We start from the raw sequence: 72,089 nt of genomic DNA on the forward strand, positions 1-72,089 counted from the left end.
CAATAACTTGTGCTGCTTTCTCCCACGGGGTTGAGGGTGTGCATTTAGGGCAATCATATGGAACCTGGCTAGCTCCTGAATCCTGCACCCTCTAATATGGTGGAACAGGAGCTGTTTGAACCTTGGCTGATGGGATTTCATGAGAAGGGAGGGAAAAGGGGAATGCTGCAGAGGATCTCTTCTGTCGATAGTCAGTGGATAAGGTACTGGGCTGGGAATCATGGGATAATCTATTCCTTATCCTTGCTGTGTGACCTTGAGCAGCTCGCCTCGCTTCTGTGTGCCTCGGTTTCCCCATCTGGAAAATGAGGATAATTTACTGTCTTCTCTTTTCTGGACTAAACAAACCCAAATAGTGATCTATGGATGACAAGTGCTTATGATTATTCTTCTGCCAGGGCAGGATCCCCTCCCATACACCCAAGGGTCTTCTGTCCTCATGAGAAACTCCTAAATCTGTCGTCATGAGAAACTCCCATTTCAGAATTTGGCCTGGTATCTGTTGTATTTAAACTGCCATTCGTTCGTTTGCAGGCAAAGCCACCCAAACACATTAGCTGCTCTTCCCTTTTTCTAAGCCAAATGTCCTAAATGACTTGCCAGCTACCATGGTATTAGCACTAACCAGAAGCTACACAGGCTGATAAAAGCTGTCTGGTTTTGAATCCCTGATGAAGCCAGGTAACAAGCTTGCAACAAAGAAGAAACTGCCACTTTGGGCAAAAGCGTGCTGATTTACAAAGGGCATCTTTCAATTATTTAAGGAGCAGTCAGTGGTGCCATAACTTTAAGTATGAATCAAGTGGCATGACTGAAAAATTTGTCACAGTGTGTTAGATCAATGGTAATTACCTTACTGACATGAGTACTGTTATTATTTTACAGGGCTGCAAACAGGATCATGGACATGAGGAAACACAAACTGCAGTCTGATCAATACACTCTGAAATATGACTCTCCACGGTCCAAAATGGAGTTTTCAAGCCAGGCAAACCATTATAGACTGATCTCTCTCTCTCTGCCTTGGATGGATGCCCTGAAGTAAAACACAGCAGCAATTGGTCAACTTGTTTCTGGCTTTGAACAGGCCAAATAGTCACTTATTATTTTTAAGGACAACTGTGTGCAAATAAAAAGTCTGGAGCAGCCAAACTCCGGATGAGGGAGACGGGGAAAGAGGGAACTTTCTTGGGTTGTATTTATTGTGGAAAACCTGAGATTCAGAAATCTGCTGTGGATATTCAATTATGTTTCAGTAGCTGTTTGAAGGCAGTTCACCCCGTGCACAGAACTCTGTCTGTGTCTGTACGGCAATCAGGGGTGTGATTGTCGTTGAGTAGACATACCCTGGCTAGCTTTAACTTAGCTAGCTCAGGTCCCAGAGCAGCTGCTCCATGGCACCATGTGTTTCAATGGGAGTTAGCCCCGTGAGTAATTACTCAGGGTTCAGAGTGGGCTTGTACACCCGCTGTGCCCATGGCTTCACCGCTCCAGTATTAAGCTAGCTTGGGTAGGTCTATTCAAGCTACAATCACACTTTGCGAGTGCGGTATAGACAAACCCGTAGTGACGCTTAACCCTATTGAGCTTAAGTGGAATCTAAGTGACGCTGGCTGTTGCCCCTTGGCGGAGTGGTGATCGATCTCCGTTGTTGGAGAAACTGGTGACAGGCGGCCAGTCATGGTGTAATCTATTTATTTGCACCACGTAGCTAGAGTGTTTACACTATACACGTAGGTTCAGGGGCTCTTGAACAGAGGTGTTCATAGGTAACTCCAGAAACCTCCATTCAGTCACCACTGCTCAGCCAGGCCTACCAACAGCTCCTCGCATCCTGGTTGCCAACCGCCTCAGAACACACCATCTCTCTTGGAGCCATGGGCGGGGTGTATCGTAGGGTGGGGGAGGCTGTGCCTCCCCAAACAGCCCAGCGTGGCCCCACCCACAATCTGCCCAGAAGGCCCCCTCCTGCCTGCCGTTCCCCCTTGGCCCCAGCCCAAGCAGGCTCGCTGCTCCTCTTCAGGGAAGAAGCTGGGGCTGGGGCTAGGGTGGCCATGGCTGGCCTGTAGCCGGGACTTGGGGTGGCTGGGGCCCCAGGTGTTGGGGCCACACTGCCTGGTGTTGGGGGGAAAGGGGGGGGCTGCTGGCACTGGGGCTGCCTGCCCTGTGTTCGGGGGGAAGGGGTGTGGGCGGGGGGGGGCACATGCTGCCCACCTGCCTAGTGCTCAGGGTTGCAGGGGTGGGCCAGAGGGGCTGCACACCACCCTGGGGCTGGGGGAGCCACCCACCCCCTGCCCGGCGCACTCGCAGGAGGGAGGTGGCTGGCGGCCGCGGGAGGAAGGAGGGTGGCTCTGGGCTCCAGCGGGGGCAGGGGGGTGGGAGGGGTGGGGCCAGCCGGAGACTAGACTCCCAGAGCCAGCGGGTCACCCGCCGCCCATGTTTGGAACTCTGTTTTGGGGCCACTCAGTTTCCCCTTCATGCCCAAGCCTCTATACCTGCAAGACCCCTAGTCCAAAGCCATAAGCCCACCTCTACTTTAACAAGGCCTTGCGCCAGCTGTTCGTAGGAGAGAGAAATTTCCGCCTTACATGAGTAAGTAGCACAGCAGTGTGAAACTTGTGACACACGTCTCACGAAAGCCATTGCCACTTTGCCCGAAGACCTCCGAGGAAAAAAAAAAAACGGGGCATGTTTAGTGCTGAGAAGAGAAGACTGAATCTTCAGATATGTTATGAGGACTGTGATCAATTGTTCTTCATGTCAAGAAGCAATGGGTTTAATCTGCAGCAAGGGAGATTTAGGTTAATATTAGGAAAAACCTTCTAACAATAAGGGTAGCTAAGCTCTGGAACAGGCTTCCAAGGAGGGTTGTGGAATCCCTATCACTGAAGGTTTTTAAGAGCAGGTTGGAAAAATGCTTGTCAGGGCTGGGCTGGGTTTACTTGGTCCTGCCTCAGTGCAGAGGGCTGGATTTGATGACCTCTCGGGGTCCCCTACAGGTCTATGTTTCTATTGTTTCACACCTCGTAAGAGCTAACTGTCCTGTGGAATGGTTGTCTCTGCAGCAAGGGGGCATGAAATAAGAAAACAGTGCCCTAGTAGGTTGAAACCAGAGCTGGACAGGAAATATTTTTCTTCTTCTGCAAATTTTTTGGCGATATATATGTATAAAAAGTTGCCTGTCCTGAATTGGGACAAAAAGTCAAAATCCCTGAGTTTTCCATGAACTGAAAATCCATCCCCTCCCAGCCCCCAAATTTTGGTTTGGGTTAGTTGAAATGTGCTTTCAATCATTTCCAAAAGTTTTGCTTTGATTTTGGACAATCTTTAATGTTTTTAAACTTCAAGTAGCTTAAATAGCAAGACAAAAAGTCACTCCAAACTGGAATTTTTCCTTCTGAAAATATTGAACTGAAACATTTTAACATTTTCAGATCTTTTTCCCCCCAGAAAAGTTTCAACTCCACAATTTTTGTCAAAAGTGAACCTTTTCCATGACAATTTACAGTTTAGACACATTGGGATTTTCTGACAAAAATAAAAAAGACGTTTCCAAAAACTCCCAACCACCTCTGGTTGAAACCCTCCCCCAGCCCTCTGGAGAGGTGCGAAAACATTTCCCTGTGTTTACATTGTGGTTTGGTGTATCTTGTGCTGTGTAGTAGAAATAATGACCATGACTTTGGGTACTATGTATTCATACCCCACCTAGTACAATTAGACCATGAACTGGTTGGTCTCTAGGTACTATCACGATATAAATGTTAAATAACTTTTTTTTAATTATTTTTTTGGTGGAGATCAAATGCTTTAGCTTTGCTTTGGAGTTTAACTGTCTGCTGCTTGCGTTATCTAAAGACAGCACACTCAGAGAAAAAGATAACGATCGTAACAATAGTTACTGTAGTGGAGCACGTCCCATTATGCTAGTTGCTGTACAAACACAGAACAAAGAGACAGGCCCTACCCCAAAGAGCTCGGGTTCTGATACAGACTTTCCCATGTGATATGGGGCAATTATCACTATTTCTAAGATACTGTTCTCAGTCACGAGCATTGTGTCTGCTTCTCTGGTGCAAGAAGAGAATCAAGTTCGTATTGCTTTAATCTTCATGCTTTTGATTATCAATGTCGGACATCACAACCAGGGCCGGCTCCAGCTTTTTTGCCGCTGCAAGTGGCGAAGCGAGAAAAAACAAACAAAAAAAGATAAAGCCGCGATCGGCGGCACTTCGACGGCAGCTCTACCGCCGCTGCTTCATTCTTCGCCGGCAATTCAGCAGTGGGTCCTTCGCGCTGAGAGGGACTGAGGGACCCGCCGCCGAATTGTCGCCGAAGACCCAGAAGTGCCGCCCTTTTCGATTGGCCTCCCCAAGCACTTACTTCCTTCACTGGTGCCTGGAGCCGGCCCTGATCACAACCATGTTCTTCAAAGAGCTTTCCTAGTGCCTGGATGGCCCCTGCCTCTAACATGGCCTGATGGAGGCCAAAATTAGAATACCGCAGGAGGGGTACATGTGATACACATAAGGTGGGCTTTTTAGGTAACCCATTCCAGTGCTTCACCACCCTCCTAGTGAAATAGTGTTTCCTAATATCCAACCTAGACCTCCCCCACTGCAACTTGAGACCATTGCTCCTTGTTCTGTCATCTGCCACCACTGAGAACAGTCTAGATCCATTCTCTTTGGAATCTCCCTTTCAGGTAGTTGAAGGCTGCTATCAAATCCCTCCTCACTCTTCTCTTCTGCAGACTAAACAATCCCAGTTCCCTCAGCTTCCCCTCGTAAGTCATGTGCCTCAGCCCCCTGATCATTTCCCATTGCCCGCCACTGGACTCTCTCCAATTTGTCCACATCCTTGCTGTAGTGGGGAGCCCAAAACTGGACACACCAGTGGCCTCACCAGTGCTGAATAGAGGGGAATAATCACTTCCCTTGATCTGCTGGCAATGCTCCTACTAATACAGCCCAATGTGCCATTGGCCTTCTTGGCAACAAGGGCACACTGCTGACTCATATCCAGCTTCTCATCCACTGTAATCCCCAGGTCCTTTTCTGCAGAACTGCTGCTTAGCCAGTCGGTCCCCAGCCTGTGGCAGTGCATGGGATTCTTCCATCCTAAGTGCAGGATTCTGCACTTGTCCTTGTTGAACCTCATTAGATTTCTTTCGGCCCAATCCTCCAATTTGTCTAGGTCACTCTGGACCCTATCCCTACCCTCCAGGGCATCTACCTCTCCCCCCAGCTTAGTGTCATCCGCAAACTTGCTGAGGGTGCAATCCCTCCCATCATCCAGGTCGTTAATGAGGATGTTGAACAAAACCATTGTTGATCAACACTGTGGCCTGAACCAGTGAATTCCAGAGCCCAAAGCCTGCAACTTGAGCTAAAGGGTCAAGCCTCTGTAACTCAGGGGCTGTAACCGACTCATACCCTTTTTGCACTGGGCATAGAGGGAGATTGTCACGGGGTGCTCACTGCACCCCACTGGGTTCAGCCTCCTGGCCCCGCTCCCCAAGGAGTCAGGACCACTTCAAGCTGGTGCAACACCCGTGTCTTTATTCCTCTGTCCGGTCCCCACCACCAAGCTCCAACTCTGTACAGATTATTTACAGGTTTGGCCTAGCACAGGCCCCAGAGGCAACAGGCTCGTGGCTTGTGAGCCTGAGCCCGAGCCCACGCCCATGCCCACTCCCCATTGGACTCACTTCCTCCCAAGCTTTTAGCTCCTGTTAACGAGGCTGGCAGGTATGGCCAGTTTCCAGGCCAGTCCTAGCTAGTGGCCCAGCCCCAACTCATTTCCCCTGATTGGGGCTGGGGTGGCCGGAGCTGATTAGGGCTTCCCCTGGAGCACTCTGCCACACACCTCCCCCCCTAAGTAACCGCCGGAGAGGGGCTGGGTTCGGCCCCTTTTCCCCATACCCGGGAGGTGATTTCGGGGCAGCCTACTGCCCTCCGCTGGGACGTCCCCTGAATCCTCCTTGCGGGGTTTGTCAGTTCCCCACCCTCAAAAGCCACAGTGTGCGGGGGGGCGGACCACCCCATAGCTCTACTCCCACCCAGAGGTTCGCACATCAATCACAACTGGGCGGTTGCCCTCCCGGCTGCTCCCCCTTCTTGCCAGACAGGGGAGCCAAGTGGGCCTGCCTCCCGCACCGGCTGTCCTGGGCCTCTGGTGCAGGTACCAAGCCCAAGCCCAAGGGGGCCTGGCCCTCGTTGTCTGGAGAATCCCCCGGCAGGCCTTCCCCCTTTAAACTTTGGACCTCCTCTCCTGAGATTTCCACAGCAGGGCACCCCTTCGGTCACTCACTCTCCCCTTCTTTCCTGTCTTCCCTCTGGCTTTGTCGTCTAGTACCTGCTTCTGTCTTCTGGGGACCTGGGTCCTCCCCCTCACCAGGACTGAGAGGCATAGGGTTTTTCCCCCCCTTTCCTGGGGGCTCCCCCCTCCCACCTGAGGGTCTCCTCCCATGGCTGTTTTTCCCCCTTGGGATGGGGTCCCAATCTTTCCCCAGCACGACGGGGTACGGGAGCCTGTCTACTACCTCCACCTGTTGCCAGGCAAATCTGCCCCCAACCTCCAGGGACACCTGCACCACGGGACAGGGCCTCCAATCCCTGTGGATGTATTCTAGCATAATTCCTCTCCTGGGGATAAACCAGTGTGGTTTCACCAGCACACGTTGAATGAGGGAGTGGGCCAAGGCCGTATCGACAAACCGCTCTGGGGCTTTCTCCCCACCCGCACAGGGATGGTGGCCAGCCCTCACCCCTGTTTCTTCTCTCCCCCACTCGTCCAACCACAAAATTCAGCAAACCTCCCCTCCATCACCGGGCAGTGCTGGAATTTGGGTCCTGGCTGCCCACAACGCCAGCAAACCAGTTGACCCAGGTGCCCGGGGGCCCCCTTAACCGCCTCGCTCTTTTTCTCCAGGCCTGTCCCAGGGGGAGGTTCTTGGGACTTCTTCCCCAGTCTAGGTAACGGTCTATCCGCACCTCCCTTTTGGGGAATGTCCGCCTCGACATACTCCTCCGTCATTTTGACAGCGGCCTCCACGGTCGTGGGCTGGTGCCTCCGGACCCAGACCCACATGTTCTCCAGGAGGCCCTGCACAAATTGCTGTGGAATCACCCAGTCCATTATTTCTCCCACCATCTGGGTGTCGGGCCATCGCCACTGTATAGCCCAGTAGGTCAATGTTGGGGCAAAAGCTCAGGGCCACAACCCCCCTATCCACCAGGCCGCCCGAAACTTTTGCCTGTACTTTTCGGCTGACAGCCCCATCCAGTTCAGGACAGTCGCATTCACCGCCTCATAATCTTTGGCCTGGTCCTTGCTTAAGGCCATGTAGGCCGCTGACGCCTCGCCAGCCAGATAAGAAGCCAACCTTAGGGCCCACGTCGCCTTATCCCAGCCCACGCCCCTGGCTACCCGTTCGAAAGTACATAGGAAGGCGTCAGGGTCATCGGCGGGTCCCATTTTACAGAGACCCAGCCCTGTTGCACGGTTTGCATCACCGCTCGGGGGACTCTCCTCCTGGTGCAGGAGCAACTGCTGTTTATTGGCCTGCTCCCAGATGAAGTCCTGGAGGGTTTTTTGTTGTTCAGCCTGCCATGCAAGTAAGGCCTCTGGGACTGTTGGAAAGCCTGCAGGGTCTTCTGCAACTCCTCCTGCTGCTTAGCCAGCCACTGCACCATGCCCTCCAGTCTCTCAAGTTGCCACTCCCTGGCGGTGGCTTTCGAGATCCCGGACAAGCCCCCATGTGTAACAGGGTGCTCACCGCGCCCTGCTTGGTTCAGCCTCCTGGCCCCGCTCCCCAAGGAGTCAGGACCACTTCAAGCTGGTGCAACACCCGTGTCTTTATTCCTGTGTCCGGTCCCCACCACCAAGCTCCAACTCTGTACAGATTATTTACAGGTTTGGCCTAGCACAGGCCCCAGAGGCAACAGGCTCCTGGCTTCTGATCCTCCTTCCCCGCCCCCATCTCCGGTGCCGTCCCCCCCTTGGACTCACTTCCTCCCAAGCTTTTAGCCCCTGTTAACGAGGCTGGCAGGTGTGGCCAGTTTCCAGGCCAGTCCTAGGTAGTGGCCCAGCCCCAACTCATTTCCCCTGATTGGGGCTGGGGTGGCAGGAGCTATTTAGGGCTTCCCCTGCAGTTCCCTGCCTCAGAGACATAACAGTATACTGACTGGCGGATTGCATAGCACTCCCTGTTTGTAGGCAGTGCTGGCCAAGTGAGTCTTTAGGACGGACTTGACTGAATCGAGGCTGGAGATCGAGACAAAAGCGGTATTGGAGCTGGCATCGTTTTGACAGACAGGAATATGGAAGGACATTCGGCAGTACCAGCGCAGTGAAGGGTCTTGAAGTCCAGGACATGAAGTTTGAGTTTGATAGGCAGGGATATGGGAGAGAGAGTGCAAATTGATTCCAAGAGAGAGGGATATGGTCAAAGCAACAGGTGGGAATGTTGCGTTTGGCTGTAGCTTTCTGGACAGACCGGATGAGGGTGAGGTAGCTACTGAGGAGGCTTGAGAGGAGGTGGTGGCAGTTGTCCTGTCAGAAGATGATCAGGATCTGAACCAGAGAATTAGCTGCCAGGATGGAGAGGAGGTGTTGGACTTTAGAAATGTGATGTATAAAGAAGCAGTGGGTCGTGGTGATAGCTTGGATGTGGGGAAAGAAGGAGAAAGAGGAGTCAGAGATGACCCTGACCTAGCTGGCCTGAGGGACATGAAGAATGGTGGTGCGGTTAGTCACACTGGAGAATTGGAGCTATTTCAAAGAAGGATTTGGAGGAAAGGTTAGGTGTTCAGGTTTGGCCATACTGAGTCTGTGATGGCAGCAGAACATCTGAGACGACATCACAGAAACAGTGAATACAGTGGAGTTGAACAGCGGATGATAGGTCCAGCATGGAGAAGAAGACTTGCAAGTCAGACACATAGAAATATGTTAAAAAGAGAGACACAAAAATATGAGGTCACCAACTGATAAGGTGTAGATAGAAAGTAGGAGATGGCCAGGGACAGAGCCCAGGAGAACTCCCACAGAATGTGGTTACATCGTATCGAATGTAGGTTTTTAAACCATACTCATCAGCATAATATCTAAACACCATGATATCTCATGAATAAAGAGGATGGACCGTGCCCCTGACACTGGTGGGGGAAAATATTTGAATAAAGCTGCAGGATAAATTCATGATAAGCATAAGGGGGAAGTGTTCTTCCAGTGCCCATCATTGGATGGATCACTTATATTACAGGGAGAAGAAATCCCTGGAATTATTGGCATTCTTATTCCTTTTTTAAGTGCCATTATCAACACAGGATTCTGGGCCATAGTGGGAATCTGAGGTCTGGGGTGGGTTTTTTTGGGGGGAGGTGGGGGTTGTAGTGGGGGTTTAAGAACCACTATGTTGTCTGACTGTTTGGGTCGCTGTTGGTGTTGTCTAGTTAAGTCATTTTGGCCTGGTGGAACACCCAAGTTACAAGAAGAGTGAATTTGGTCCACTTAATTTTGGGCTCTCTGGTTTTGTTACAGTGGAGACGGGGAGATGGAATGGCTGGATACAGCACGGCACTGGGAAATTATCTGGTTTTGCAAAAAGTAGTGGGCAGAGGTAGGAAACAGGAAGGCGGCCTAGCACTCCTGAGGTGAATAGTTCAGAAGTGGCCATGTATTATTTTGGAAGGGGTCACAAAGTAGGGTATAAATTCATGTACACCTTAAGTTGTGACCTCATAAAAGTGACAAATGGCTAATGGTGCAGATAACAGAATTCATAAGGGAAATTTATTGGCCACTCTTGTGGTATAAATATATTTATACCATACTAGTGGGAAATAAAAATACATCAATAAATCATATTATATCTACAACTATACTAATAGCATGAGTAGCTATAGGTATAACCAACATTTTTATACCGGTAGACACCGCCTCTGGCAGAGTCCAAATAATAGCGGCATAATGCAGTTTATTTTCATCAGTTAGAGATGGTCATGCATATCCCGTTTGTGAGTTATATAGATTGAGGCTTATGAGTTATGGGCCCTACCCCTGCACATGAAGTAGAAATGTACAATCCACTGCTACCCAATGTACTTTTAAAACAAAAGAGTAGCACAGCATCAAATTCACTTACCACTGAGGTTACATCTACACTTCAAACCCTGACTCAGGTTTGAGCCCAATCCCCACTTCCGTCCACACACAAATGAGTCTGACTCAGATCAGCAAGCACTCAGGACCCCGGTCCCAAGATCCTGCCAGGGCTTGGGGAGGGGGTGGGTGGATCAGAGCCCAAATCCAGCTGGGACTTAGGTCCAAGCCCTGTCATTTTGCACTGTGGATGCAACGCAAGCGGCAGCTCCAAGTCAGAAGGTCTGCGTAGTGCAGTATGGACGTGTTAGCATAGCTATGAGACCCGGATCCAGTGATTGTAAGCCCAGGTTGACAATGCAGTGTGGATGCTCAAGTGTGGGCTTGGAAACACGGAGTCCACAAGCCCAGGTTGACAATGCAGTATAGACATACCCTTAGAACCAGTGCCAGCCCACTGCTGGAGTAGCACCAGTGTAAGTCAGAGGAGAACTGGGCCAACAGTATTTATTTCACTAGTCACTTATAAAAGTAGGACTTGCTTTCAACAGACTTCATTAAAATAAAATCGCCGTTTCCTAAAACAAAGCTCCAGCCAGGGCCCTGATCTTGCAAACTATTCTATGCAAGCCTGTGTAGAGGCCCCATGGACTCCAGTGGGACTCTGTGAATTCAAGGGTTCACCAGTATGGGGGAGGTTGCTGGTTCAGGGCCTAGGTTAGGAAAGATACTAACATTTCCCTATCTCCTAAAGGTAGGGTGACTAGACAGCAAGTGTGAAAAATCAGGACAAGGACTGGGGGGTAACAGGCGCCGAATATAGGGACTATCCCTAAAAAATCAGGACATCTGGTCATCTTACCCAAGGGGGTTGTGAGGCTTGATTGATTACAGCTTGTGAAGAGGTTTTTTTTAATCCCCCACCCATGGCGGCCACCATAGAAATGCAAAGTCTTGTAACAAGCTTGTGGCCACGTGTGGCCTTCACAGCTGTCTCTGTACAGAACACCACAGCATCTAAGGACCTGGTCCGATGCCCCTTTAAATCAATAGAAAGTCTCTCATTGACTTCAGTGGACTATGGATCAGACTCCAAACCCACTTTAAGAGGTTTATGATGCACAGCTGAGAAAATCTGAACAGAAAATCCAGCAGAAAGGGCATTGGCCCATAAACACGTTAGACAATTTGTTACACTTTCCTAGATTTCAAGGCCAGAAAGGACCATTATGACCATCTTGTCTGACCGCCTGCATGACACAGGCCAGAAAGTGTCAATAATGATTCCTGCAACCAGCCTAATAACTTGTGGTTGAACGAGAGTGTTCCCTTTGGCAAGAGACCCAGTCTTTGTAAAGAATCCAGTGAGTGAGACTCTATCGCCTCCCTCAGTAAGTGGTTCTAATGGTTGATGAATCTCACTTACAAATTTGCAGTCTCAGCTTTGCTGACTTCAACTTCTGCCCACTGGATATTATTATGCCATAGCATAGTGCACTAAACAGCCTTCTGATTCTTTGCTACTGTGTGGGTAATTATAGACCATGAACAAGTCACTTCTCAGCCTTCTCTTTACTACGCTAAATAGATTGAGTTCCTTTACTTTCTCATTGCCAAGCGTGTCTTCCAGACCACGAATCCTTCCGGTAGCTCGTCCCTGAATTCGCTCCACTTCTTCGACATTCTTTATACAGTGCAGACAATCGAACTGGGCACTCCAGTCCACAAAGGCCTCACCAATGCAATATACAGAAGTACTATGTCCTCCCTACTGCCACTCGATATTCCCCTATAATACATCCAAGGATCATGTTAACCTTTTTGCCACCGGATCACACTGGAAGCTCCTTTTCATTCGGCTGTCAACAATCACACCGAAATCCTTTTTGGAGTGACTGGTTTTCTGGATGATTGCTCCTGGAAGAGCTGGGAGTACCATCAAAAGTTAAAGTGGTTGTGACTTCTCTGATCACTGAAGTTGCTGCAGCATAGAAAAGGTCACAGGCTCATCTGGAAGAAGCCCGTAACTACTGGGCGATTACAAGGAGTTGGGTGGTAATTACTAGGTTATTGATACAATTGGGAGGATGTAAGTGGGAGGAGCCGGAAGCAGAGGGAGGACCTCATACTGTGAGTTGTATGAAGCTGCATAGAAAGTTCCGGCTGCAATATGCCTATGTCCTGTTCTGTCTGCAGAAGAACTGTGGACTAAAAGGTGCACGAGGTGAAAGGGAAATGGCTTGTGCGTGTTTATGACTGTGAGGTGACAGTTGTCCATCGCTTTCCATTTTAGGACTCTGCTTTCAATTGCTTATAATTTTGCCCAAATGTCACTGTTTGGGGCTGAAAGTTTCCACAGCTGTGTTGGCCTCAGGCTGAATTGCTTTGGAAAATCTCAGCAACAATGGCTCAGCTGTTTCCAAGAACGAGACTGAAAAATTCTTATAACCATTTGGTTGAGAAGCTCCAGCACCATCATCCTTTGGGGCGGGGGCTTGAAATTTGGGAGGGGGAATTACTTGCATGTCAGGGACACTTAAATGGCTTAATTCAGCCATTCCCTGACTTCTGAGGGTTTGACTTTGCAGTATTAGCATTCTTTTCCCAGATCTTTTATTTTTCCTGCAGTTTTTATAACAAGTAACAGGTGCCAGTCCCAAAGGAGATAGAATGTGATCCAGAAGACCATGAAAAGACTACCAGTGAGATCAGTGGCTTTTGGATCAGACCCATATGGAGGCCTTAGGTTTTCCAGACATGTATCATTACAATATCATTCATCAGCACTAAATTCACTTTGAATCAAATCAAATCAATCGCTTCTTGTCTTTATCTCAGATTTCAGTGACTACAGATTTTCACCAGGGCTGTGATTTATGTGGTACGTAAGGGTACACTGCATTTTGGGGGAAGGGGGGAATAAAAAGGAAACCGTCTAAATTGTTAGTTTCACACAATATTTTGGCATCATTATTCAAATACCAGCTTGCTTGACTTTACGGAGTGAAAAAAGCAAAGCAAAAAAAAAGATTCCTTCCTCCTACACAGTGTAATAAATTGCTCTAGTGTTTTTACAGACTTTCAGCTAAGCTCCCCCCTTTTGAAAAAAAGTAGTTATGAATTTGTTTTCCAAATGCATTTTTTATCATGCATTTTATCATCTTTATTCCAATAATAAGAAAAACAAGAAATAACGCATTATTCTGTCAGAAGGAGAGGAGGGGCTGGAATCCACTAGGGAGCCTTTGTTAAAATGTTTAAGTATTAATTTATTTCATGATGAATTTTCAACTGTCATTTTCTTAATAGCATGCACATGAAATAATCATGTCTTAAAACGTTCGGTAATTGAAGGACATTTTCATTTCACGATCACCAAGGGAATCCTCGTTTGAACCTTCATGATTTAAGGATGTGTGCACAGCGCGGGTTGTTTTTCTTCAATTTCTTCTCTGTTCCCATCTGTTTTAATAATTCCTTCCCAGTGGATCCCGACACACACTTACAATTCTTTAATTTTGGATCTAAAAGACTCCAGATCCTGCTCCTTCTGCCCAGTGTATCACGGAAGCAGAACAGCAATTGGATTAGCAACTGGGGGAGGTATTCTGGGGGGAAAGGATAGCATAGATAGTTAATGTACTTCTGTATCATCAAGTCTTGGTCTTCAGATTAGTTCAGTCCCAATAGGTTAGGCCACTTAAATCCAGGCACTTACAGGTTTTAAAATCTCTCTATTGCTATTATTTGTATAACAAGAGTGCATGGCGGCCCCCACCCACAATCAGAGCCCCAGGGTGCCCAATGCTGCACAAACACATATTAACACCCAGTCCCTGCATTGGGAGATCTTATAACCAAAATATACAAGTCAAAAGGTCTCCAGGTGGCCAGAGGGGTCTGTTCATGAACTCGTTCCATGAATAGGCCTCCATGGAGAGGATAGGTGAAGCAATATAGGGAATGGAATGAGAAGAAAACTCAGCAAATGGGCACTGATATTTGGCAGTTCGTAAAATGTCCCGGCCTCATGATCTTCCCCCATGGTGCCTCGTTAGTACTAATATCTGGCTTATATAGCTGGTTAACCATCATCATCTATTTTAATACACTCTCCTAGAGGGAAGAGCTATGGTCTATAGATGGTGTGGAAGAGGCCTGGTTTTAAGGACTGCTTAATGAGTTGTTACTCTGAGGTTCTAGCTACATTAGAGGAACCCTTTAAGCGGAGGCTAAAGATGGTTGTGTGAGTGAGGCTCTGGCTGGAGCCCCGGAAGATGTTGTTCAGTTCCTGGCTGTACCGCAGACTCCCGCAGTGACCTCGGGTCAGTCACCACATTGCTCTGTGCCTCAGTTTCCCTTTCTGTAAAATGAGGGGTAGCAATAAATCTATTCTTTCAGCACAACAGGAACACAATTTGGATGAAGTGACAAAGCATGGGTCCCTGGTGAGGAGCGAGAAAAATCCAAGCTGGAAATATACCTGAACAGCCCCCATGTTTTGAAATAATGCTCCTTCCACCTCAGACATAGCCCTTTCACAAGGTGTGTGGGAAAAAGGCACCGTTCTGAATACTGGAGATCGGGTGATATCCACTGCCCAGCTCATAAATAGGAGGTGTTTTGAGCTGGATCCAAACTTTCTGACCTTACTTCTCTAAGGGGGGGGCAAACCAGAACCCCAGATCTAAATACCCCCTGAGCCAGAGCTCGAGCTGAACATCCTGGCTCGAGCCCATCTGTATTGCACAGACGGGCTGCACCTTCCCTACAGAAAGCTTCAGTCTCCAGTGTGACAAACACCGCATTTGTCTCCGGTCCAAATATTTGCCCGTCAAGAGGAAATAAACCAAAGGCAATTGTTCGTGATTAAATGAGCCCTTAGCCTTTGGAGGGCTGATCAACTTAAAAAACCATTGAGACATAATCTAGGTGTGAGCAGGGCCGGCTCCAGGCATGAGCCGAGCAAGCTCGTGCCTGGGGCGGCAGATTCTAAGGGGCGGCATTCCGCCCAATCCTAGGGTGGCACGGCCGCCTTTTTTTTCTTTTTTTTTTTTTTTGGTTTGCCGCTCCAGCCGCCCTATAGGGGGCGGGGGCACGGAGGAGGGGAGCTCCCTGCTGGGAGCAGGCTGCACGCTCCGTCTACCCCAGCTGGTGCCAGGTCTGCAGCAAGCCCGGCAGCCCGTGTCCTTCCCTCCCTGCCGACCTCAATTCACCTGCAGGTGGGAGCGGCGTGGAGCCCTCCTGGCAGGTGGCGCGGCGGGAGGGGCCGAGTGGCAAGCGCCCCAGCTGAAGGAAGCCCTGGCCACCTCCTCTTTCTCTCCCCCCTGCTAGCTGGAGCGCGCACTCCGCTGTCCGGGGCACGTCTCCCGCGCAGGGAGTCCCGCTAGCCAGCGCAGCTGGAGGTGTGGCACCGAAAGTTTGCACCCTGGCTCCGGCCGCCCTGAACGTTTTTTTTGTTTGTTTGTTTGTTTGTTTGTATTTTTCCTTTGCCATTCCGGCCGCCCCGCTTGCTTGGGGCGGCAAAAAAGCCAGAGCTGGCCCTGGGTGTGAGGCTAATCAATGAAAGCATTCTCTCTAGCAGTGTTTCTCAACCTGGGGGTCCAGGGTCACAGGACAGGTTGAGAGCGGTCACAACAGGGCCAGCATTAAGGGGTAAGAAACAGAGCAATTGCCAGGGAGCCTGCGAAGCTAATTTACATGTTTCAGCCCTGGACGGCTGGCCCCCAGTGGGGCTCAGACCCGGGGAGGGGCTCAGACCTCCATCGCCCGAGGCTGAAGCCCAAGCTTGCGCTGAAAATGGGTGTGTGGGGGGGTCCATAATTTTTTTTGTAAGTCCAAAGGGGGTCGCCAGCACCAAAAAGGTTGAGAAACACTGCTCTATAGCATCCATTGCACACTCTAATTCCTGATTATAGCTACATATCAACACACCCTGACACTTAGTGTACGGAGCCTTTGAAATTTTACCCTTAAATCTCCTATTTCCCTCAAGTTCTTATCAAGTGAGCACTTCATTTTCTTTCTTTGTAGGTGCAACTTCGCTTTTGGCAGCGGTATGGTCTAGGTGATAGCGCACAGGCTTGGGAAGCAGACCTGGTTTCTAGGCCGTCGTTTGATATTGACTTGCACCAGGCACTGAACCGCTCAGTTTTCCCATCTGCAAAATGGGGATAATGATACCCAGGTCTGTAAAGTGCTCCTGAAAAACAGCTTGATTCGGGCCTATTGAACTGAGTGGCAAAGTTCCCGTTGCTTTCCACAAGAGAAAAATGGGCTAGGTAAGTGATTGGTGCTATATGTAAGAAAGATCTTTTATTCGTTTTTCTGCTTCATGAGTTCAGCACAGCAGCTGCCCAAAGCCTGGCCTTGTTAAGTCTTCTCCATGGGCTGCACCACCCAGATAGGACTTCAAAGCCTTGCCTTGTCTAAGATACACAGACGGCAATAAAATATAATTATTAAAATTCCAGCACACACTTCTCCCCGTGGGGAGAGGAAGCAAGAACATAGATCTGACAGCTGTGTAGTCACTCTGCTTAATGCATAACTGGAAGGTGTCCAGATTCTACGGTGTATTCTGTGTGGAATAGAACAGATCCTTTAGCCCTCACTGAAAATCCCGCTCCCAAGTTTTAACATGGATAATAACCCATGGGTAAAGGTCCTTAGCCCCTCCACCCAGGAAACAACAATAGCTTCTCATCAGCATTAAGGCCCTGAATAGGGTGACCAGACGGCAAGCGTGAAAAATCGGGACGGGGGTGGGGGGTAATAGGAGCCTATATAAGAAAAAGACCCCAAAATTGGGACTGTCCCTATAAAATCGGGACATCTGGTCACCCTAGCCCCGAACTAAAGCCCAGTAAAGTCAATGGAAAGATGCCTGTTGACTTCAATGGGCTTTGGATCAAGCCCAGAGAGATTTTGGCAGGAAATTCACCCCAGGCAGAAGGCCAGCACAAGACCTATGAACCCCTTAAGCTTCCATGTAAATCCTCTACGCAGGACATACCCCCAGTGCCTGTAAATGTCACCCATGAAACCTAATGCTGTTGCTGCACAGCGGAAAATGAGAGCAATTACTTTGCTAACACTATAGCTGAGAGAGCAGCAAATTACATTGTCTGCATCGGAATCCTTGCCCCAATTAGTTACTTTAAAAAAAAAAAAGATGTTTATCATGATCAAATTCATCCGTGTTCCACCGCGGATTGAATTTATGCACCGTGCCCCAATCTGCACCCTGCCTGGTCATTTAATTTGTATAAGCGAAGGTTCATAAGGACGTTATCTTGTGGGTTTCCTCCCCCCCTCTTTCAAAGCAATCTGTACTTTTAATTTGCTGCAGGCTTTGGAAAAGAAGGTGTAACTTCAGCTCCAGACTAATTAAAACTTACTCCTGCATAAGCAGCTAATCAGTTCAGCTCCAAAGTGGGTGGTCTAAAAAGTGAGTTTAACAGAGCAGACAATGGTTTCTCCCAGTCGGGGTTTAAGTTTGAATTGAATAAGGCACGACAATACCGTATGTCTCCGTTGAGCAACTGCCCGGCTTAGCGGCGGCACCTTTTTTCAGGGTGATTTCGTTTTTATTAGCTGCTGCCCTTGTTTGGTAAGAGGGTAAGGGATGAATTGGAGCCCAGGGATTCAGATTTGGATTTTGACCCGACCGGTTGGATTTTCAAACGCTCACAGCACTGGGCTAATTGCTCCCATCAGCATAGATGGCAAGCTGGCCAATGCAGGGTGCTTTGGAAAACGCTGCCCTGTGCGGTTTGGGTCAGTTTGTTATGAAGACAGATGCCATGTGCAAATTTCTGAGCGGGTTCTGTATTGTGAACATCCCACATTCTGACGTCGCTTGGGTCCAGGGCTTATGGGTCAGCACCAGCTGAACAAAGGACAGCCTAGGGGGTTGCAGATCCGCTCTGACTTGGCAACTCCCCAACCATCTTACCTGCAGTTCCCCCCGAGTGGGAAGAAAACTCACCCTCAGCCTGTAGTCTGGGGGCAGCTTCATCAGCAGCTCCCCATTGACAACTGCTTTAAAGGGGAAGGGGCTTCCAGCAGGTTAAATTCCTCCCGTACCCAGAGAATAATAAGGCCAACCCTGGTAGGTGGTAGGGGTTGACAGGCATCTGGTTTTCGACCGGAACGCCCGGTCGAAAAGGGACCCTGGTGGCTCCGGTTGGCACCACTGACCGGGCCGTTAAAAGTCCAGTCTGTGGTGCAGCAGGGCCCTGGGGCTAACGCAGACTCCCTGCCTGCCCTAGTTCCCTGTGGCTGCCAGAAGTGGCCGCCAGGTCTCTCCAGCCTCTAGACGCAAGAGCGGCCAGGGAGGCTCCGCACGCTGCCCCCACTCCGAGGGCCGGATCTGCAGCTCCCATTGGCCGGGAACCCCAACCAATGGGAGTTGTGGGAGCGGTGCCTGAGGGTGTGAGGGCAGCGCATGGAGCCTCCCTGGCAGCCCATGTGCCTAGGGCTGCACTGTAGGGACCTGGCAGCTGCTTCCTGGGAGCTGTGATAAGTGCCACCGGGACCCTGCACCTCAACTCCCTGCCCAAGCATGGAGTCCCCTCCCACACTCAAACTCCCTCCCGGAACCCCCACCACCACCCCAACGCCCTGCCCCAGCCTCCTCCTGCACCCCAAACCTCTCATCCCCAGCCCCACCCCAGAGCCTGCACCCCCAGCCAGAGTCCTCACCCTCCCCAACCCCCTGCCCCAGCCCAGAGCCCACACCCCCAGCCAGAGCCCACACTCCCTCCTGCCCTCCTAACCCCTCGGCCCGAGCCTGGAGCCCCCTCCTGCACCCCAAACCTCTCATCCCCAGGCCCACCCCAGAGCCTGCACCCCCAGCCAGAGTCAGAAAAAAACCTGATGAGGTTCAACAAGGACAAGTGCAGAGTCCTGCACTTAGGACGGAAGAATCCCATGCACTGCTACAGACTAGGGACCGAATGGCTAGGTAGCAGTTCTGCTGAAAAGGACCTAGGGGTCACAGTGGACGAGAAGCTGGATATGAGTCAACAGTGTGCTCTTGTTGCCAAGAAGGCTAACGGCATTTTGGGCTGTATAAGTAGGGGCATTGCCAGCAGATCGAGGAACGTGATCGTTCCCCTTTATTCGACATTGGTGAGGCCTCATCTGGAATACAGTGTCCAGTTTTGGTCCCCACACTACAAGAAGGATGTGGAAAAATTGGAAAGAGTCCAGCGGAGGGCAACAAAAATGATTAGGGGTCTGGAGCACATGACTTATGAGGAGAGGCTGAGAGAACTGGGATTGTTTAGTCTCCAGAAGAGAAGAATGAGGGGGGATTTGATAGCAGCCTTCAACTACCTGAAGGGGGGTTCCAAAGAGGATGGAGCTCAGCTGTTCTCAGTGGTGGCAGATGACAGAACAAGGAGCAATGGTCTCAAGTTGCAGTGGGGGAGGTCCAGGTTGGATATCAGGAAAAACTATTTCACTAGGAGGGTGGTGAAACACTGGAATGCGTTACCTAGGGAGGTGGTGGAGTCTCCTTCCTTGGAGGTTTTTAAGGCCCGGCTTGACAAAGCCCTGGCTGGGATGATTTAGCTGGGAATTGGTCCTGCTTTGAGCAGGGGGTTGGACTAGATGACCTCTTGAGGTCCCTTCCAACTCTGATATTCTATGATTCTATGATTCTATGAGTCCTCACCCTCCCCAACCCCCTGCCCCAGCCCAGAGCCCACACCCCCAGCCAGAGCCCACACTCCCTCCTGCCCTCCTAACCCCTCGGCCCGAGCCTGGAGCCCCCTCCTGCACCCCAAACCTCTCATCCCCAGGCCCACCCCAGAGCCTGCACCCCCAGCCAGAGTCCTCACCCTCCCCAACCCCCTGCCCCAGCCCAGAGCCCACAGCCCAGTGAAAGTGAGTGAGAGTGGGGGAGAGTGAGCAACGGAGAGAGGGGGGATGGAGCGAGCGGAGGTGGGCCTCAGAGAAGGGGCAGGGCAGGGGCAGGGCCTCTGGGAAGGGGCGGGGCAGGGGTGTTCGGTTTTGTGCGATTAGAAAGTTGCCAACCCTAGCAGGTGGCTGCACCCTAATGTAAGGCCCAGTGGTTAAGGCAATAGTCTAGTACTTAGGAGACCTGTGTTCAAATCCCTACTCTACTATAGGCTTCCTTTGTACACGTTATTTAGGCCCAGATCCTCAAAAGGAGGTAGGCACCTAAATCCCTTTGAGGATCTAGGCCTTAGTCTTGCTGTGCCTCAGTTTCTCATCTGACTAATGGAGATAATAGCACGTCCCTACCGGCCAAGGGGATCGTGAAGAAAAATACATCAGAGCGAAGGGGGACAGAGAAATACCTTAGGTAGATGCTGTCCTCCGCTCACTTTAAACCCAAATTTACATCTGCTGCACCCTGGTGCCAGCCTCTTGCTTGTCTTACTGGAAACGAGTGACCCTGCCACTGCAGAATCAGGATATGCGATCAGACAGGCTCTCTGGTAAAGGAACAAATGTGTCCTTGCGTATCCTGTGTGTCTCCTTTCCGGGCGCTATGTGCCGCATCACCCCCATCCTGGCTGAGAGCAGAATGAAGGAGCTGATTAAAGCCGGCATATGCAGGGGGAGGGAGGGGGAGCTCGTAGGGAGTGACATGCAGGCTCGCAACACACCGCTCTGTTCCTTTAAGAAAGGAGGGGGTGTGAGCATCTGCTGCCAAAATCCAAATGGATAGGGGAGGCAAGACCTTACCTTATTATTTATTAATTATTATTATTATTATACCTGGGTTGGGGTGGGCTTGTGGGTCGCACACTGGATGGGGCTGTTGTCTGCTGGGGGGCAGGGGCAGGACTTTAGGCAAGACACTGTATGCCCCAGGTCCTCAGCCGTCACATGGGAGGAATACACTCACAGGGGTGGTAAGAGGCTAGCAGACTAGCTCCGATGCTGTGTCAATAAGCACCACAGAATAATAATCCCTAGCTCCTACCTCGCACGTGTCATCCCTAGCCCTCAAAGCACTCTACAGAGGAGGAAGTAGCATCACCCCCATTTCACAGATGGGGAAACTGAGGCACTGAGCAGCGACGTGACTTGCCCAAGCTCACCCAGAACCAGGATTAAAACCCATGGCTCCCCAGCCCCCGTTCAATGCTCTGTCCGCTAAGCTACTCTCCAATGGAGGGCCCACTTTCCCCATTGGGGGCTGTTGGTGCTTTGTTACCCCTCTTCCAGCTAAGCTCATGGGCCTTGGGGCTGAAGACGTAGGGAGCGGCTCCTTGCCCCTGCTTATCCCCCATTTTCACACTGCAGGGCGGGGCTAAGCCTCAATCTTCCTCTGGTTCACACACCCTCCTTCCCCAGCTCCTGCCCCCCCAACTCCTCCTCCGGCCCCCAGCTCTATTCCCCTCCGCTGCCACCACCATTAACACCGGCGAGGAGAAAGAAAGGAAGGGGAATGACTGATTGCCACTAAGAAAAGAAAGATTTATTAGTGTTTATCCAGAAATACCGGCTAGCCTGCTGCTGAACCAACTGAGCACAGCAGGCTGCAGATTGGGGATTTGCACCAACTCCGTTCCAGGCAAGGCCATTTATCAAGCGCCCGGGAGAGAGGGTGAGGGAGGGGAGAGCGGCCTGTGCGGGCCCAGCGACGAGGCAGGACGCGGGGGGCTCGTGCAGCAGCAGCTGGGGGCCCAGCGCAGCGCACGGTTTGTGTCCCCTCGTGCACACTCCGGCGCCTTTGCCGCTACAGCCCGGGCTCGGCGTCTCCCCGGCGCTCTCTCTTGCTTTCTCGCGCTCTGACTTCAGCCCGGGCCGTGCAATCATTTTTCTCCCTCGGACTCGCTGAAGCAAGCAAGGCATGTCAGCGCCTGATGAAACCCCATTCTCACTGATTAGCTCCCTTAAAAATATTTCATTTATCAGTGCCAAGATTTAAGTACTTCCCACTTGCGGGCAGCCAAGTGTGTCCTGTTGACTATGTAACACGTCAATTTACATTGGCAGTGACAATGTTATAGCAAGCGCTAATGTCCTCTCTTTCCTCCTAGCCGCCCCCCCTCCCCCACCCCACGACTTGAGACCAGCAAAGCTTAGGGTTGGCACTGCCTTCTTCTCATCGGCTGAAAGAAAAGAAAGAGGGAGGGAGTGGGGGTCGGGGAGGGGGGGGCTGAAGAGAAGCCCTGATGTGGCTCTCTCTCTCTGTGTTAGTCATTTGCAAAGTCATAAATTTCAATTTCCTCCCACTCGCTTCCATTATTACCTGGGCCTCAAACAACTTTTGCACTCATTTATTCACAAATAGAAATGCAATTTCCTCTGATATTTTGCAAATGATACCTGGATGGAACTCCATTTATATTTTGCCAAAAGAGTTATTTCTCCTCCTTTGGGCTTTTGGTTTTTTTTATAAACACCTTTATTTGCATCTCATGTGTTTGGTTCCCCCCCGCCCGCCCCTTCAGCATATTAGCAAACTCCCGCAAAGGAGACATTCGCTTTGCTTTATTTCCCCATGTCCTGCTAAAGCTTTTTAACACGCTGGGGTTTTTTTTCCTTTAAATACCGAAAGGGCGGAGGTGGGTGGAAGGGGGGAGGGAGCACGGGGCTGTCGGCTTTGCGAATGTACAAAGACAGAACGGCAACATTAAGGCCACGGTGTATCGCGTTGGCTGAAATGAATAGGCCAAATTTACTGGGCGCTGGAAAAACGGTGGATGAAAGAAATGGAATCAAGGCCAGCTCCATTTTTCAAGCTTGCTGACAAAGTGCATTAAATGAAAAGGATGTTTTTGGAGCCCTGTCTCTGTCAGAAGCCAGCATTCAGCTGAGGCATTGGCTTACCGGCTCATACCTGGTCCCACTCCCACCTGAAATTTGATCGCAAAGAGGGGGGAGGTGAAGCAAAGAAAATGAGAAATCCACGATCAAACTTTTAGGGAAATGTATCCAGAATAAAAGGTGTGGTGAGGATATGTAAGAACACGTCTAATGCCAGATCCCAAGGGCCAGCTCTTCAGTGAGCATAGATTTATGCAAGTTTTGGATCTGGCCAGTTTGTTTAAATGCTGCTCCACGATACAGAGCTCGACACAAAAATCCTCATCCTACCGCAAATGTGACAAATAATATGGCTACATCATGACGATTAGGATATTTAGAGATGGGGGTTAGAAATCTTGAATGAGACTCAAGCCCCTGGTTTGGGTACCTTTGCCTATTTCAAATCACAAACTGCTGCTTTCCCATTAAAAATCCCAAATCAGCATATAAATAAAAACGGAGATGAACAAATAGCTCTGAAAACTCACTGTTGAAACACTTTGAAGGGGGCCAGATGACTCAGGAAACTAAAATGGGTCATCTAGCACCTTTGTGCCCTAGGAAGCTAGTCCAGTTGCAGGCCAGGTCAACAGTGATTGAAAGACTTTGATATCTGATGACGCGCTGGTGGCCATTATGAAATGAGCTGTTAACTTCATGAATCATCAGTGCCTAGAGGACAAGGGTTCCCATCCGAACTAGGGGCCGGGTGGGAAGTCTCAGCAGACGAACCCAGGACTGAATTACTCCCTAGCTCCTAGAGTGTGGTCCTTCTAGCACAAGGTTGAGATTCACAGGCAAGGAAAGTGGAGAAACATCCCGTGTCTTCTGCAGTCCTGGAATTCCCAATTTCCCCCTATTCATTGGTCTCCTGTCCCATTCACTCAACATACACACAAGGGTGGCACAAGCCAATCTGTTTTGAAAGTGGCTTCCCCAACTTCCAAAGCCCACCTACACCCAGGGGAGAAACAATTGTGGGTGTGGGAATCACGCTAGGCATAATTGTGTCCAGTAGGACCGTAACTACCTACCTGTGAGCTGCAGGGACTGGAGATGGGTCTAAATTGCTAAGACCTGATCTGAGTGTTTGTCCATATTCAGGGGCATCTGAGCCCTTCACTAAGGACTATCATGCCCAAGAGTCTGTGCCCAGAAGGGGGTGCTGTAGAAAAGCTGCCCCCATGGCACCAGCCCCACCTCCCCCTGACCCCTCTTCATGGTTGAGGATCCATGTGTATGGGGAAGGTGTCGAGGCAAACTCTGGGCATCATTTCCCACAGCAACCAGAGGGGAATCTGTGCAAAAGGTTAATATGCTGCCCACAGAGGCCCCATTCTGTGTCTTAGACCCTCCCTTCAGTGGGGGCTTGGAGGGGCTGTCCCAGACTTGGGAGCCCCCTGACAATGTCTCCCCAAAAGGACCCATATTCCTAGGAACTAGGCCTTCTGCACGACTTAATCCTCATGTGGGGGCATTGCATGTGGGTCAGCATCCTCTGTATGCCACATATGGCTCTGCAGAGCTCTGAGCAGGACAGCACAGACCAACTGGAGGTGGGCTGAGTCCATGGGATATGCCACTGCCTAGCTCCAGTGGTCCCCAAACCCCATCACTGCAGGTAGGTCGTGGGGAGCATCCCTCCCTTCAGATGCTGGACCTGTGCGCAACACGGGCCGAATTTCACCCGCCTGCAGTTCGTTTCCACTAGCCCAGGTTCTGTTGGGGCGGGGCACCCTTGTAAATCGGGCATCGCTCCACTGAAGTCACACTGGATTCACACTAGTGTAAATAGATTCAAATCTGTCTTTGTTAAAATTTCTCTCGGTTAGTGCTGAGAGTCTGGTTTGATTTTTAGTACTGTCAAAGCCAAAACCCTAACACTGGCACAGCCTTGCCCTCAGCCTAATCTGGATCCCCCTCTTGTATCCCACCCAACTCTGTCTTCTGCTACACATGGCTTGTGCCAGAGCCGAGATCGTGCCATTTGTGACCTGCCTGAGCTCTTTATCCGACATTATTTTGGCTCCATAGGTTTCCAGATAACCCAAGTCATTCTTGTTACTGCTGCTGAAGCCAATGCAAGGATCTCCGGGCTGGCGTTCCTTCCCAAGAGACTTTAAATAACTGTACATTAACTAAATCCTGGCGCCAAAATCTGTAGAGAGGCCAGATTAATAATCTTTAGGAAATTATTTTAGCAGATTCAGCTTCCCCAGATCTCCCTCCCCAAGGTTAACGATACTGGGAAATACTAAAAGCTACACGACCAGGAGATTCCCTTGTTTTGCTCATTGGCACAGGGATATTTCCACCTAGAATGCTGCATCCTTTCCTAGAAGAGAACTGAATGTGCCCAAGGATGCACAGCGGGGGACTAACAGCCAATATAGTCTTATGGCTTTTGACACGTTGCAAGGGAGATAGAGTCAGCCTGTTCCCTAATACAGGATAATATTGCTCAGTCTAGCCAAACGTATAGCAAAGGATGTGAGTAACATGGCACCTGGCTCATACTGGCTCAACACTGGTTGTACACGGGACCATAGAATCATAGAATCTCAGGGTTGGAAGGGACCTCAGGAGGTCATCCCCTGCTCAAAGCAGGACCAGTTCCCAACTAAATCATCCCAGATCCTCAGATGGTGTAAATGGGAATTGCATTATTGACTTCAGTGGACCTGCACCAGCTTATACTGCTGAGGGTCTGATTCCCAGGCTTTTAGAGCAGCAGCTGCCTTTTATACACGCGTTAGTTTTAGTGTCATTCCTTGTGATTTTCTGCATGTAAGTGGTACATTGGCGGTTAATTGCTGCCTCTTAGAGCCTGCCTCAGTCTGCAGACCTGCAGACTAATAAAGTGAGACATCACTGTGGAATAAAGATGCACTGACTTTATCTCTGCACAATATAGCTGACAAACTATCCCAGAGCCCTGCTGCTGGGCCTTTCATAAGCAAAAGCTGCCCCAGGGGAAAAAACTGGATAATTGTCCAGTACAGGATTTCTTGCTCAGACCTTTGAACATCTGGTATTGGCTGCCGTGCTCTATGGAATCATAGTCTGTCTGAAACATGAGGCATTTATTAAAGGAAATTGCTACAATTACAGACACAAACTGGCTTCCACACAACTTTAGTTCCAACTTTGCCTACCTTGTTTACCAGCAACCACACTCTAAACACCACACAGAGACATCTAGTGGCTGAATAATATACTAGGAGTAAATATATTATACTGGTGGTTGTCCAAAACAGGATACAAAACTTAGATGGCCTAGTGGTCTGACCCAGAATGGCAACTCTCATGTTTCCATTATGTGGCTGTTTTCTGCTAAGAACAACAACAACAAAAAAGGATTGTCCTCAGACCCATCAAACTCATTGTCACTTGTGGCCTGGTGTAGAATTTGAACTTGGAGCTACAGCGATTAAAAGTCTAGCATAGCAACGCGTGTACTTTCCTGTGCCCTGAGAATTTATTAACATTCAGTCAATGAGAAATTGCCGTATATACACTGTACATATGTATAATCTGAAGATAAGGGTGTGATTGGCTTTAATATATTTTTGCACATATTAGCTTACAGTATCTGCCTGTTTTCTGACTCCCTCAGAAGTCATGGTGCGATACAAATTTCCTGAGCTAGTAACCACAGAAAGGAGCTAAGTTGCAGCGCCATGGAGAACAATGGCAATAACTCATGGGACAGTCCTGTGGTGAACCAGAGGATGTTTGTTAGCTATTAAGCTTGACCACAGTTGCCTGTTTTATTTTATTAGCTAGCTGTGCATGGGAATTCCCAGTCATCCACGTTTGCACTGTGATAACGCTTCTGGCTTTAAAAAAAATCTAGGTGTCCCTTTTTTCTTCCATAGACCTAAAGAGATTCGCTCAGGCAAGTAGGTGTTATTGACCTCATTATATCAATGGGGAAATCGAGGCATGGAGAAACATGTGACTCACTCAAAGAAGTCACAGCCTGGAATAGAAACCAGGTCTCTCTCAACTCCCAGCTCGATGTCCAATCCTGTTACAGCCGTGGCCAGACACATACTACTGGTCTTAGAAGAAGAAAACAGTCACACAGAGGAAAAAAGCACAACCTTTTTGTTCTGATTGACTTTGCTGTAACGCCCCTTTACATCTGAGCAGGCTGTTCAGAAATATCAGTCTCTTCTACGCTTGTACTGATACAGGAATAGTACAATGCCCAGATACCGTGGTGATGGGCACCTTACACATACATGTAAACTCTGCGGCGGTGACTAGCTTTTATCAGTTGTCATTATCGTATCTTTATCTGAAGCAGTTAATGCTCTGTTATGCTGTTGGTGTGCTGGGCCTACCATGCTGACCAACAGTATCATTGTTTCTTTGTACTTCTCCATCCGTCTGTCTCCTTCTGTGGTCTCTTGTCTTATACTTAGACTGTAAGATCTTCGGGCAGGGACTGTCTTTCTGTTCTGCGTTTGTACAGCGCCGAGCACAGGGGGGTTCTCGACCATGGCTGGGGCTCCCTCAGTACAAATAATCCATAATAATCTACAATACGGTAATTACCAAGTCAGATGCGGTAACATTCACAAGTTTCCTAGTGAAAAACGGGGTGTGTGACTCATACCACCCCTCTCTGGGCCTGACCAGCGCCAAGGGAGAGGTTCCCACTTATGGCCATAGTGGTTGGAAGGGGCTGCCACCCCCTCTGGCAAGGGTATGGCAGCTGAATTAGTTCATTACTGAGAGACCAAGAACCAACATAGAGACAGTTCAAGGACCGGAAGGTAATTCATTCTTCCTTTGATAGAAATATGTACAGTGTAGATAGCTAGACTACCTCTGCACTGTGAGTTAGGGGTGTGATTCCCTGGCTTGGTCACAAAATCTGAAACCGGATGAGTTATATTTATGTTACTGTATGGCCTAGGGACCTTGATAATGACCCCAGGCTCCATTGGGCAAGGTGCTGTACAAACACAAAACTAAAAGACAGTCCCTGCTCTAAAGCACCTTTCTCTTTCTTCTCGCTCCCTGTCTGGCTCTTCCCTCCAGCTTTTCCCCAGCGAGGCCCTGTCAGCACTTAAATCAGGAATCGCCTGGTTCTTCTCAGGTGGGTCTCAACCTATAACCAGGGTCATCTTAGCCCCAGGATCTCCAGCCTATGGGGCAAGCCCCCCTGTTAGAGCACCAAAATCCTATTTGGAGTTAGGCCCAGACATATCGTTAAAAATCTGGGCCTTCATTTCTCTGGGCCTCCCCATCTGTAAAATGGAGATACTGCTCCTTTGTCTCTCTTTTGTTTAACGTAAGTTCTCAGCGGTCGGGACGGTGTCTTACTACGTGCAGCACCTGGCACAATGGGACCTGTTGGTGCCGCCGAAATCCGAATAACCAAACCAAACAACAATCTCATGCAGTTTCAGCAGCAAACCAGGTGAGCACGGCATTCCACAGGAAAGTCACACTGTTTGAGGGGTGCAAGACTTGAACCCCACGGAGTAGGAAGAAGGAGACCATTTGCATGAGTCCCAGGGAAATAAGAGGTTTTCTGAGCTCTGCTATGGACCTCTGGTTTTGGAGGTTTTTTCCCCTCCCGTGTTTTTTAAGCTTTAAAAAAAATGCTTCATTTCTCTCCCTTCCTCATTCTCCTGAAATCCATAAAGCTATAATTAGAATGTCACTGTGAGACTGCTCAATATTTGTCAAAAATAGGATTGTGGCAGGTACAGTTTGGGATCCAGATTCCAAGCGAACATAATTTCCCTCGCTCCATGGACTTCAATGGAATTATGCTGATTGACCCCCGCCAAGGATCCAGCCCTGGGATTTTTTAGTTTTCTTGCCCATCTCTGAATATCTAAGGGGCCAGTTGAGAGGCACATTTTCAGCAACATCATTTTGGACTACGGCAGTGAAAAAAAAAAACCCAAACCTAGATTTTTAACAAAGTCTGACTTGTTTGTTAAAGAAATGTCCATTTCAATGTATAGAATCTTCCCTTTAAACGGAATAATAATACTTCGTGTCTTCTATTTATCTCAGTGCAGCTTTTAACTGGTTGTGACGCAGTATTTGTTGTTCAGCCAACCATTCCACTTAGGCAAAATGCCACTTAGTATGCTCCATAAAGAAACTTTAGCCATTTGGCTCATGGTGCTGTTAATTTGCATCTCATTACCATCTCATTAGATTTATGGCTCCGATGGAAGCTTTCCACCCTCCCTGTTACCCTGTGCTTGAAATCTACAGGCTTTCTTTAATACAGAGCGTCTCTGGAATGCCTTTCCTGTAGAGTTTGCAAGGTAGAATGTATTCAGAGTTGGCAAGATAAATACAGTATTGCATACACCCACAAATGGGTCTAAAGAGTGAGGAAATACAGAGGCTTAAATACATTGCTGATTAGCAGACACAGTCCCTTTTATTTATCTAAGATTTGTGGCTCTACAAACCAAACTCCTTCCCACTTTCCAGTCCATCATTTTCTTTAATCAGTACATTGGGCCCAATCCTGCTCCCACAGACGTCAGTTGGGCTCAGGCCCAATAAACCGATGCTATCGTTTCGATGCAGCCACCCTTTGAAAGTAGCAATAAGGCATCTGACAGGGCAAGTGCTTGCATTCTGTGATCAGACAAATTCAATCTAGACAGCCACTGCACCACTGAGCAGGGGCAGGATCTTAAAATATTTGGATTCATTTAATTTCTTGTGTCTCTGGTGATCATCTGCCGGTGATTGTAGCTGCACACCTCTGCCCCTGAAGAATCAGCCGTGAAACTGATGAGGATCATAATTCAAATGGATCTATTATCTGCGCTTTCTCCCCTATGTAGCAAGTGTAATTATAATCCAATTAATTAGGTGCTCCGTTCATTTTGGTTTTGTTTCTCCACTATCAGTCTATTCCAGGGGCGGGCAAACGTTTTGGCCTGAGGGCTGCATCGGGTTTTGTAAATTGTATGGAGGGCCAGTTAGGGGAGGGGGTTGTGGCCCAGCCCCCACCTCCTATCTGCCCCCCTCGGGACTCCTGCCCCATCCAACCCTCCCTGTTCTCTGATGGCCCCTCTGGGACCCCTGCCCCATCCAACCACCCCTTCTCCCTGTCCCCTGACTGCCCCTGGAACCCCTGCCCCCTGCCCCCCCATCCAACCCCCCCTCCTTCCTGCCCGCGCCCCGGGACCCCTGCCCCCATTCAACCCCCTGTTTTCCCCCCAACCACCATCCACACCCCCGCTCCCTGACCACCACTCTGAACTCCCCTGCCCTCTATCTAACCCCCCTGCTCCCTGCCCCCTTACCGCGCTGCCTGGAGCACCGGTGGCTGGTGGCGCTGGAGCCGGGCCACGCTGCTACCACCACCAGCACCACCATGCAGCACAGAGACCGGGTCAGGCCGGCTCTGCAGCCGCGCTGCCCCAGGAGCTCACAGCCCCACCACCCAGAGCACTGCGCTGGCGGCGGAGCGAGCTGAGGCTGTGGGGGAGGGGAGACAGTAGGGGACGGGCTGGGGGTGAGCCTCCCGGGCCAGGAGCTCGGGGGCCGGGCAGGACGGTCCCTCAGGCCGGATGTGGCCGGTGGGCCGTAGTTTGCCCACCTCTGGTCTATTCCATACAAAAATAACAGCAACAAGCTCTTCAGGGTCTTTCCCACTCATACTGGATCTTCAGAAAAGGATAATAAAGTTATACAGATGTTCTCAGAATGATATGTTCCCAGTGATGTTTAGTCACAGGATGCTACAAAATTGCAAACAAGTTTAGCATCCCATTTTTACTCTGTACGATTTGATTTTTCTGTTCTGCAGTGTATATGCAAATATAGTAGGTTAAAAAAAAAAAGATGCCCTCCTACGATTCATGGGTCACTTCATAAAATAAACATTACCCCCATTAAACATGCCTTAAAGAAAGAGGAAAAAACCAAATATGATGGACTGTAAGACGAATGTATTTCGCATTATGTATCAAATTTAATAATAGACCCAGATTAGCCCCAATACTCCGAAGGTTGCACTAGGAGCCCTATTTGCTTTCCTTGTTCACTCAGAAATCCTGCTGCGAGCTTTGGAGGTCCAAGGAATCCAGGATCGGCAGTAAACAAAGCAAGATAAGATTGCAAAACAACGGCATTCACAAATGGTCAGATTCCCTTTTTCTCTCTTCCCATTTGCGCTTTAGAAGTTTCCTATCCAAGTCCCGAGGCCCCTTAGCAAACCCTAAAAGAAACCCAGACAAAAGTTATAGGATCAAGTCCCCCAGCTCGGCCATCTCCTCACAAACCACCCTCATTTCCCCCAATAGACCACTTTGTGTAACGGACTCATCATAAGCGACCAGCTACTCTCTTCCGCTTAACTCCCCATATTCAGGAACATAGGGGAGGCTTGCCAACAAATCCAGGCTCTGCTGGGTGGGCTTTTAAACTTGAAAAAGCCACGGGTGTTTAGAGTCAAGGATAGAAGTGTGGCCAGGGCCAATTAGAGGGGGGGCCAGGAGGGCCATTTGGCCTGGGCCTCAAGCTCAAAGGGGGCCTCAAATTGAGACACTTGTTAATTTTTTGACATTTGATAAGTTTCACGACTTGTTTTTATGCGCATCCCTATCAGACCAAAATGTGACCCACTCTCTCAGCTTCGAGCTGCAAATTTAAGCAAATAAGAGATGTGATTTGGTAAAAGACATAATTTTTTTGTTAACTGATATAGATTTTGCCATATTGAAGAGTTAAAAATGTTCATAAATATTAATAAAACTGTATCGGTTCTGATGCCGCAAGATTAGACCATGATGAACGTGTCCTCTCAGATCAGCTGATTATATAAACAAACCACTGCGAGTGGCTGGTGCTGGATCAAGTGTGTGTTGAAAGGTAGAGAATTGTGACATGTTAGTGTCTTTGGAGTTTTACGCCTGGTTGACTAAGGAATTATTTTTGTCTGAGAATTCCTCATTATTATCTACTTTCTGCAGCTGAACAGTTTCAGCAACAGTACAACAAAGAAATCTCAAAAGCTCTCAGTGATGAGGTCATCTTCCTCAAACGAATATATTCCACGAACTTTAAATTGGATTGCAAGCCAAAGGAATTGCTTCAAGAAATACTCGAACTTGGACTCTCTGGGGTGTTTCCTAATATCACAATTGCATTGTGTATTTTTGTCAGTTTGCCTGCATCAGTGGCTTCGGGTGAACGCACCTTCAACGTGTCGAAGCAGGTAAAGACCTATCTTCGTTCAACTATGGGACAAGAGCGTTTGAATGGGCTCGCCACGCTTAATATCAACTGTGACATTGCACGAAAGCTAGATTTTTCCTCAATAATTAGTGCCTTTGCACAGAAAAAGGCTAGAAAAGCGATTGTTAACTCAAAAAATATTCCAATTATGTCTCACTCTTTTTTTGGTGCCTTATTTTGTTTTCATGTGTTGTCATTTTTTATTTGTATTATGGCTTGGGGCCTCAAATGCTGGAAGTGGCCCGGGCCATTCTGGACCTCTGAGTGGGCCTGGGTGTGGCTAGGCAGAACGCCAGCCTCTCAGTAGAGGGAACTGGTATGTTTCTTAGGCGATGACCTTGCAAACACATGCGTGTTTGTAGTTTACTCAGGTGAATGTCTGCAGGGGGGGGCTTTGACTGTAAGCATTTTGAGGCAGGAACTGCGTCTTCCCTAGGTCTTGGCGCAGTGTCCAGCAGTAGGCTGACCCAATGGGCAGGGTGCTCAGGAAACCTGGGTTCTATTCCCAGTTCTGGTACTAAACAGCTGCGCGACTTTGAGCAAAGCCCTTCGTCTCTGTGCCCATATCCCCTCCCATCTGTGGCCTGTCTTGCCTGTGCAGACTGTAAGCTCTTCGTGGCAAGGGCAGCCTCACAGGTTGTCTGTACAGCACCTAGCACAGAGGGGCCCTGCGCTTGACTGGGGGCCTCAAGGCGCTACCACTAGATAGCTAGTCACAAGAAAGGTGCTCCGCTCTTGAACAAGGCCTCTTGATCTGCATATTAAATAATAAGAACGGAACATGCACGCCGCAGCGTCCAGCCATGACACGCCTGCCAGTCCAAGAGCTTCATAACGAACTGCTTTTCCTGGCTTAAGGAAGCTCAGTTACACACCTGCCGCACTGCTTTGCGCGCGTGCGAACAGGCGTCCGTTTGAGGAGCCGGTGAAACCTTCGCTGGGAGCCACGGCCCACACAAGAAAGAAAAACCTTTCTTTCCTAAACCACGGGCTGTGAAAAAGACCTTTCGCAAGTGGGTGGAGGAGGGACGGCCAAAGATAGCTCTAAGGTATGTTTCAATCTGCATGGTTCAGGAAGGAAGGAATTTTCAATCTCCGCTCTATCATTTTCGATATCATTAATCCTGAGCACTCCATTTTCCATGCTTGCCTGCCCAGGCCCTGAGAGTGAGCGACACATAAAGTGACACATATTCATCACTTGGCATTCGGCGGCGTGAAGGCTGTAATATAATATTAGTGTTGTGTTATCACCGTGTCTCTCTCTCCAGCCTCAGCGGCGGGGACGGTAGATGACATGAATCGATCACCTGTGACATTTTTGATTTGGTGTCACTTTCCCCATTTCTGCCATTTGTTTTTGGCAGTTAAGAGGTAATTGTGGGACATTAGCATGGAAAAGGCTGACTTTCCCCGCAGTTTTCCCAAGCAGTAAGAGAAGGATGTGTCTCTTTTGGCTTATTGTATGGGCTAAGAGATGCCGGCGAGAGTGGGAGACACAGGGATCTCCTTCAAAGTCCGCTTGGTCTCCGTTTTGCAAAGCCAACGGGAGCACGTATGTATATTTGTGGTACAGGTCTCTGCAGCTGGGGCAGCACATTTGCCAGGTCACTTAAAATGAGGACGATTGGCAAGACAAGGAAGGATGATCTAGTGGTTAGGGTGTTAGCCTGGGCACTCAGAAGACCTGGCCACACACTTCCTGTGGGATCTTGGGCAAGTCACTTATCCTCATTTTAGAGGGGGTGAATTGAGGCACTGAGAGGTGCTGCCTTTGGTGTTAGGCACCTGTGTGCTTTTGAAAGCACCATCAAGAGCCTAGACATCATTAGGCGCTTAAACACCTTTAAAAACCAGGTCCCAAGGCCCAAATTCTCAAAGGGATTTAGGTGCCTTGCTAAGGGAGTTAAATACCTAAATACCTGTGAGGACCTGAGTCTAAATGACCTGCCCCAGGGATCCTGCAGAACAGAGAACTGAACACAGATCTCCCGCGTCCCAGCCTCAACCCCAGAAAAGCATCCTTCAAAAGCAACAACAAAAGGACCCTAAATCCAGCATATTGTTAAGCAGAAGCATCGAGCACAGGAGAGATGTTATGGGGCAGAACCGCGGCTGGGGTAAGTTGTCGTTGCTCCACTGACATCAAAGGAGCTCTGAAGATTTCCACCAGCTAAGGATCTGCCCAATATAAGTGCTAAGTCTGATTAATCATTGAGAAGCCGTTTCTGATCTCCCATGAATCTGGAGTAACTCCATTCCGCTCTCACCAACACTATGTTGGGCTCTGATTCTTTTCTCACTCGTTTTTACACAAATATAACTTCAGTCACTTTAGTATTTACACATCCATTCTGGCTCATAGGGAGACCAGAATCTGGCCCTGTGTTATTAATCACAGCATGTAGGTTAGGAGCATCAGGATCTGACTAGGGTAGTAAGGCCCAAGGGTCAAACCAGAGGCTGAGAGTAGCAGAGGAGTTCATAGTCAAATTCTAGGCCAGGGTCAATGCTAAGGATCCGAGTCAGGTTTCAAGTCAAAGGCAGGAGTTTAAGAACAAGTGAGCAGCTGCAGGAGAACCACACTGCGGCCTGAACACTTCCTGGAATGCTCCTTGGCTTTATATAGGGCAGGGAGCCAATCAGGGGCCATGAGGCTGCTGCCTGTCAGCAAGGGCGGCTCCAGGCACCAGCGCACCAAGCGCATGCCTGGGGCGGCAAGCCACGGGGGGCGACCTGCCGGTCGCTGTGGGGGCGGCAGTCAGGGAGCCTTCGGCTGCATGCCTGCAAGAGGTCCGCCAGTCCCGCAGCTTCGGCGGCAATTCGACGGCGGGTACTCCCAAGCCACGGGACTGGCGGACCTCCCGCAGGCATGCGGCCGAAAGCCGCCTGACTGCAGTACTCCAGATGAGGCCTCACCAATGTCGAATAGAGGGGAATGATCACGTCCCTCGATCTGCTGGCAATGCCCCTACTTATACAGCCCAAAATGCCGTTAGCCTTCTTGGCAACAAGGACACACTGACTCATATACAGCTTCTCATCCACCGTAACCCCTAGGTCCATATTGAGTGAATGATTTTTACAAATAAGCGTGTGTGGAGGGGGAAATCCATTAAGGAAAAGGGGAAAAAGATCATTTAATATAAATTAACATTTAAAATACTTGAATAAAGAAAGTGAGCATCTACAGAAGTTTTCTACCAGTTTCCAACCCGTCCCTGCCCCCCCCACCCCCAAAGTCCATCAGCTAGGTAAACAAAAGTGTGTAATAAAGGCATTTTCGATAAGCAGCAGAGCAGAGAGCTATTCATTTGAACAAACTGATTATGGGAGCAATCTTGACCATGCTATAATATGCATTCAGTGAAGGACTACTGATCTCAGGCTGCAATGTTTGGATTTACTGCCATAGCTAAACCTTAAACACAAAGAAAGTAAATAGAGAGGGCAAAGAAACCGAGTTTTATGTTGCAAATTCAGTAGGATGGAATTCCTTAAAAGGGATTCAAGAAACTCCCTTGGCCGTATTTTTCCTACTTCTCACTTTCCAGTCATCAAGAAATACTCATTGAAGGAGATGGGACCTGATTCAAAGCTCTGTGAAGTAAATGAGAGTCTATCCTTTGACTGCTATGGGCTTTGGATTAAGCTTTTAATTTGTAGGTGGTAGGAAATAACTATAACCAGCTCCAAATCAATAAAATTCGCATTTAAGGAAATTTTCCACCAAGTTTGTTGCTCTAGCTATATCCAGGAACGTATGTATGGGTTCCACCTTAAAACAACAATAACCAATAAAACAACACAGAGCCTAATTTAATACATCTGGTTACATTAGATAAAGTAAATTTAGAATATAAAGCTTCATGCATCAGGGCATGAACCAACCACTTGTTTATAGGGGTCAGGAAGAAAGTTCCCCCATGAGCATAATTGTCCATGACTGGGTTTCTTGCACCTTCTTCTGAAGTAGCTGCTCCTGGTTAAAGTCACAGATACAAACGTGGGAGATACAAATGTGGGATAGATGGACAAGCAATTGATCCTATATGACAAGTCCTATGGTGGTATATTCCTAGTAATCTCTGCTCCAAGTATCTTACAGTCTAAATAGGTAAGGCAGAGAAAGGGGGGAAAGATGATCCTCATTTTGCAGACTGGGAATTGAGACATAGATCCACAAAGGTATTTAGGCTCCTAACTGCCACTGATTTAAGATCTGGGCCAGTGAGATGTAGGTGAAATGCAGGTAGAGACATGGAGATATAGGTTGATGTTCACGCCCGTAGGCCTCTTTCAAGATCCCAGAAGTAGAGAGCGAACCAGCCTACAGCAGAGGGCCGAACTAGACAACCGAGTCTACCTGGTCTCCATGCCCGTGGTGTTGATCTTTGATGAAGTTACTGTAGACGTGCCTCCCACTAACTCATTTTTACTTCAGATGCTTCAAACAAAGTTGCACACATTAACCTAGTCAAGAGACAAATTGCTCCCCATGTCAATTTCCCATTTAAAAGGCAAACTAGATTTGACAGAGTAAACTGAATAAAGATTTGGATCGGATAATCCAGTAAAAGCTAATTACTAAAACAAAATGAGACACTGAGACACAACCTCCCAGCCCGCCCTCCCCTGCCCCCTCCGCCCCCGCCTTCTAACAAGGCTCATTTGATGAGTTCTCTGCCTCCAGTATTAGCACTTTCTATCAAGAAACACAAGCTATTAACTTCTTTTAACAATTTATGATGTTCAATAAACTGATTAGGAGCCCATGGTACATAATTTAAAACCATTTGGATGTCCTGTGGCCATTAAAGGGAAAGCAATGAGTTTGAGCAAACCCTGCTAATTATAGGCCTTGATGACTCCTGATTAGAAATCCTAATTAGGTGTCCTAAGTAAATCTTTTCTTGTTTTTAAATTTATTGTCTTCAGTTCTTCACCTTCCTTATTAGATGAGGTCAGGAAAGTAAAATAAACCCTCGCCAAGTGGGTAATTGATTAGCTTCATGAAGTGAGCACATGATCACATTAATGGCTATCACTCCTTTAAAGCAATGTATAGGATGCTACAGTAGTGGTTTTCAACCTATGTTCGGCAGACCCTTGGGGGTCCGCAGACTATGTCTACGATTTCCAAAGGGGTCTGCACCTCCATTTGACATGTTCTAGGGGTCTGCAAATGAAAAAAGGTTAAAACCCCCTGTGCTTTAGGTTTCAAATAGCGACTGCTTTCTTTTAATGCATGACATTTAAAGCCGAATTGTATTCTTTCATTTGTTTTTGCTCTCTTTCTGTGCTATTTATTAGAGCCTGTCAAAAAATAAAAAAATAAAAAACGAGAGGCAGTGGTGGAGGGGGGGGAAGGGAGACGAACATTTTTTCCTGTTTTTTGTTGAATTAGAAAAAAAAACTATTTTAAAAGAAGCTTTGCGAAAATGTTATTGATTTTTTCCCTTCAAACTCAGTCATTTGATGACATTTTTATTGGAGTTTCAATGTTTGAAAAAGTTTGACCAATTTTACCCTTTCTCTATAATGAATGAAGAGACAATTTAATTTAGGAAAATAAAAGTGCTTTTAATTTTGGACGTAGACGTTGCAGAGAAGGGCGGAGTTACAAGACTCCAGGTAGAGAAGCAGCATTCAGGAACTGCTTCGGGGGTTTTTTGTTTGTTTTTGAGGCCTGGATCAATGGTCCTCATTTTAAAAAAATCTTTTCTCCCATAATATTCATCTCATTAAAGACAAAATTCCAGTCTGTGACACTGATGTAAATCCGGAGTAATCCCATTGATTTCTCAAGTGTAAACTGGAGCAGATGTTGGCCCAGAATGAGCTGACAATAAATATGAAGGGTAAACGGCCCAGCTGTCTGGGTGAGAAGATGACCTATTAGCCACGCCGTTTCATTTTTATGCCGTTTTTCCAGGTTGCTGCCCCCTATAGGTGGGAATTATCATAACAAATATGTAAATATGACTTTAAGGGACTTGTGGTGGGGGGGTGAATTTAAGACACTCAGCCTGATTTTGAGCTCATTGACAAATGCAAATGAGAAGTAGCTTCACTGAAACTGATGGGTTTATGCAAAACTGGGATATAAGACAGAAGCGATCATGCGATTCAAGCTATTTCCTTTCGCATGACCGGTCGCATGAAGTGCAAATCACCCTATGCGGGGGGTGGACACAAGGGTGTGCTGAACCTCTGCACAGGATGTAAATTTCATCCTCTGTCATCAACAGCGCAAATCCTGGGCCACATTCTGGTTGGCCCCGGCACATATGCCTTCCCATTTCCACATGGGTCTGTGCCGATAATGCGCAAGCATAGATTCAGACATGTTAAGGTTGGAAGGGACCATTATGATCATCTAGGCTGACCTCCTGCGTAGCACAGGGCAGAGAACCTTCCCCAGTGAGTCCTGCAACCTAATGTCTTCTGCTTGAGCTCCCGTGAATCTTTGAGAGAGACATCCAGTCTTGACTGAAAGACTTCGAGGGCTTCTTGTTCTTTATTTGTATGCAGACAATAACACCTAGAAGCCTCAGTCATGGACCAGGCCCTCATTGTGCGAGGTGCTGTACAAACACAGAACAAAAAGACGGCCCCAGCCACCAAAGAGCTTCCAATCCAAGCATAAGACAAGAGACAACAGATGGACACAGATGGAAGTACAAGGAAACAATATTGGCCAGGATAATCAGCAATGGCCGCAGCACACCAGTGACCTCACTGTTGTCAGTTTTTTCTAGGTATCATGGAAAATAAGGGTCTTAAGGAAGGTTTGGAAGGAGGATAATGAGTCAGTTTTGTAGGTGTTTACGGCACGCTCCTCCCAAGCATGAGGGGCAGCATGGGAGAAAGAACAAAGGTGTTTGAAAATGAGGCTGGCATCATGGGCCTATCAGAAGCCAGAGCTGATATCTCAATAGTAATTCAGAGAGGATAGGTAGGGTGGAGATAGGCAGTGAAAGGTCCTGAAAGTGGAGACAAGTAGCTTACTTGATACAATAGAGAAGAGGAAGCCAATGGAAGGATGTGGAGGGGATCGGGGGGACATGGTCAAAGTGACAGGCTAGCATTCTGAATGGACATTTGTGGAGCAAAATTGCATTTGGCAATGTCAGAAAAACGGAGGTTGCAATAATTGAGATGAGTGTCTGGATGAGAGTTTTGGCTGTATGGATGGATAAGAAAGAGTAATGTTCAATAATCAACTCACAATTTCAAAGAGTAATTATCAATGGCTTGCTGTCAAACTGTGAGGATGTATCTAGTGGAGTCTTGTAGGGGTCCGACCTGGGTCTGATACTATTCGATATTTTCATTAATGACTTAAATAATGAAGTGGAGAATATGCGTATAAAATCTGCAAGTGACTCCAAGCTGGGAGGGGTTTCAAGCACTTTGGAGGACAGGATTAGAATTCCAAACAATCTTGACAAATTAGAGAATTGGTCTGAAATCAACCAGATGAAATTCAGTGATGACAAGTGCAAAGTACTACACTCAGGAAGAAAAAATCAAATGCACAACTACAAAATGGGGAACAACTGGCTAGGTGGTAGTACAGCCGAAAAGGATCTGAGGGTTATTGTGGATCACAAGTTAAATGAGACAACAACGTGATGCAGTTGCAAAAAAAGGCTAATATTCTGGGTGTATTAACAGGAGTGTTGTATGTAAGATATGGGAGGTAATTATCCCATTCTGCTAGGTACTGGTGAGGCCTCAGCTGGAGTATTGTGTCCAGTTTGGGGCACCATACTTTAAGAAAGATGTGAGCAGATTGAAAGAGTCCAAAGGAGAGCATCAAAAATGATCAAAGGTTTAGAAAACCTGATTTATGAGGAAAGGTTAAAAAACAAACTGGGCATGTTTAGTCTTGGGGGAAAAAAACTGGGCGGCGGGGGACCTGGTAACAGTCTTCAAATATGTTAAATCTGTTATAAAGAGGGCTGTAATCAATTGTTCTCCATGTCCACTGAAGATAGGACAAGAAGCAATGGGCTTAATCTTCAGCAAGGGAGATTTAGGTTAGATATTAGGAAAAAACTTTCAAACTATAAGGGTAGTTCAGTTCAGAATAGGTTACCAAGGGAGGTTGTGGGATCTCTGTCACTGGAGATTTTTAAGAACAGGTTGGATAAACACCTGTCAGGGATGGCCTAGATGACCTCTCAAGGTACCTTCCAGCCTTACATGTCTATGATTCCCTGAACAGCCGTATCTTAGAGATGTTATGCAGAAAGAGTTTGCAAGATGTAGACATAGTCTGGATGTGAGGACCTAGGGAAAGGTCCAAGTCGAAGATGACACCCAGGTGACAGGCCTGAGTGAGAGGCAGGATGGTGGTGATGTCCACAGCGATTGAGGCAAGAGTGATGGAGAATCCATCCCATCCCTGAGACATGGAGAAAGCATGTAGAACAAAAAATGTCAACCACCTCTAACAAATACATGCATATTAGCAGAGATGAGCAAGGGATGCAGTGTTTGAATCCATTATCTTCCCAGCTTTCCTCCTAATGGGTTAGATTATGCCTTTAGCCACTGGCCTCAGCAAAGTGTGACGTAAAAGCTACACCACCACAACAGCAACCCTTGGAAGCATTGGGCCGCATAGACACCCCTCCCTCTGAGTCACAATTCCTCCTAGCTTCCTCCTTGCTCCCCAGGAGTATTAATTCACTGTTGGCCTTTTCCAGTGGGAAATTAGTAACACCTCCCTCAACCCCGCACCTCCCTCAACCGGCTCTGCCATTCTGGCCAGTGAGGAAGGGGGAGGAACCAGAAGGCTCCACCCATGCCCTGCCCATCTGCTGTAGGAGGAATTGATGTGAATGCACAGCCCTGCGTACCTCTATGCACCCAAGATCTGGGTAGCCTGGGTAATGATGCAAGAATGGGGTTCTTGCTCCCTGGGACAGTCAAATAGTCCAGGTCACAATCTAGCTTGTTGTTTGTTACACTCACTTGTTGCCTCTGGCTTCAAATGAGGGTGCCCAGCTGTTTGGGACGAGGCCTGTAATTCTGGACAGAGCCTAGGAGTCTTATAAATAACAATACCACATATGCCAGAGATGACCCGTGCTTGCCAATATTGGGGGTGCAGAGTGAGGGCAACTGTCTTCATCAGTGTTAGTGAGCATGCTTAGCACAAGCCAAGCAGCAAATCGGGAGGGTGGGGGGGGGTGTCACGTGATCCCGCAACCCACACACACATTGTCTATGACATACACTGAAGGTTAGTCCCAGTGATGAATGGGACATAAATACCTACACTGAGTCTCTTCAACAATCCACTGAGTTTGCCGTGGAATTTGATCCCTGACAAATAGAGCTTCCCCAGAAGCATCGGCTTATGCCTACACCACGCATGAAGCTAGTTTTAGCCAAAGTCAGGTTGTTTTTGCTAATTTGATGCATTGGCCAATAGGAACTGCTTCCCAGGGTTATGATATTACACTGGTATGGTATCTGCAGGAAAGCAAAATTCAGATCTTTTAAACCATTGTGCTCCATCCTGTCCAAAGGCCCCTATATGAGCTGTAATCTAAAGCTTTGTCCTTTCCTTGCATTTGCGATGAACTGCACTTTCACTAATACTTACTTAGCATGTGAAAACACAGGTGTTATCCGCCTGATCTCTTTTTTGGTGATCCCCAGGGGCATACTGACCTTTGCCCCTCTTTAATACCCAGAGGAAAGAGGCCGCCTTTCTCTGAAATAGCGGCGCTCTTCATTTGTTATCTCAATCTGGGATTTAGCGGGATTTAGGCTAGAAAGCATATGGGAAGATAAAAGACATTTTATGTAATGGGTTTACATGTGCCTTTGGGTTAACACAGTCACCCCACTCCTCCCGTCGAAGAGTTAATATTTTTCATGATTGTTATTTTTAAGATCTGCCTCTGTTGCTGTCGATTTTTTTTTTGGAGGCGTCCACCTTGTGGGAGGAGTGTCTCCTATTAACATGTAGGTATCTACGCATCTGAATTGGCAGGGACAATAGCATTTCACTTGCTCTGTAGACTAGAGCAAAAGAATATCATTGCAAACAAAGGGCAGCTCTCAGCCCACTATGGGCTTTCTCCTGGATGGTATTTTTTGCCTACTGCAGTGCTTCTGCTATTAGTTTATGTGCACCTATTGTCTCATCTTATAGGTAGGGCCCTACCAAATTCACGGTCCATTTTGGTCAATTTCGCGGTCATAGAATTTTAAAAATTGTTAATTTCATGATTTCAGCTATTTAAATCTGAAATGGCACAGTGTTGTAATTGTAGGGGTCCTGACCCAAAAAGGAGTTGTGTGTATGTGTGTGTCTGGGGGGCGGGGGTTCACAAGGCTATTGTAGGGGTGGGGGGTTCTGCTACCCTTACTTCTGCACTGCTGCTGGTGCTGCCTTCAGAGCTGGGCGGCTGGAGAGCAGTGGCTGCTGGGTAATACCTGGTATGGTATTGCCATCCTTACTTCTGCGCTGCTGCTGGCGGGGCGCTGCCTTCAGAGCTGGGTGCCCGGCCAACAGCCACCACTCTCTGGCAGCCCAGCTCTGAAGGCAGCGCAGAAGTATGGGTGGCAATACCATAACCCCCCTAAATTAACCTTGTGACCCCACCCCACCCCCGCAACACCCTTTTGGGTCAGAACTCCCAATTTGAGAGATGCTGGTCTCCCCCATTAAATCTGTATAGTGTAGGGTAAAAGCACACAAAAGACCAAATTTCACAGGGGGAGACCAGCTTTCACAGTCTGTGAAGCGTTCCTTATGGCTGTGAATATGGTAGGGCCCTATTCATTGGCTATTTCTACACTACGAGCTAGGAGTGAGATTCCTAAGACATGATAGCAGTTTTCAGGTATTTAAAAGGGTATCATAAGGAGGAGGGAGAAAACTTGTTCACCTTAGCCTCTAAGGATAGAACAAGAAACAGTGGGCTTAACCCGCAGCAAGGGAAGTTTAGGTTGGACATTAGGAAAAAGTTCCTAACTGTCAGGGTGGTTAAACACTGGAATAAATTGCCTAGGGAGGTTGTGGAATCTCCATCTCTGGAGATATTTAAGAGTAGGTTAGATAAATGTCTATCAGGGATGGTCTAGACAGTATTTGGTCCTGCCATGCGGGCAGGGGACTGGACTCGATGACCTCTCGAGGTCCCTTCTAGCCCTAGAATCTATGAATCTATGCACACACATTCTTTCCCCGGGCTACTGTGACTATAACTAGCAATGTTGCCAGGGGGAAGCACAGGTCGCAGCCGAAGAGGCGTGGCTTAGCTGTGCAGAGACCCATCGGTTTCAGGCAGGTTTGTACTTGGCAGGTTCAGCCGCTCCTTGGCTGCCACTACCCGCGCTAGTGCGGCTACACTGCTGTTTATATTGTGCTAGCGAGTGTGTGCACTTGAGCAGGGGAATCACATGCCTAGATATAGCCAGATTTAAGCCTTAATCCTGCTTTGTCAGTCACCCAGACACATGCCTGGGCTCATGAGGGAGCCTAACGCAGGATCAGGGCCTTGGGTTTTGAGCAGCGTGGAATTGGGATTTCCATTTCGCGGCAAATTCCTCCAAATTTGTTGCCGTTCCAAATTTCCCACAAAAACAAAACTTCTGAGAAAATGTCATTTTGGATCCATCCCAATGTTTCCATTTTGATTTTTTTAACCCCTCCCTCACCCCCAAAATGATAAAACAAATGGCCGAAGAAGTCATTCTGGAACGAAAAATGAAAACGATCCATTTAGAACGTGTGGAAATGGGTTTCATCAAAATCGACCCGCTCGTGGAACGTTTCAAATTCAAGAAAATGGCGTTTTCGAGTGCCGTCCAAAATCTGTCAAGCCTCTCTACTTAGGATGTAATCTTCTTGAGGCCAGGGCTGTCTTTTGTTTTATGTGTGTACAGTACCTGAACTCAGACTGGGACATCTGGGCACAACCATAATATAAATAATATATTGTTAATAGCAGCTTTAAATTGGCAAAGACAATACTACATAAAAACCAAGGTTAGACCTCACCTTATTGCGATTTATCTCTTGAATATTAACGCTTCAATCTCTCGCTGTCTCCTCAAGACTTAATAAAATAGCCTTGGCGAATCGTAGCCAAAATATTAGCACATTCTTGCAACCCAGATTATGTTACAGACTGGGCAGTTTATGAGAGAAGCGGGCAGGGTGTCTGAAACGGATGGATGGGATCATATGTTGATGGTTGTGTGAAGTCTGGATGCACCAGGGTATTTCGCCATGCAGGGACTAATACATCTCCCGGCAGATCAGATCTTGCTTCATTTCAGTGGCAATGCCCCGAGGCATGAATCTAGCTCCTGAAAACAGACAAACACCAGCAGTCGAAATATTGCCCTGGCATCACGTCATTTTACACACGTGGCACGGAGACACCCAGAACACTCCTTGCAAGAAGCACATTGAAAATCTGCTATTCCCTCACCCATTGTATAAGCAGCAAGGGCTCTGTTGTGTCTTTTAAGGCAGGACCTCAGGGTAGCATCCCTCTCTGTCTCACCCACCCCCAGTCTGAGCTCTGGGTGACACCGGCCATCAGTGCCTTCTACAGCACAGTCACTGCATTATCGTCTACAAGGATACTACACGCATTCTCCTTTGCCATTGAAGAAGGGAGGCAGGGTCCCGGCTTCTGGCTGCCCTCTTTGGAGGCTGAGCTAACCCTTGCCGGGGCCAACCACCATCTTGCCCTAAGTATTTAAACTGGGATATCCACAAGCCATTTCTGGCCTAGCTCTGTTCCCACTGAAGCCAACACAGAGTCCAGTGGAACAGTGAGGCCAAGGCTGAGAGCATTTGAAAGTCTTCCTGCCCCTTACATGTAGCTTAAATTGTGCCTTTGATCTTTGAGCAGGAGGTTGGACTAGATGACCTCCTGAGGTCCCTTCCAACCCTGAGATTCTATGATCACCAGCTATTAAATTAAATTAAATTAAATTAATGGAGATATCCTATCTCCTAGAACTGGAAGGGACCTTGAAAGGTCATTGAGTCCAGCCCCCTGCCTTCACTAGCAGGACCAAGTACTGATTTTTGCCCCAGATCCCCAAGTGGCCCCCTCAAGGATTGAACTCACAACCCTGGGTTTAGCAGGCCAATGCTCAAACCACTGAGCTATCCCTCCCCCCCTATAATATGCTGTTCCTTGGCAATACAGACTGGCTACAAATTTGGGCCTCCAGATCTTTACTCTTTAAGGTTTAGCACTGCAGGGATTTTCTCAGTGGATGGCCTTTGCAGGACCTACTGCTTGTGGATTTCCTTATACAATTAGGTTGGTGTGAGGGCACTGCGTCAGCTCTGTCTCGTGGACGCTTATCAAATTGAACGTGTTGGTTCTGGATGCTTTGCTGCAGATGTGGGGGGAGAGGATGCCGTCTTTGGAGTGGCATGTTAACCGCAGCATCAGTTGGGAATTTGGGGGTAGCTCGTTCCAGTCTGCAATCCTAAACTGTTTTCTCCCGGTGTTTCCATTGGAGAAGACAATGTTTGCTGAAGCAGAGTGGTTATGGAATCCTCCCGCTACAGCTTCCCTCCCTAAACGTCACTGGGTGGCGTTGCTGGTGCTATGTTCCAGCCCAGAAGCAGCTGCCTCTCATCTGGCGCGGGGAGTGTCAAGAGCACGTGTGATCCTTCCGGAGGCATGATGCTCTATAGATAGGCCTCCTATCACCTTCGGGTCAGATTGTTTTCCTGTTGCTGTATCTTTAGCAGCTTCTTGTTTCACAAGTAGTCCATTGACTTCAGTTAGACTGCTCCTGGTGTACAAAGTAACAGGCGAGTAAGGGTATCAGAATATGGGCCTAAGATAGACCCCGTTATTGCAGTCCTTTCGCATGCAAAATGCCCACGGTTTTCAACTGAGCACGTAGGACTCAGCCCTGTGTAGTCACATCCATGACGCTATAATATAGACAATGATATAGTACATACTGGATCAAGCAAAATACGATTCCATGCCATTCCTCCAGGGCGCTGCATAGAGCTCAGCACGTCTCCCTGTTATATTTTTCATCTCAAGCCAGTTCCGATTTTGACGGACCTAAGATGAATATTCAAGGGTTTTAGCCCCATTTACATATCTGTAATCCGGCCGCGAGAAGAAAAGGTTGTCAGGCAAAATGAATTTGTGTCTCAAGGTCAGCCCTGTGTGAAACCGATAATAGCGTTTCCCAGCCCCTGCCAGGCCACAGCAATGATCAGCATTGCTCTAATTGACAAATTAGCCGTCCAGATGGGCTCAGAGGCAATAATACACCCATAAATCCCAATAAATACAAACATAATCTGATCTAAGTTGGCTCAGCCACATAAGTTAAAGCTAGATTTAACACCTTAAATGATTGCATTGAAGAAAATCACTGCTGGACAAGATTTCATAGAGTCGTATGCGCTGTGGATGGCTGTAGGGTCGGAGCTAAGGCTTGGCGGGCATGTCTGCACCGGTGTTGGTCACTCATTTTGACCCTGAAACAACAGTGTTTATTTGGGGTGAGATTGAGGCTCCCTCGGTGTACCTGTGTGGGGAAGAAAGAGGGTGTCATATGTCCCCTAAGTGCACCACTTACCTTGTTTATGGAGCAGGGAAGGTTTGCATACGCAGGGCTGCTGCCCCATCTCTGGTACGAGCAGGCTAGCAGTGGGCGGGCAGGGACAGGGGGTGGGCGGAGCTTCGACTGCATCTCCCCCATGTGCCAGGTAGCACCAGCGGGGAGCAACCAGGCAAACAGCAGGTACAGATTACTTCCCCCCACCTTGGTGCAGGGGAAAACTGAACCACCTGCTGCTGGCGCTGCCCCTGTGACGAATCCGCAGCCGAGCCCTGGCTTTTTTGTTTAATACACATTTTTAAAAATCCAGCTACATTTCAGACTGGGTTTTTCGAGGTGCTGAACACCTGTAGCACCCGTTGAAGTCAACGGCAACAGCAAGGCACTCAGCACCTCCGAAGACTGGATCCACAGGGCCAGATCCTGGCCCCCGCAACTCTCACGGAGTAGCAGCTCACTCCCCGAGCTGCCCCATCAAAGCATGTCAGAGTAAGATGCTACTCAGCGGGAATATGAGGGGTCAAAATCAGGCTCTGAATTTGCACTCTACAAAAAGGAACAACATTGTTGCGTACAAAAATCCCTGCAACACCAATGCATCATTGCTAGTCTCTTACTTATATTGCACCAACTGGGTGTGTACCTTGATTTACAGACAAGATCTGTCTCCAGCTTTCAAGAGATAGGGGCTGATGGCAGGGAATCTTCTTTAAGAGCCCCGGAGTTTGGAACTAATTCTTCCTGCTTAGTCCCAGTTACTGTGAAAAGCAACGCTCATCTTTGTAAGGTTTATCAGCTGGGATGCAGGAGCCCTGCTCTGCCCAGTTCAGCATAGGTATTTGAACCTAGCTCTGCCTTTCAACAGGTTTTGTAAAAACGAGAGAGAATTAGCCCAGTGTTTTGGCCTCACAAAACCTGTTGAAAGGTCTCAGTTTCGTTCCGATGTGGATCAAAATCAAATTTGGAAACCTCAGCATTTTTCACCCGACGGGGGTCTTGTTTTCCAGCCAGATTTACTGTTCAGTCTTTTTGCTGCGTGGGTCAGCTGGTAATTGTCGGTCAGGGGTTGGAGTTTGCTGGTGGATTTGTCTTTTATGTTTTCTAAGTTGTGCCAAAGATGCCCCGAGCTTGGGAAGTTTGTCACGGGGAGTCATGCTTTACCGGGCTTTCTTCTGCACATGTATCAAGGGATGGTGCTCTGCAGTGCCCAGAGCGGAGCAAGTCATCATCAAAGGGCTTAATTTGTCATTTTCAATGAGGCCAAGTTTGTACAGTCTACACAAGGTGACAGGCAATATGAAGAATGAGGGAATTATCTTGTACGATTCCATCACAAAGTGTATTAGATGAGAAATAAATTCTGCCAGCACTGCCTTCTGCAGGCTGCTTTTAGCACATGTAGATTTAAGCCTCAGTGAAACTGACTCTGAACCAAAACTCCAGATCCTAATCCCCTCAGATCTGGACTCTGATCTGAAGGTTCAGCTGGTTTCTGTTCCGAATGCTGTATTGAAGCTGTGATGTCCTTTCTGTGCATGGCACCTTAAAATGTCTAAGAATCCTGCCCATGTGCTGAGGCAGCAGCCATTTTGTTCTCACAGTTGCTGCAGACTGTTACAGAAATAACATGCACCACACTGTGCTCTCTCTCGTGCAGGCACTCTACTTTTGTTCTTTCTTATTTTCCTTAATCTAAAATAAGTCACTACACCTACAATGACTTGAACCAAAATCAGATCCAAACACACCCAAACTTTGGAGAAAGGCTTGACTCCTGATCTGAACTTTGCAGACCTCCGGTACATCACAGGCCAACGACACCACCCAACCCCCCCGCAAACCTTCCCACACACACACATCAAGTCCAACAACTGGAATTACACCAAAGTATCACAACCCTCAGGAGACTAAACTATTGTGTGGCACTGGCAGAGAACAGGAGCGACCGAGGAGCATCGATGCCTGAGGAACCTGCAATGGCAGGGAACAGATTGAGGGGCAGTAGAAGGTGAACAAATCCCAAGGGCCCTGACAGTTTGATCTGGGGGGAAATTTCCTTCCCAACCTCACATACAGTGACCAGTTAGTCCCATAGGCAGCAGTGTAAGAGGGGGGAGAATGGAAGCAGCCTATTCTCCTTCTAGAACCCAGGCACAATTACAGGACTGCAGCTTAGGGAGCACATGGCTACTGTCCCAGTGGTACCACCCTTCCTCGGGTGTGTGTGGGAAGGTAGTGCGGAGGGGGCAGGGGGAAAAAGCCGAGTGAATGCTCTGGCCTTGCCGGGGCATGCAACAGCAGCCATGCTGTCTCAATACTCCCTAACGTGATGCACGCTGCAACTCCCCACCTCTGTCATGCCCCCAAAGCAGGGGCTCTGCCCTCAAGGCAAAATACCTCTAAAAAGCAGGATCATCCGGAGAGAAAAAAATCCTTCTGGCCCATGAGTAAGGGGCCTGATCCTTGGAGGTGCTGAGTGCCCGTGACTCCTAATTAAGGTAAATGAGCCAAGTCCTAAAGGTCCAGTTCCTCAAAAATATTGAGGTGCCTCATTCCCATTGATTTCAAGGGACGTTAGGCACCTACATTTCTTTCAGAATCCAGGACAAAGTCCTTACCAAGATGCCCCGTCATCTGGATTGGCTCACAACTGTGAGTGCCTACCTCAGGCAGACACCCCCAAATTGGTGATGTGTTCTTTAATTACAGTTCAGCAAGCCAGTGACCAACGTGAACTCCTGGATCACGACCCCAGTCTCACCATGGAGTCACAGACAGTCCCCTTAGACTCTCCAGTCTATCCCGCCATGCAGACAAACTGGACTTTGTGATAAAATGGTCACTTGCACCAAAAATCACATCACATTCAGGCGGCTTCCAGCCCTGAGAGACCTGTCACTTTCCCCAGATCAATTGGTAGCCTAGATCTTCCACCAAAGACAACGTTAGCAGCTAATGCTATAATAAACTAACTAAAGGTTTATTAGCTAAGAAAAGGAAATGAGAGTCATTGAGCGGTTAAAGCAGGTGGAATATATGTACATCTGAGTCCCAGTCTATAATTCCAAATGGTGGCAGAAAAGTCTCTCAGGGCAACTCAGAATAACTCCGGGGATCTCCACTTTGCATCTGGGTCACTTCCCTGTAAGAGTCCAAACAGCCCAGAGATCCAGGATCTTTCCTCGAATCCATACTTATCGCTTCTTCTCACAGAAAACAAGCTGACAGGGTCACTACCCAGGTGGGCTTTTCCTTTGATGGCAGAGAGTGAGGAACGCATTGTGAGTCTTTGGCCTCCGATCATCACACACAATGACCACTCGCTTTGAAATTAGCACTTTTCAGTTAAAGTTCTTCATCTGCATTCCACAAGGCTTCTTTCTCCTTTGATGGGTTATTTAGTTGCAGGGGTAACACAATGTGAATGTTTGCTACTCCGTTATAATGGGATACATATAAGTGAAAACAATGCAAGTATCACCCCACTAGTTTTCATGACGTTTAAACACCAAATACACTCTTACACATTTAACAATCACTTTGATCTATACCGGTGGTTCTCAACCTATTTACCATTGTGGGTCGCATATGCAGCTCTCTATGCAGCTTACCTGGGCCACATCCACACAATATATATACTATCTGTAAGGCCCTGAGGATGTCACATGGGCCGCAGCTCTGTGCTGATTGGACCGCAAGCTGCCTGTAGATTGAGAGCCACTGATCTATACTAATACACAAGTGAATTGGCCTGGGGCTCTGGCATGAGCTGGCACCTGGTCTGCCAGCATCACACCAGATTTTTACCCAGTCTTTACTCAGGCAAAACTCCCACTGACTTCAGCCAAGCTAAGTGAGGGCCTCAGTTGGCGTTAAATGCACACAGCACCTTGCTTGAAGGGCCCTTTCTGCCCAGCAAAGCTGTCAATTGAACGGAGTGACTGCAAACAATAAAACACAGTTTCCTTCTTTGTCCTGCTGGTCGCATGTAAAAAAACCTGTCTCAGAACACTGCAATTTTATAGCCACACAACCCAAGCCCGAGTCAGCTGACATGGCCAGCCCTGGCCACTCCGCCGGTGTGGACATACCATCAGACTCATCAGCCTTGTCTAGGGGCCTTATTCAAAGAGCGCTGACGTCACTGGGAGGCGTTTCCCATGGGCATGGGATCAGGCCCTGTATGAGCAAGCGACATGTTTTGGTCATCACCGGGGATTCTATACAATGGCAGACATGCCTTTCTTTGTTCATCTCTCTCGCTTTCATTTTTTAAGCCCGTTTCCCTGCTTTAGCTAAACATCACTGATAACCCTGCATTAAAATAATCTATTTTGTAATCAGGATTATGCTATTTGGAGCGCACGCATTAAAGGAGGGCGAAAGGATTAGTTCTAGCCACACAGGACGATATGGCCCACATTAACTTGTCTGACCTTGCCGTAACTGGGCAAAAGATTAAAAAATCATTAGTGAAGTTGGCCTTCGGCGTCTTAAACCTCAGCAGGTGACCTCTTGTTAGAGCCCAGTAATCCAGGCGTTTCCTCGAGGAAGGGCAGTACTGGATAATCCACATGAGACTGGAGCGAGTCCTCATTACTCTGTGTCCCTTACAAACGGCCTCGCAGGCCGAGGAAGGCGGAATCTAGGAGAGGGCACTGAAAATGATGAGCCCTTTGGTCAAATAAAAAACGTGGACTTCAATGAATAGGAGGCTCACCCCTCTAAATGTCCACTTCAACAGCCCCGCTTCTATGGCCTATTGATGTTAATGCATATCTTCCCATTGGCTTCCATGGGTTTTGGATCGACTTCTAAATTGAATGGTAAATTACGTTTCTTGTCACAAGGATTCCCATCTAAGTCACACTCCATGTGGCTGCTGGGGCAGACACGGCAATTTCCTGCAATACCTTGGACACATCTTGTTGAGCTAAATTAAACCTTATTGAATCAAGTTTCTGTATCCTTGTGGGCCCAGGACTGTATGTAATTCCATGGGGGAGGGAGACCACAGCCCTCCAAGAACTAAGAACAGGGAAATCATGCCTTACCAATCTATTAGAATTCTTTGAGGGACTCAACAAGCATGGGGACAAGGGTGATCCAGTGGATATAGTGTAGCTGGACTTTCAGAAATCTTTGACAAAGTCTCTCACCAAAGGTTCTTAAGCACAGTAAGCAGCCCTGGGATAAGAGGGAAGGAACTCTCATGGATGAGTAACTGGTTAAAAGACAGAAAACAAAGGGTCGTTTCCCCATCTGTAAAATTAGGATAATGATACTGAGGAGTACAGTGGCACCTTAAAGACTAACAGATTTATTTGGGCATAAGCAGGGCCGGCTCCAGGCACCAGCCCAGCAAGCAGGTGCGTGGGGCGGCCCCTGGAAGGGGGCGGCATGTCCGGCTCTTCGGCGGTAATTCGGCGGCGGGTCCCTTAGTCCGTGTTGGAGGGAAAGACCTACCACCGAAGAATGAAGCGGCGGCATTAGAGTTCCTGATCGAGGCTTTTTTTTTTGCTTGGGACGGCAAAAACTATGGAGCCGTCCCAGGACATAAGCTTTCGTGGGTAGAAAACCCCACTTCTTCAGCATCTGAAAGCTTATGCCCGAACAAATCTGTTAGTCTTTAAGGTGCCAACGGACTCCTCGTTGTTTTTGTGGATACAGACTAACACAGCTACCCCTCTGATAATGATATTGACCTCCCTTGTAAAGTGCTTTGAGATTTATTGATGAAAAGTGCTAGATAAGAGCTAAGGATTATTAATAAAGTGCCTGGACAATTTTGCACATAAATTTGGTTTGCAATTTGTTTTTCAAGACTCATTTTCATGCCTAGAGTCAAAGCTCACCCACCAAGTATTTTGAGGTGGTGCAGAAGTAATCATCTAAGATTGGTGCATCCTTGCATTATTCCTTGTGCACAAAAATTCTTGTCAAGTGGCCTTAAATTGCACTTGTCCCTAAATGTAAGTTGTTAGTGCAACTGCCTTCAGTATGTTTGGCTTCCCATGCTAGGTTATATTTCCCAATGTGAACCATATGTTCTAAAGCATATTGGGAAGTTACTCTATTTCCTTCTTGCACATCTGGGCTAATTAAGAAAGAAGATTAAAAACACAGATGGGCTCTGTAATAACAGTAAACAAAATAACATAATGGGATCATGGGCTGGACTCACTTAGGAAAGATTTTTTTTTTATTTTTTTTTTTTAGAGCAGGAAAAATCCATGGTTGGTTTCTGCTTGGCCAAATCAAAAGCAGGAGAGTTTGGATCCCATTTTATCCAAACCCACAACGTTCACTGGTGAACTCATATAAACAGATCTGATCTGGGCCCATCTGGTGACAGTTGGGATCTGATATATAGAAGGTGCCCCCACCGTGAAAGAAAATCCCCTTATTTAATTTAATTGACAAGATGGTTTCAGAAGTGCCCACTGCACACAGTGTACATAAAATCATAAACTAGGTCCATTGACCCATCTCCACAAACACACAGCATGAACCCACAAACGCCTTCTCCATCTATAGATTAAAACAGGGGACGTTATAGAAGATTATAACTAAGAGATGCTCCCTCATATGGGACACACTTATGAACAAGGGAATCTGGAGATGTGCCCTGGAGGTGGGGTTCTCCAATTTGTTTTATTAAAGTTGTATTCCTTTCTCCTGCACTGGTTTGTTATTTAATGAACCTCAAGATCGTTACAGAAGTTAAATGGTCACGAGTAATGGACCTTTAGAGGAAGGATTTCCAAGTGCTGAAGACAGCTAGAAGGACTCAGGAGGACACCTTTGGGAAAGCATTTCCATAGACAAGAACAGGGGAGGAATCAGGGGCGGCTCTATGTATTTTGCCACCCCAAGCACGGCAGTGAGGCAGCCTTCGGTGGCACGCCTGTGGGCGGTCCACTGATAACGCGTATTTGGCGGCATACCTGCGGGAGGTCTGCCGGTCCCGCGCCTTCGGCGTACCCGCTCCTGAATTGCCGCCGAAGCCGCGGGACCGGCAGACCTCCCGCAGGCATGCCACCAAAGGCAGCCTGACTGCCGCCTTCACGGTGACCGGCAGGCTGCCCACCGCAGCTTGCCGCCCCAGGCACCCGCTTGCTGCGCTGGTGCCTGGAGCCGCCCCTGGGAGGAACAATGATCCAGCGGTTAGAGCGAGATTGCCTGAAACGCCATGAGACCTGGGCTCGGTTCCCTGCTCTGCTACAGATGTCCTGTCAGTGTCATGCTGTCTGTGGATGTAAAACATGCATTGCAGGCCCCACAATCCAGCTGTGCCTTCGGACGGCTCCCCTCCAGCCCCCGAACATGCATGGAGGATGCCATTTTGTACTACACTACGTGGCACGTACCACGGAGAATTGTATGCCTTACTACAAATGTCATAGCACCCCACTGCATCCTGTGTGACCTTGGGCATGTCATTTTGTTTCTATGTGCATTGGCTCCCATCTGTGAAATCAGGATAACAGCATTTCCCTGCTTCACTGTAGTGTTGCCATTAAAATGACATTTGGATATTATGGTAACAAGGGCCATATAAATACCTAAGATGTTGGGTCCTTGTCCATCTATTACCTAAGTACCAACATGGCCTAAGATAGATGGACAAAGATCTCATCCCTAGACTGACCCTGAGTCAACCTTGGGGCAGCAAGCAGCTGATCTCAGCAAGTTTCTAGGACAGAGACTGAAAGATGCACCCTCAAATAGACTGGGCTTGAATTATAACCATCAACATGAAATTAACCACATTTCTGCATTTCCTAGGTTATTCCCCTAATCAACACAGAATGATCTTAGCAGCTGCACTGGGGTGGTTGTTGTTTTTTCTGATTGGCTATCTACCTGCTTGGGACTCTTCAACAAACATGACACTCGTTTGGTACATTTCGAAAAATGCACGGAAATGTGCAAATTGGAGACGCATGAACGCAGCGCTGTTAAAACAGCAGCCGTCTGCCCCTGCCCAGGTGAAGCAAAGTTATTAAAACACTGGGCGGATAGACAAGATATTGTTCAGAGGCTCCTTTGTTCAAAGAAAAGCTCACAGGGGCCAAAAGGAAAAGAGGGCTGGATAGCAAGTGAAGTCAAGTGAAGGATTCCCAGTGGATGCTGGATCATGACCATAGATATTGTGGGTCAAGGTACTGCATGCCAGCGGCTACCACTCACATGGAGATCCAATGGGCCAGTTTATCCCCTCGTTGCTGGGAGTAGAGGGGATCCATCTCTAATGTAGGGTGCACCCTGAGGAAATGTCTCCCCGTTCCCCACCTCCATGAAGAGAGTGCCTAGCGCGCTATGTATTTCATTTTCATGTAGTGTCATACACAGAATAATATAGAAACTTCTCCTTGGGCACTCTGCAGGGACCAAGCTCCCGGGGCCCTCCACAGCATTGCGCTCCAGGATACATACAAGTCAGCTAATCAGCCTTCTTTTATATGATCTGGGACTCTCCCATAGGGGGCTTTGGGACCTGCAGCCAAGTCCATAGGAAGATGGCTCTTGCTGTACATGGAAAGATAGTAACAAACATGGCTCAAGACTTTCAAAAGTGACTAGTGATTTTGGGGGTTCCCAACCTGAGCCAGCTTAGAAGAGTCCTGATTTTCAAAAGTCCCAAGCACTTCCCCTCTGAAAATCAAGCCCCCTTAAGAGGTCTCAAACTGGGCAACCAAAATCATTAGTCACCTGGGCCATAGCGTCTATGAAATCTGTATTGGTGGGCTTCTCTCTGCTACACGGCCAAAGATGAGCCGGCCGTTGGCTGCTGGGTAACCCAGCCACTGCATTCTATTCTTTGTTTATAGCTTTCTCCCAAGAGCGTGAGGTTGGTGTAGTGGCTTTCCATCACACACGAGTAGATTAAGGGCTCATTGGGAGGAGATTCCATAAATAAACTGACGGTGGCACTGCTAACAACTGGCTGGTAAGCCCCAGTTCTATGTTTTAATCCCTCAAATTCCATTAAAACAGATTGTTGTGGTTTATGGATTAAAATGTTTGTTTTTCCAACGGTAATGTGGATTATGTTAAACCATGCTGGTGTAGTAAATATGCTTGGGGGTTGTGTTTCTAGGCTGGGTGCATTATCAGAGAGGACCTACCGTGGAGATCTTCCACTCTAAAAGACAAATACAGAAACAAAGATGCCCTGAGAGACCCAATGGAAAGATTTATCCTGGAGATCTCTGTGTGTTTGTATTACCCTTCCTCCTAACCAAATATATTTCCTCTTTATCCCACGTATGGGACAAATGGAAAAGGAGGACCTTGAGGGGAGGGGTTTGACGTTCTGATCTATGATTCCCATTGACTTCAATGGGCTCTACATCAGACCTTAAGTGAGAAGTGGCTGGAAGCATGGAGGTCTGGGATTGGATGCAGATGGGAATAGAAGAAAGAAACAAAGAGGCTTCAGTTCCACATGGAGATCGGACAAAGCCACAAAGTGTGGACCTGAATCCCAACTTCCTGATAGTCCAGGGGCATTCGAATCTACCGAGGCTACAACCCTTTAAATGTCGAAAGTGTCTCACAGACACTCGTGTCCTCACAACAGCCTGTGAGGTCGGCAGTTCGGGTTTTGGTCAGGGATCTCCAACGGGGAGTTTACTGAGCACGAAGAGCCATCTGTGAAGTTTAATGTCGTGTTTTGTGTGGGTCCTTTTAGGTTTGTGATTCAATTAGCCCCGATCCCTGGGTCGGGATGCACAGGATGCAGCACCCGGGGGAACGGGATGGGGGGGAAGCCGGCTCTAATCCACCTTTCTACAACCCAGATCCTGGGGCCAAACTGGCCTTTGGAGTAACTTGCAGCAGCCTAAGTGTAGGTGGAATGGTCCCTTATGACCTGCTCTGCCAGCTGAGATTGCTGGGACGCAGCTTTTTACAGCTCCGCCCCCTTTCTGGCCACACCCCTAGCCAACCCCAAAACACCCTCCACCCCGCAAGGGACTCCCACTGGCCTGCTATGGCAGTGCTCCATTCCCGTTGCACCACCAAAGCAGGGGCCCCAGGCTCTGGCCCCATAATAATGGACAATCCCCACCCCCAAAGAGTTTACAGTCCAACTTCAGACTCCTGCCTGCTCACAAGCGTGATGCAGCTGAGCCAAACCAGGGTGGGGGGAGTAGATCCAGGCCTATAAACTGGAGCGATGCTTTTAGATCTGCTTTGAGACCTGCTGCCCAAGTCTCACTGGGCTGTCCCCAGCCTCAAATGCATGTTTACCTGCTGCTCGGTAATTCCTTTTGCCTGCCTTTGACCAAGACTATTGGCAGGAAGGCTGCCGAGGAGCTGTCTCTAAGATCTGAGACTGCCGCCGCACCACGACTCCATCGGCGAGGCAGTGCTGTGGGTGTGTAACATGGGTACACGTGCCCTCTGCAGCAAACGGAAGTCTTACCGCTCTGACGAACAGGGCAGCCGCTCCTGAGTGCAGGGGCATGCAGGCCTTTTTCAACGGCTGATGCATTTTTGGAGGACCCACGGTACATTGTATGAGCTGACTGTTACAAATGTAGGAGCACCCAAATAGGTTTCAAATTGAATCCTGTCTTTGCCATTCAATGCTCCTGCTGATTAAATGCAGGATCGTAACAGACGGCTGTGTTTTTCCGTGTGGGTCATTGCGTTATATTTTAATAAGTTTATGTTCCAGATAAGGAACTCTAGCCTGCTGACTTTGATGTTACTTCTACCCAGAGCAGCACAGATGTTATTTATGCCCACTAAATGTAGTGGGCCAGATCTTTGGATGGTGTAAATCAGCGAAGTTCCCTTATCTTCACTGACTCCCATTAAATTCAACGGAGCTATGTCCATTTATACCAGCTGAGTATCTGGTCCAGCAAGTTCACTGCTAGTGAAACGTTCTGAACTGACAGCCTGGGAGGTTGAAGTCCCTCCGTTTATCCACAGCCCAGGTGGCACTACTATCTTCACCCAGCACTGCCCGCTGCCAACGCTCTGCAAACACACCTGTACTGGTGAGAAGACAGTGCACTCTCCTTTCATTCATTCATTCATTAAGGCCCATTCATTCATGGCTTTCTGAGCTCAGACTTCCAACTCAAATGCCAGTTCATGAAAATGAAGTTAGTGGTTTTTTTTGTGAGGTGGACATAAGTCCACTGGGAGGCTGGCCTGAAACCCCCCACATTTATTTCACGTAAGCTGCCCTGAATGGCCATCAGATGGCAATAGCTTTCGTTTAATACTGAGCTGGTCTGGATTGGAATAGGTGATTTACAGGTGAAAGACTGTCCCCTTCCTAATTTCTTGGAGACATCCAATGCCCAGCTTTCCTGATTCCTGAATTTTCAGGTATTTTCTCACTTGCAAGGGACAGATTAGAGGTGAAATTTGTGTCCCTCGTGCATATTTCAAACTATATTAAAGTCTTCCATGGATTCTATAACAGTATTTTTAACCAGGCCTGATCTATCTAATGCTGATAACATTCGGCTGTGTGCATGTGTTCCCTCTATGTGCTGCCCCAGCTCTGCAGATCGCTGGCACAGCAGACCCTGAGAGAACCCCCAATGACCACATGACCACAGACTCCGATAAGGTACGAAGGCACCCGGCCAGGTTTATTACCAAATGAAACACAGTCTCTAGGTCCCCAGATCAGATGTCTACAGTTCTGCTAGTACATATGTGCTCCCTGACAATGGACACAGCTCAGTCAGTGGCAGGAAACTCCACTGCCCCCTAGGCTGGACAAAGACACCGCTCCAGGGGTCATTCTTATACACAGGTACAAACAAGTTACACATCATTCCTGACGTATTGAGGTGCAACCCCTCTACGTAGCAAGGTACAACCCCTCTACGTAGCAAGGTGCCACCTCTCACCTTGTACATGTTGGTTCAAACAAAACAATTCTATCCAGCATATTCCCCTTTTACCCCTGTCCTTAGGATGGGTCAGCTTGTTCCTTGTTATGTTCCTTGTTATCTAAAAGGGAGTCATAAGGAGGAGGGAGAAAACTTGTTCACCTTAGCCTCTAAGGATAGAACAAGAAGCAATGGGTTTAAACTGCAGCAAGGGAGGTCTAGGTTGGACATTAGGAAAAAGTTCCTAACTGTCAGGGTGGTTAAACACTGGAATAAATTGCCTAGGGAGGTTGTGGAATCTCCATCTCTGGAGATATTTAAGAGTAGGTTAGATAAATGTCTATCAGGGATGGTCTAGACAGTATTTGGTCCTGCCATGCGGGCAGGGGACTGGACTCGATGACCTCTCGAGGTCCCTTCCAGTCCTAGAATCTATGAATCTATGAATCTATGTGTGTGGACTGTGCAAGTATCAGAGTGTTCTAATATCTAGTGTCCAGTACCTTTTAGGTATGTATCTTTTGCAGCATCAACCCTTTCCTTGCCAGCTTAACTTTGCTTTATGTTAGCACAGTCTTGACCATTACTTTAGCTCAGGCCTTAGGCCTCATACTGGGCCTCTGATACAAGGGTTTATGCTTCATCTTACTATAATCCTTACGTATTCCTTGCTTCAAACCATAACCTTTGCATCATTCCTGCACCATTATGCTGGTGCATGAGCACTGAGAAGTGAAACTGACTAGAAATAAAAGTTGTTTGCAATGTTGTAGCCCTCTTGGTCCCAGCATATGACAAAAAGGAGGTGGGTGAGGGTAATATTTTAATTAATCAATTTCAGTTGGTGAGAGAGACAAGAAAGAAGTAAGACCTGAAGAAGCATTTGTGGAGCTTGAAAGCTTGTCTCTCTCACCAACAGATGTTGGTCCAATAAAAGATACTACCTCACCTGCCTTGTCTCTCTACAAACAAATGTGAAATTTACTAGCAAACAAAACTAAAAGTGACTATTCTAACTTTGCTGGCCCAAGGTGAGCGAAATGCAAAGTGCAAACATAAAAGGTGAAAACTAAAGTGGATTCTTACAGTGTCTCGTTTTAATAACCTAAAATGTCATTAGTAATGTCGGGGGAGGGGTCACTTTTTACCTGGCCGATGTTCTTTTAAAGAGACAATGACATTGTATTGCAATTGGCTGGCATAAAAGTTTCCCAGTTTGCTGAGAGAAATGATTGGCCCTGAGTCCAATCCCAGTTCCAACTGTGTAAATCAGGAGCGAGTCAGTGGAGTAAAGGAAAGGATAGTCTGGCCCAGTGTCCTTCTGCTAGAAGCAAACAAATGAAGTTTCCTTTCTTTACCCAAAGTTTTAAATAAAGGCTTGATTTCCATGCCACTGCTTCTAAAAGAAAAGCTTCTGAAAGATTTTATTTTTCTACAGGAAAGCACAAGGAATGTGCTTATTTAGCTGAGATAAAATGATAATTCCTAAGAAATCAGTGTGGATTAGGGAGCAAAGCGATTAGAAAGAGCCGGTATATTTATGAATGTGTGCATAGCCCTGCTGGTTTAGGGGGTACTAATCCCTCTTAGTCTGCAAAAGGACCTTCAGACTGCTCAAGCAAGCAGAGCTTAGGAACTGCGAGCCTCCTAGAAAGTCCTAAATCTTCACATTAGCTCCCTGCGTTTCCTTCATCTTAAAGTCTAAGCCGTTTTTCTAAAGGATACTTCCATAAACAAGCCCCCTCAGAATCTGCAAGGATTTGGAAATCCGGATTGGTGAAAAATTTTTAAATCCAGGGTCCAACTGGACAGAAGCAGATTAGGTTGCACTCTAAGAGACCAACCTTAAAGACACAGTGCTGTCCTAGATCAGTATACCCTGTTTAGGCTGAATTTAAAAAAAAAGGGGGGGGGGTGAAAAGAAAGAAAGAAAGAAAGAAAGAAAGAAAGAAAGAAAGAAAGAAAGAAAAAGAATCTGAGATTCCCACTCACCTGATGTGCTGTATATTCTCAGATCTTTTTAGGGAAAGAACATTTCTATATGTCTACCATAAGTAACAACACATGTTTAGCAGCATATTTAGGTTACTCACATCCTTCCTTCCTGCAGTGTCAGTTGGATGCAGTGTTCTCTTCATTTCCTGTCCAAGTTATGGCGTATTGTTGCTGGGTGCTATTAAACAGCTGTTCTGTTTCACCCCAGAGGTGACTGCACGTTCTCTGCTGGTTGACGTGAAACCTTGTGGTTCTGTACAGTTTGTGTATCAGTTTACATTTACAACGTGCTTTGAGATCCTTCAGGAAGAAAGGGAATTTATTAAAGAAAGATCTAGGGAGATTTTCGCTGAGACTTGTGCTGTCTTCTGGTCATTTCCCCCTTACTTGCTGGCATTCTAAAAGCATTTGCAGCCATGAGCACACATGTTGGGGAGGTGGCATTGCTGGTAGTGACATTGAATCTGTAGGGAAGCCAACTTGGGCAGAACACAATGGGTCCCCATTCGTTCATCCCACCCACTTGGATTGATTTTCCAGCAGATAGCAGGTTACTAATTCATAGTTTCCTTGGGACATGAATGAAGGAGATCAACAGCCCATAGATTTGTGAATCCTCTAACCAGCTCCAACAGATTTAACGTCAAGTGCCAGTTATTCCACCAGATCATCTGAACAATAAAGGCCTATTTTGCTGTTAAGCAACAAACAGAGCAGCTGGATGTTTCAGAAGATGATTATATGGCTACATGTAGGCTGCCTCAGTCTAGGAAGGCAGCTAGAAAGCCTTCCATGCCCTAGAGTACACCAATATCTCAGCCGATTACGGAGGCATCTACACGGCTTTCCCATAGGAACGTTAACATACAATTTCACTTCCAACTGAACTCATCCTGGAGGAAGTCCTGTAGATAACAATCTTGCACCGGCTTTTGATGGACCTGGATGTCCTACCAGTCTTTCCCACCTCTAATTGCTATGGCTCTATGCAGCTGGGTGAACTGTAGGCAATCAGTTCACACCAGGCCAATCCTGCCCCATGTCCTGGGTTTTGGTCCCTATCAATGGAACCGCTTTGGTTCTGCCATTTGAGAAGGATTTATGACCTTCTTCGACTGTGCCAGAACCGGTGACAGCCAGGGCATGTGCTGTTATAGCCGATTTCAGTGGCTTAGAACCATCAACTGAACTACGGAACTGTCTGATTTTATTCTCATCACTTCCTCCCCCTTTGCCCCTTCCCGTGATTTGCTACTGTAGCAAATACTTTTTGCTCTTGTCTTAAATTAAGCTGGAAGTGCTTCAGGGCAAGGAGGAGGTTTGATCTGTGTGTTTATACGCTACCCAGCATGACGGGCCTTCGATCCTGAGCTGTAAACACCAGGCTAATGATATTTCTTGCCTGTCTGGTCTATTGAGATTGTAAACGGTTTGGGGCGGGGACCGTCTCTCACTAAAGGGTACAGCCGCACTTCAAGCTGGAGGTGTGCATTCCAACTCTAGGCGATGGACTCACATCAGCACTGATCCAGCTAACATGGCAGCGTATCAGCAGCGGCGTGGGCAGTGGGAGGAGCTAGCCACCCTGCGTAACTAGCATCTTGGATGGGGAGATGCTTGGGGCAGCTCGCCCCGCCCACTGTTCGCCCAGCTGTGGCTACACTCTGTTTTTAGTTCTTGATCAGGGCTAGCACCAGTATGTCTCCTTGAACTGGAATTCACACCTCCAGCTTGAAGGGTAGACATATCCTCAGTGTGTGTACAGCGCTTAGCGCAACGGGGCTCTGATATCTCTTGGGACCTCTACAATAATCAAAATACTTAGCTGTTATATGGCACTTTTCATCAGTAGATCTCAAAACACTTTACAAAGCAGGTCAGTATCATTATGCCCCTGGAACAGATGGGGAAATTGAGGCACAAAGCTGGGAAGTGACTCCTGAGTCCCAGCTGGTCCTGAAAACTGCCACTCGTGTGAGTACCCCACTGACTGCAAAACCACTACTCAGGTGAGTTGGGCTTTCAAGGATTGGGCCCTTGGGTCTCCCTCCCCCAGAAAAATTTGCCAACCCTGGAGTCTTTAAAGTGTTCCAACCAGTCTACTCTCGCTAATGCTAATGAGACGATATGCAATTGACCAGAAACAAATAAATAATTCAAAATCCAAGTGTGAGAAGTATTTAAATGTTATTGATAAACTAATCTACAGAGCTCTATTAGCAGTTCAGTCACGTGGCACCTGTATTGATCGGAGAATTTAAACAAACACACACACACAGAGCAAGCAAAGGCCACACACACACACACACACACACACACACCCCAAGCAAAGGCTAGCTTATCTAGCCAGGCTTTCTATAGCGGCAGCATTAACATTTGTGGTTTTGGTGGTAATTTTATCTTGTGAATTTTTATACTTCACTAGCCTGTTCTGTAGACGGTACTGACAGCCCGGATGGCATGTTTACGTACTATTTTACACACACTTTATCTATTCATTCACTGGATTAAAAGAGTTTGTCTCAGTATTATTTTTAGTACACACACCAGCCGATTGCCAAATTACCTAACGCTACTTCCAGCCAACCCCTAAATTCTACTTATAGCCACTGTGGTTTCTCGACTTGATCCGCTGGTATTTCCCTCCTTGCGGCGTTTGCTGGTAATGTAACAGTGTTGAACTGGCTTCCCCGCGATTCCCAAACACCTCGGCATTGTTCAGGTGCCTTTTGCTTCTCATCCCATTGACACTAGTGTAACTCCGTGGAGTCACTGCTCATGTGCAAGCCAAAGGAGAAGTGAACTGGTTATTTCCTGTGCAGTCCCTGTAAGACGCTTTAAGACTGGATTGTGATTGGAGGCACCGCCCCGAGCAAAGGGGCAGGGAGGCAACACACCACCTCTGGAGTGGCCACTGGACCTTACAATTCTTCTTTGACTTCCTCCTTGCTCTGGGGAGTCGGGGGGTTAGTAATTTGCTGCTGGCCTATGCCACATACACATCACTCCATCCTGCTGTTTAGCTGTGCTGGCCAACAAGTAGGGGAGTGTTTAGAACTAAGACTCCGCCCAGATCCCAACCTCTCCCCATCCACTTGTTCACAGTGTCTGCTTACTCTTAGCACCCACACTGAAGGTCTGGGAAGCCCATCCAGGAGGATAAAGATGGTTCTTACCCCTTGTGTAGACACATAGCCTGAATCGGAATCCACCCGAGAAGAATCGATACCTCCCTGATCCGTAATGCATTGATGGATATAGTATTCTATTATTTTATTAGAACAGGGGCCAGCAAACCTTTCAGGAGTGGTGCGCCGAGTCTTCATTTATTCACTCTCCTTTAAGGTTTCGCGTGCCAGTCATACATTTTAACTTTTTAGAAGGTCTATAATATAGAACTAAACTATTGTTGTATGTGAAGTAAATAAGGTTTTTAAAATGTTTAAGAAGCTTCATTTAAAATTAAATCAAAATGCAGAGCCCCCCGGACTGGTGGCCAGGACCTGGGCAGTGTGAGTGCCACTGAAAATCAGCTCGCATGCCGCCTTCGGCAGGTGGGCCATAGGTTGTCTACCCCTGTATTAGAATAACATACTGGGGGAGGAAATGTTGCCTAGTGGATAGGGCACTGGACTGGGACTCAGGAGACCTCCGTTCTGTTCCTAGCTCTGCTTTGCTTGGTGACTGTGGGCCAGTCCTGTCCCACGTGCCTCAGTTTCTCCATCTGTAAAAACAGGGCTAATGATGCTGACCTTCTTTGGAAAGTGCTTTGAGATCTGTGAATGAAAATGCTCTATAAGAACTAGTGCTGAGGAGGATTTTAGTGATTTGCTCAGTCACAAATGATCAAGAGGCGCTAGGGTTTTTGGTTTTCACTGGGGTGGGTAAGGAATAATGTAAAATCTGATCCGAATATTGGCTTTGTGTTGTTATGGAAACACAGCAGGAAGATTCCTATTGTCCCAACAAGGACAAAGAACAGCCTTTGCCATGGAGGATTTTTCACTGATCGCTTAAAACGTGGATCTCTTTAAACGAAAGGACTTTTTGCAGCCTCAGCCTGATACCTGAAGACCTCACTGAAGGCTGGACCAGCATCCCAGCTCAGCGGCAGGCCTGACAGATGATATTGGCAAGTAGGCCCATGTCTCTGCAATCCACCCTTAGGCTCATCCAGGCCTGCCAAAGCTCCCTGCTTTGCTCTTTCCTGCTGTCACCAGGCAGCCTGCGAGGGCAATTACCAAAACAAATCAATCTTCTCTTGACAGTTCATTTACACTGAATTAATTTGGCATTAGAAACCATTATTGCAATTGGCAGCTCCTGATATTCCCAATGCAACACAGTATCTATGGGGAAAACAACTCTAGACCCCGGCGTTTGAATTAAAAAGGACAGTTCTTCCTGATTGAGATACAAAGCCAAAGTGGATTTTGTCTTCAGTTCTCATTGTTTCTGGGCAGGAGCAAATCTGTACCTCCTGGATGTGCTAAGTAAAATCCTCCATGTGCTAGTAAATTCTGCTCTGATTAAGGCCCTGAGCCTGACCTCACTGGCACCAGTTGTACACCAGTGTAAGGGCACTGTCTCCTGTTTCACACCACTATTGTAATATTTGTATGACGGTAGTTTTAAAAGACACCAGCAGAGATGAGAATTCCACAGTGCTAGTGTGTGGACACACATAAGAGACAAGCCTTGCCCTAAAGAGCTTACCACCTAAAGAAGCAGAGAAAGAAAGAAAGAAAGAAAGAAAGAAAGAAAGAAAGAAAGAAAGAAAGAAAGAAAGAAAGAGCTATTATTCCCATTATACAGCTGGGGAATGAAGCAGAGATGGATTAAGTGACTTGCTCAAGGTCACGCAGACAGTCTGTGGCACAACTGGGAACTGAGCGCAGCTATCAGCCTATCTGTCTATCTCATGTGTAATGCACCTATCACCACAGGGATCTTGATACCAATGTATTTCCCCATTTGAAAAACACATTTCATTTAGGGATCTCAAAGCTCTTTATGAGTCTTCATTGCTTAGAGCCTCTCAAACTCTGTGTAGCCTACAGCAGCATTATAATACTCATTTTACGAATCTATTACTAATCTAGTCAATAGGTCATTCCCAAGCCTTATCCAAATGGATACTACAAAGACTGCTTAAATAAAGTGCTTTACTGTGAAATTTTCATTGCTCTGCTCGAGTTGGTCACAATTTTTATATTCAAACATTTTGTTGACCAAAAATGACTTTCTGACAAATAACGAACATGTTTGTGGAAAATTTCCTTTCGGAGAAAATGTTCCAGGTATTTCAATGAAAAAAATGGAAACTGAAAACATTTCGGTAAAAAGTATGGGATGTAAATATTTCTGGTTTCGAAAAACCAAAAATGTTTCCTGAAAAGAGACTGTCTTGGCTGAAAATGGTTTTCAACCCTCCCCCACCGCCATTTTTTGCTTTTCGGATTCATTTTGTTTTGGTTGAAAAACCCAGTTAAAAATTGCAGAAAAGTTCTGAAAAATGAAAATGTTTCAAAATTTTCCATGAAAAATGATTGGCATTTTAGGATCAGCTCTGCTTGGCTCTACCTAACGCATGGCAACACCGGCAGCCCACCGAAGGAATTTATCAGCGCTCTGACACCATCCACTCACTTTTTAAAGCGTCTATCCTGGGTTTTAAGCAGGCCCCGGTGATATAAAACTCGCTCGCTCTTGGCAGCCTTATTTCAGTGCTTCCTTCCCTGCTTTTAAACAACCAAAATCGTTTTTTCAGTGGTGTTTTTATTACAATAACTGTTACATTCCGAACTGTTCCCCTTCCCTATTTTCCAAATGGCAGATCCCTATGCCAATTGTCTTTTTCTGCATAGTTTTATGAGAATGGGTTTTGGTCTTTTGTTTCTAATGGGTTCATATACTTTTCTGATCATGAAATTATTGCACAGTTTAAGGTTGCCAGCCCGCCAGGATGATCCTGGAGTCTCCAGGAATTAGAGATGAATCTTTAGTTAAAGATTATGGCACACGATGAAACCTCCATGAATGTGTCCAACCAAAACTGGCAGCCCTAGCACAGCTGCATTTGTAGAGAGCAGGAGCGATGTATGGATACAATTACTGCTGTCGTAAATTGTGGTGCAAAGAGGTTAAGGACCCAATCCATCTCCCACTGAATTCCAGCAATCAGATTTTTTCATGTTGTGGGAAATTCCATAGCTCATTCTCCCCCACTCCCCTTCTGCAATGGAATAAAAAAAATCCAAAATTTTCCACAAAATGAAATTCCCCAAACCCAATTTCATTCCAATTTTGATGATATTATATTATATTATATTATATTATATTATATTATATTAAAATTGAAACTAAATGTAGCTTTGAAACAAAACATGAAACGTTCCATTCCAGAAAGGTCAAAACAGAACATTTTGACCTTATCAAAACACTTTCTTTCAAAACGAACTTTCGTCAAAATCAGCACATTTCTGCTTAAGGTTTTGCTTTGGATGAATCAGCATTTTCCATCAGAAGAATGTTCCTCAGAAAATTTCAGCCCAGCTTTACTATTGACCTCCCTGGGAATGGTTCTGGTGCTATGCAATTTTCCCATGATTATACAAAAAGATTTAGAGAGAGCCATGAATAAAAGTCAGAAGTTTTGACTCCAAGAACCCTGGTTTTAACCACTAGAACACACTCCCTTCCATTACACCAACTGAACCTAATCCAAAACCCCTTGAACTCAGTAGAAAGATTTTAATCGACTTGAGTGAGATTTGGATCAGTCCTCTCAAAGAGTACTTCCAGGTTAACACTCAATCAGTCATGGAGTTGAGGAACAGAAACCATGACCCAGCAGCATCTTCTTTCTGCAAAAAAATCATTCTTTTTAAATTCATACATACAACTTATCCCTGCATAAAATTCTGCTCTCTCTGGCCCTTTATCAGCCTTCCAGTTAGTTCCCAGAGAAGCTCTCAACAGCAAATGTCTGTGTCTGACTTGGATTTGTTCTACTCCTCTCATGAAAAATAAAATATAATATAAAAACTTTTGGCTCACTCAGAATATCAACATTAAACAGAAATGGCTGTGATTCAGCCAGGAGCTAGAGTGACTCAAAGTCCCTTTGATCTCAAGAAAGGAGAGATCAACTTCTTTCTCTCTTTTTTTGCCCATTTTATCTATCACCCGATTCTCTCCTCTTTTGCTTCCAAGTGATCAACCATAATTTAATCAAATAAATTAATAAAAACTAAAATAACCAAAAACAAAATCCCTAACCCAAGCAGACTCTTTACCCTGATAGGAAAGAAATGCCAGGGACTGTGAAATCCACTGAGAACGTTGGTATTGCTGTTGATTTCATACAGAAGATGCTCAAATACTCTGGTGAGGGTGGCCGTATTAAACCCTAAGCTTTATATTATAGAATCATAGAATATCAGGGTTGGAAGAGACCTCAGGAGGTCATCTAGTCCAACCCCCTGCTCAAAGCAGGACCAATCCCCAACTAAATCATCCCAGCCAGGGCTTTGTCAAGCCTGACCTTAAAAACCTCTAAGGAAGAAGATTCCACCACCTCCCTAGGTAACCCATTCCAGTGCTTCGCCAACCTCCTAGTGAAATATATTATCTATCTTTCTTTCACCATATTCTACCCATAGTTACTCTGGAGCAAATGCATGTACCCATCATGGATGCCATAAATATACTGGGCATTTACACCAATGTTACCTAATATCAGAATTCAGTGTCACGGGGTATATATTTCCTTCACTGACCTGACAAGTTAAAGGAAGACACCAGCATCAGAAGTCGGCCCTTGCTGCATCTGGATCTGAACTTACCACATTCCGAGATGATTGGGCTCAGGGGGTTGGTTTGGCCCGTAATAATGACGGGAGCCAGTCACAACGTTTGAATCCAAAATTCCCCCCAAAATTCAGGTTTGTTGGGAAACAGGATTTTGTTTCAGGCCCCTTTCTAGTTGAGAACTCTCTCTATTAGCAAACTGAGTGTGTGTGTGTGTGTGTGTGTGTGTGTGTGTGTACAGGCGCACATTCACAGGTTTCACCAGCGTGAATTATTTTTAGCACGGTAGACCAAATTTTTCCTGCTGCGGCTCCATTGACTTCAGTAGAGTTGAAATGTCAACATATGGCAACAGTCTAGGGCTTTATTTATTTATTGTATGGTTACAGCACGTTTCCCCCAGGCTGCTAAAACCACAGGGCCTGGTTTGGATCTGATGGACATGCATGTAAAGCAGGAGTGACTTCACTCACGTCAGGAGTTATGCCAGTAAAATCGGGAAGAATCAGGCCCACCAGAATAGCACAGGGAGCATGATGTCCTGATCCAAAATCCAAACAAGTCAATGGAAAGACTCTTGCTCTGGATAAGTTTCAGAGTAACAGCCGTGTTAGTCTGTATCCGCAAAAAGAAGAACAGGAGTACTTGTGGCACCTTAGAGACTAACAAATTTATTAGAGCATAAGCTTTCGTGGACTACAGCCCACTTCTTCATCCGAAGAAGTGGGCTGTAGTCCACGAAAGCTTATGCTCTAATAAATTTGTTAGTCTCTAAGGTGCCACAAGTACTCCTGTTCTTCTTTTTGCTCTGGATACAGGTCCAAGCGAACTGCTAAAAAGAATACCTATACCATGCAGATCAGAGGCCAGGCCCTCAGACTCTGACTTAGGAATGCACGTATGCACATGCTTAAGTCAGGGCCGGCTCCAGGGTTTTGGCCGCCCCAAGTGGCCAAAAAAAAAAACAAAAAAAAAAAGCCACGATTGAGATCTGCGGCAGCAATTCGGCGGGAGGTCCTTTGCTCCAAGTGGGAGTGAGGGACCGTCCGCCGAATTGCCGCCGAATAGCTGGACGTGCCGCCCCTCTCCGGAGTGGCCGCCCCAAGCACCTGTTTGGCAAGCTGGTGCCTGGAGCCGGCCCTGGCTTAAGTCCACCCCAATAAAGGTTTAATTTGAAACAGGTGCTTAACTCCAGTTGACTTCACAGAGCCCTGAACATGTGCTTAATTTCATAGATGCATAGCCACAAGGGACCATTGTGATCCAGTCTGGCCTGCTGCATAACACAGGCGAGAAAATTTCCCCCACATAATTCCCAGATCAGATCTTTTAGGAAAACATCCAGTCTTGATTGAAAAGTTGTCAGTGATGGAGAATCCACCATGACCCGTGGTAAATTATTCCAGTGGTTAATTACCCTCACTGTTAAAAATTTACCCCTCAGTTCCAGTCTGAGTTTGTCTAGCATTTAAGCATGTGATAAGTGCTGGCCTTAATAGAGATGCTTTTCTGAATAGGGCCTCATCTGGTGTAGTCAATGGGGCAAGGCTGATTTGCACCAGCTGAGGATCTAGCTCATGGGCTATACAGCAAATATTTAATCACAAGATTGCAGAATTAAATTATTTAAATCACCTATGAAACCCCAATGAACCCACGTGCTTTATGTCGGCGCAATTCCCTTTTACGCCTATTATGAGTCTGATGGCCAAGTTGGCCTGCTTGCTTTGTCATTATTTAGTCTGTCCACAAATTCCCTGAGCTATACAATTTACGGTTTTATCAGCAATTCCTACGCTTTGCTCGCCAGTCTCTCCTGCACCTCAAATACGTCTCCCCTTTAAATAAACCTGCTTTGGGTTTTTTCATAACTTTCCAAAGCAGATAAAAAATTCTTGAATTTCTGAAACATGCAAACTGATCACTGTGGCATTAAGAAATCTTAAGAAGACTTATTTTAAGGGGTTTTATTAGGGAAATTCCTGCTCTTTAAGATATCTGTACGGTTGTCAAAAGCAGTCACTTTTGCAGATGTTGGGGCTTTTCTTACACTAATCTCCGAGGAAAGCCTGAGCCTCAGAGATCACTTAGCAATTTTTAGATTTAAGGAGATGAGAGGAGAAAAGCCAGCGAGCTGGTCCCTTTAGGGTCAAGTCTTATTTGAATTCAGAGATCTCCTCTCCAAACATGCAACAGTGTGGTTAGACTAATTAATGCAAGACGGCTTAAAGAGATTTGATTGAAAACAGTGTCACCTAAAATCAACACACAACACCCTCACACATTATGGGGTAACCGCTAGTGAATGTTAATAAGACAGTAAATACTATCTTACCCAGGTAGATAATTGAATGTTTATAAAATTTTGTTGGATACACATGCATCCCCTCTGCATGTTTCTCACTGACCAGACTCATCTCCATCCATCATTCGCTATAATGCCCTTTAGTTTGACTCTAGATGTAAAGGAATTAGCCAACCCTCCTTATTTAGTCTCACTATTAGCTCTATATTTCTAATTCGGCAAGTCTTTAACACCTTTTTAAGCTTGAAGGGCACTAAGCCAGCTCTGTTCTTGTCTAATCACATCAGCTTATTTCTGATTTCCAGAAATTACAAGAAACACAGAAAGGGGAAAGGCCAGAGATAGGGTAAACAACAAATACAGAGCTTCTCTAGGCAGTTTCACTCACCACGGGCCAAAACGTGCAATGTTTACTCAGGCATGACTTCCAGTGGAAGATGCATCTGAGTAAGGAGACCAAGATCTAGCCCTGTTTGAGTAAAATCCATATCCAATGTGGTAGATACCAGCTATGTTTAGGAGTATCTTCAACCTATCCAACCCAATCCCCAACTACCGATGAGCCATTCGGACTGTTACATAGCTTGCTAACCATTCCCTCCCCCCTTTTCTAAGCATTACGGATTAAGACGAACATGTTTTCATTTTGTATCCGTTCACAAATTAGCCACACACCTGCAATCTGTTTTTCTTTTCCTTCTTTTCCCACCTTTTTATAAAAAATAAAATAAAAAATAAAATCAACTATAAAGATACCCACGTGTATATTTCTCCCTGTCATGTTAAGTCCTTTAATATCTGATTAATGTCTATTTTGCCCCTTCCTCTTGAGTATTTTATATGTGCTGCACTGTATAAATCTGCATATATTTTGCAGATCTAGTGGAAGAGCTAAAAAATGTCTGTATTATTGCTATTTCCCAGGCCAGTAGGTGGAAGGAGTTTCCTGGTATAGGGAAGTGTTAGTTTCATGTCAAGGGTCCAATTCATGAATTCATTTACCTGGTGTTACATTGACATATATATTTCCTTTCTCTTGAGCCAAGATAGGTAGAGCATTGTGCTGCGCCTATAGCAATGGTATAATTTGTGGCAAAGCTTCCTTAGGTTGGTTCTGATGAAGCAGATGGAATTTCAGTACACCCGCAATAGCTTTTTATAGGATGCAGAAATTTCAGAGATGGGGGGAACATACAAATAGGTGTTATGAAATGTAAAGAACATGTATGTGTGTTGTGTGTGTTTAGAATACACTGTGTCTGGTATAAAACTGTATTTTCATGGAGGCTTCTGTTGACTGTATAGATATCAATAAAGGATCTCCGATCTGTGGTGCTGTTGATATTGTCTATGGCTTTCCACTAATTTGCTTGTTC

The sequence above is a fragment of the Malaclemys terrapin genome, chromosome 8 (genome assembly GCF_027887155.1).
Source record: "Malaclemys terrapin pileata isolate rMalTer1 chromosome 8, rMalTer1.hap1, whole genome shotgun sequence".
In the NCBI taxonomy this organism is placed as follows: Eukaryota; Metazoa; Chordata; order Testudines; family Emydidae; genus Malaclemys; species Malaclemys terrapin.